Genomic DNA, 72,089 nt, shown 5'->3' with positions numbered 1-72,089 from the left:
GGCTATTCTGGAGGAGAAGGTTACTACTTTAGAGAAGAAAAAAAACCTATTAGCTTGTTGTATTGGTATAATTGTATGTGCTTTTTTTGTTACTTTTTATCTATATAGTGCCCGAGAAATGAATTCTAGAAATTAGAATAGAAAAATGGGTTGATTCAGGTCTTTGTTGTATATTGAAACATGCCATTTAGGCAATTTATGTATCCTATTATCTAAATGCAATTCAAGTTATGATATCAATATGTTGTTGAAGTTATGTTGTCAATATCTAAAGAAGCATTGAATGATTGATGAAAGTAGGCATAAAAGTTGTATACATAAATACATAACATATATTGAAAGTTATAATAACATCTTTGCCACAGTCAAATTTGCTAAAAGCTGCCCAAAAAGAACAAATCTTCTAAAGTATATAGTTTATGAAGCTTAATATCACAAACGTAAGCCTCAAACACCTAACAAGTTTGCAACGGTTAATAAAATCCTAAGAGCTTCTAAAAAAAACAAGCCCCCCCAAGATGACATATTTCTTCACTTCTTTGGATTGATGGAGGGTGGATTAGGGATGAATTTGAACAGTCTTGTTGTTGCTGTGCTTGCTGCTGCCAATGTCTCCTTGGTAGCTGCTGTACTTGGTCCTGGCTTGACTTGAGATGGTTGTGGGCCAGGTGGAGAACTTTGAGGTTGAGGCTGTGGTGGTGCAAGCTGACTTGGGAGTGGGAGTGAACTGGGGAAAACTGGAGCAGGTGGTCTGAATATCTTCTGCTTGGGCTTCATTTGTGAAGTTTTTGGTTGAACTGTTTGGTGGGTTATGGATGGAACTTAAAGTGGAGGCCTAAATGGTGTCCTTCTAGTTACAGAACCTGGCCTGACTTGGTTTGCCGCTGGAGCTGGTGTTACAGGCCTTGGTGTTGCTGCCACAGATATGGAAGGAGTTGGATTCACAACACTTGAAACCTAGTTGTCATATATAAGGAAGTATTCATGAAATTTAGGGTAAATAACAGTTTAAGGGGTCAACATTTCACACTAATATAATTAACTTGCATCTGGAGCATGTTGCTGGCTATTGTTAATGTCATCTTAGCTAGATGGAGCCTGGCTAAATGGAGCACTTTGGGTATTAGGAGCATTTTATCGAATTATGTTGACCAATTAGAACCCTACTATATTAATTCCCTAACATTGCACTAAATAAAGACATACATCACGAAGCAAAACAAATTATTTAGATTACTGTCTTAAATACAATACTTGCATCATCATTTGGTGCTGACTGTGATAGTGGAAGGACAACTATTGATTGACTTGTGCCACCTTTCTTGGACTTCTTGGTCTCAGTTTTTCAGTTGGGGTCAGATGGAGCACCCTTGCATGTCTTGTAATTATGTACCGCTGTACCACATTTACTACAAATGACCTTAAATGATCTCTCCAGCTTGTCACCTTGCTGCATCAGTGGTTCATTCTGTAACGACCCAACTCCTGGTATGCCATGGTCATACAAGAAGCTAAGTGCTACCAACTTGTCCTTCCTAATTATTAAATATTATTTAATATAAGAGCCTATTCCTTGTTAGAACGTAGCCAATTTACGAGTAACTTTTTTTTATAATTAACTTATATCATTGCGATCGATGAGGTAATACATAGACAGGAATATAAAGGAAGCATACGAAAACATAGAACACAACTGATAATATACATCATGTACACTATGACAAAACATGTAGCATTTACAAGAGATTAATTCAGTTTACATCCTCGTCGAACCTACATAGCTAGTATATACACGGCACTCCCAGGGCCGGGCCCATAGAAAAAGTCGTTAAACTGGCGCCCAGGCTAGCCTAACCACTCTATAGCTCCTAGCTCTCGGGTGTACTAACACAAGTGAGAGACTAACCAAAAGTCAATGTTAGACTAGAGTGTCATCAAAAGAATGCCCCTACCGCTGTCAGCCTATATTTACACGTAGCTGTTCGGTAGATCATCATGAGGCTCGTCCATCTCCTCATCTTACTCTATCCTTATCTCAGGATCCTCCTCCTCCTCCTTGTCCGCAGCTACAACTATACCCTCAGAACCACTAGAAGCACTACTGTCAGTATGTACAAAACCATTCACAAGCACAGGTCTGTTCGCGTATATAGGAGCTACCCCATTTTCCGATTCATCAAACAGAGACTATTTACGGAGACTAGAATCAAAACTCCTAACCGATACAGTTTAAAAATTAGGTTCTTCACGATTGCGTTTTCGAGCTTGCCCTAAATGAGGTTCTAGCTTAAAGATGAGATAATGACAATGAGGATTGAGATGCCTGATGATACAGTAAAGGTATTCCCTTTACTGATTTTCCAGAGAAATCCGTGTCTTCAAAAAAGATCTCGCATACTCGAAAAATGAGGTTGTTACATAGTCGGATCCTTTTGTCTGTTGTGCACCTTTGGCCTGCCTATTGGTCTCTTTATGTTGGGAGGATCTGGTCTTGAATACTCAATCCTTGTCCAAAACTCCTGACTTGGCACAGGTTGAATACAATGTGCATATGTCTTATGGATTGACTCCATGCATAACTACAGATGCATATATTCCTCTGGATGATCATGCCTTTTCCTGATTGCTGTTACTGCATGGATACAGGGCATGCCTGAAATAGAACAACATCATGCACCAATAAACAGTGACCCATATAATTGAGAAAAGACTTAACAATTAATTAAAACTAACCAGTTAGCTGCCATTTGTTGCATGAGCAGGTTTGCTTGATAAGATCCACATCCACCTTTGTATTTTTATGACTCACTTCAAATCTCTTACGTTCGTCGTCACCTGTCCACTCTGCAAGCCATTTGTTGTTGGGCCTTATAAGATGATCCAGCCTCTTCTGCTGAACAGGAGCAAGCTTTCCAGGATAATTTTCTAGTAACTCCTTATGCTTGACCATCCTCCTCATCAGATAGCACCTAATTTCTTCACACATGGTGAGAATAAGCTTGCTTCTATAGTTTACTATCTTAGCGTTGAACACCTCACACATGTTACTTGTGAGGTTGTCCACTTTGGTCCATGTGAGAAATAGGACTTCACCCAAGTTGTTGGCTCAAATTTCGATAGATATTCCCATGCACCCTGGTTAATTCCTTTGAGCTTCTCCATCTGCTCCTTGAATTCTGGTATGGTGGTGCATTTAGCACAGTCTCAAACCACCTCCCGAATATACAGATCCTTAAACCGGTTGATAAATTTTTTCCAAATGTGCATCATACAATTTCGATGATGAGCATTTGGCATAACTGATTTCAATGTAGGTAGCAATCCCTACATAGCAGTTGCATATTCATATATTAAACCAGCCTTCAATACATAACTATTAATTAGCAGTTACACATTCATATAAGCTAAACCAGTAGTCATCATACAATTGTATATAGCTACTAAAATATAACCTAGTATTCAACAACAGTCAACATTAAATAATTACCTAACACGAAAACAGCAACTAAAAGTAAATAAGTCTCCTCATAAGTAAAACAACCATCAATTTTTAACAAGTACGAGGCAGTTAAAGAATTATGAAGTTTACCTTTTGTTGGTCAGACATAAAATTCCAACCTTGAGTCTGCACATCCCCCAAATCCTCTTGGAGTAGAGTCGGAAACCACTTTTAAGACTCTTTAGTTTCAGACCTTGTTACTCTGCAGGAAACCACATGAAATTGGTTATTTGCGTCCTGATCCACTGCTGTGAGGAGTTGTCCACCATAATAAGTCTTTAGAAAATATCCATCAAGATGTATCAACGGCCTACGTCCACTCTTGAAACTCTGCTTGCATGTCTCTAAACATATATAAAGCTTATCAAACACAAAGGGGGATTGAGGGATAGGAGTGATACACAATTCTGCCCTAGACCTTGGGTTGCTTCTTAATATCTCAAATAAGTAATCTCTCACATTACTGTACTGCTCCCTCTCATTGCCCATGATTCTCTCTCTTGCCTCTCTAACTGCTCTGTAAACTATTTTTGGATGTGCAGTGAGTGAGAATTCTTCTCTTAGAAAGTTAATAGCCTCACTTGTCCTCATATGAGGCTGTGTACTCATTCTCTTCTCAACCTTTAAACTAATCCAATGTTGATCAGCTGCATTACTTCCCATGTCCCTTGCACATGTATGATCATTTTTGTAAGTTTTCACCTGGTAGTATTGTAGAGATTTGTTGTATGATAAATGAACCAGCCACGGACACTCATCATCCGTTCATTCCACCCTTACTCTCTCCTTGTCATTATTAATCCACCTAAGCTCCCTACCCTCAACAATGAAGGAGTCTTTCACAACTTCCTTAAATCTTTCTACGGTGGCAAACCTAGTCCCTAACTCAAACCTCCCCTCTCCAAAAGCATAATCATCATCAAACTCATGCTAGATTCATCATCTGATGATTTAGGCGTATGTAAATTCTCAGATTCATAATCATATTGATGATTGGATAATTTATACATTTTTTGGCATTATTTTTAGTAGTTTTTAGTAGGATCTAGCTACTTTTAGGGATGGTTTTATTAGTTTTTATGCAAAATTCACATTTCTGGATTTTACTATGAGTTTGTGTGTTTTTCTATGATTTCAGGTATTTTCTGACTGAAATTGAGGGACCTGAGCAAAAATCTGATTCAGGCTGAAAAAGGACTGCTGATGCTATTGGATTCTGACCTCTCTGCACTCAAAATGGATTTTCTGGAGCTACAGAACAACAAATGGTGCACTCTCAATGGCGTTGAAAAGTAGACATCCAAAACTTTCCAGCAATATATAATGATCCATACTTTATTCAAATCAAGACGACGCAAATTGGCGTTCAACGCCAGTTCCATGCTGCATTCTGGAGTAAAACGCCAGAAACACGTCACAAACCAGAGTTAAATGCCAAAAATACGTTACAACTTGGCATTTAACTCCAAGAGAAGCCTCTACACGTGTAAAGCTCAAGCTCAGCCCAAGCACACACCAAAGTGGGCCCCGGAAGTGGATTTCTGCATTTAGACTTATTTCTGTAAACCCTAGTAACTAGTCTAGTATAAATAGGACATTTTACTATTGTATTAGACATCTTTAGATTATTTTTGGATTACCTTATGATCCTTTGATCACATTTATGGAGGCTGGCCATTCGGCCATGCCTGGACCATCACTTATGTATTTTCAACGGTGGAGTTTCTACACACCATAGATTAAGGGTGTGGAGCTCTGCTGTACCTCGAGTTTTAATGCAATTACTACTATTTTCTATTCAATTCAGCTTATTCTTGTTCTAAGATATTCATTGCACTTCAACCTGATGGATGTGATGATCCGTGACACTCATCATCATCCATCCTTATGAATGAGTGACTGACAACCACTTCCGTTCTACCTTAGACCGAGCGTGTGTTTCTTGGATTCCTTAATCAGAATCTTCGTGGTATAAGCTAGAACCCTTTGGCGGCCATTCTTGAGAATCCGGAAAGTCTAAACCTTATCTGTGGTTCTGAGTAGGATTCAAGGATTGAATGACTGTGACGAGCTTCAAACTCGCGATTGTTGGGCGTGGTGACAGACGCAAAAGAATCAATGGATTCTATTCCGACATGATCGAGAACCGATAGATGATTAGCCGTGCTGTGACAAGAGCATTTGGACCATTTTTACTGAGAGGATGGGATGTAGCCATTGACAACAGTGATGCCCTACATACAGCTTACCATGGAAAGGAGTATGAAGGATTGGATGAAAGCAGTAGGAAAGCAGAGATTCAACAGGGACAAAGCATCTCCATACACTTATCTGAAATTCCCATCAATGATTTACATAATTATCTCTATCTTTATTTTATGTTTTATTTATTATTATTTTCGAAAACCATTATAACCATTTGAATCCGCCTAACTGAGATTTACAAGATGACCATAGCTTGCTTCATACCAACAATCTCCGTGGGATTGACCCTTACTCACGTAAGGTATTACTTGGACGACCCAGTGCACTTGCTGGTTAGTTGTGCGAAGTTGTGACAAAGTGTGGTTCTTGTTTGAGAGCGCTACCAAGTTTTTTAGTGGCATTGTTGATGATCACATATGTGAAGCTCCATGAGAGCTCACTGTCAAGCTATTGACATTAAAGAAGAGCTTATTGGGAGGCAACCTAATTTTTTATTTATATTTCTATTGTTCTTTTATGTTTTATTAGGTTCATAATCATGTGGAGTCACAAAACAATTGCTAAAATTAAAAACAGAATCAAAAATAGCAGAAGAAACAGCACACCCTGGAGGAAGAGCCTACTGGCATTTAAACGCCAGTAAGGAGCATCTGGCTGGTGTTCAACGCCAGAACAGAGCATGAATCTGGCGTTGAACGCTAGAAACTAGCAGCAGTCTGGCGTTCAAACGCGAGGATTGCACCCTGAGGAAAGCTGGCGTTAAACGCCAAAAGCAAGCATGGAACTGGCGTTTAACGCCAGAAACAAGCATCAATCTGGCGTTGAACGCCAGGATTGCATGTAGATGGCATTTTACACGCCCCATTGGTGCATGGATGATAAATCCTTGACACCTCAGGATTTGTGGACCCCACAAGATCATCTCAGGATCTGTGGACCCCACAGAATCCCCACCTACCTCAACTCACCTTCACACCTCTTCACCACTCACATCCATCCACTCTTCCCCATAAACCTCACCTACCTTCAAATTCAAAATCTCTTTCCCACCCAAACCCACCCTACATGACCGAACCTTAAACCCCTCTCCCTCCACTATATAAATCCCTCCATCCTTCTTCATTTTCACACAAAACAACCCTCTCTTCTCCCACTTGGCCGAATACACATCTCTCTCCCTCTCCTCCAATTCTACCTTTTCTTCTCCTATTCTTTCTTCTTTTGCTTGAGGGCGAGCAACATTCTAAGTTTGGTGTGGTAAAAACATAGCTTTTTTTATTTTTCCATAACCATTGATGGCACCTAAGGCCGGAGAAACCTCTAGAAAGAGGAAAGGGAAGACAAAAGCTTCCACCTCCGAGTCATGGGAGATGGAGAGATTCATCTCAAGGGTCTTTAGCTTAGTAATAGAGCATTTGACTGCACATCAAGAGAGCTCACTCATGGAACTCAACAAGAGCATGAGGAATTCCCTCATCAAGAAATCCTTGAGATACCTCAGGGGATACATTTTCCTCCACACAATTATTGGGAGCAACTAAGGATAGGAGCACCAAAATCACTAGGGATCAAGCAACAGAGGCAAGGAAGAGACATAGATGAGCTCAAGAACACCATTGGTCCTTCAAGGAGAAGGCACCACCATCACTAAGGTGGACTCATTCCTTAACTTCCTTGTTCTTATCTCTCTGTTTTTCGTTTATGAGATTCATGTTTGTCTATGTTTGTGTCTTTACTACATGATCATTAGTATTTAGCAACCATGTCTTAAGGCTATGAATAATTCTATGAATCCTTCACCTTTCTTAAATGAAAAATGTTTTTAATACAAAAGAACAAGAAGTACATGAGTTTCGAATTCATCCTTGAAATTAGTTTAATTATATTGATGTGGTGACAATACTTTTTATTTTCTGAATGATTGCTTGAACAATGCATATTTTTTATCTTGTTGTTTATGAATGTTAAAATTGTTGGCTCTTGAAAGAATGATGAAAAAGAGAAATGTTGTTGATGATCTGAAAAATCATAAAATTGATTCTTGAAGCAAGAAAAAGCAGTGAAGAACAAAAGCTTGGAAAAAAAAGTGGCAAAAAAAATTATATAAAAGAAAAAGGAAAAGCAAACAGAAAAAGCCAATAGCCCTTAAAACGAAAAGGCAAGGGTAAAAAGGATCCAAGGCTTTGAGCATCAATGGATAGGAGGGCCCAAGGAAATAAAATCCAGGCCTAAGCGGCTAAATCAAGCTATCCCTAACCATGTGCTTGTGGCATGCAGGTCCAAGTGAAAAGCTTGAGACTGAGTGGTTAAAGTCGTGATCCAAAGCAAAAAGAGTGTGCTTAAGAGCTCTGGACACCTCTAACTGGGGACTTTAGCAAAGCTAAGTCACAATCTGAAAAGGTTCACCCAGTCATGTGTTTGTGGCATTTATGTATCCGGTGGTAATACTGGAAAACAAAGTGCTTAGGGCCACGGCCAAGACTCATAAAAGTAGATGTGTTCAAGAATCAACATACTTAACTAGGAGAATCAATAACACTATCTGAACTCTGAGTTTCTATATATGCCAATCATTCTAAACTTCAAAGGATAAAGTGAGATGCCAAAACTGTTCAGAAGCAAAAAGCTACAAGTCCCGCTCATCTAATTAGAACTAATATTCATTGATATTTTGAGATTTATAGTATATTTTCTTCTTTTTATCCTATTATATTTTCAGTTGCTTGGGGACAAGCAACAATTTAAGTTTGGTGTTGTGATGAGCGGACAATTTATACACTTTTTGCCATTGTTTTTAGGTAGTTTTTAGTAGGATCTAGCTACTTTTAGGGATGTTTTTATTAGTTTTTATGCAAAATTCACATTTCTAGACTTTACTATGAGTTTGTGTATTTTTCTGTGGTTTTAGGTATTTTCTGGCTGAAATTGAGGGACCTGAGCAAAAATCTGATTTAGGCTGAAAAAGGACTGCTGAAGCTGTTCGATTCTGACCTCTCTGCACTCACAATGGATTTTCTGGAGCTACAGAACTCCAAATGGCACGCTCTCAACGATTTTGGAAAGTAGACATCCAGAGCTTTCCAACAATAGATAATAGTCCATACTTTATTTGAATCAAGACGATGCAAATTGGCGTTCAACGCCAGTTTCATGCTGCATTCTGGAGTAAAATGCCAGAAACACATCACAAACCAGAGTTAAACGCCAAAAATACGTTACAACTTGGCGTTTAACTCCAAGAGAAGCATCTACATGTGTAAAGCTCAAGCTCAGCTCAAGCACACACTAAAGTGGGCCCCGGAAGTGGATTTCTTCATTTAGACTTATTTCTGTAAACCCTAGTAACTAGTCTGGTATAAATAGGACATTTTACTATTGTATTAGACATCTTTGGATTATTTTTGGATTACCTTATGATCCTTTGATCACGTTTATGGAGGCTGGCTATTCGGCCATGCCTGAACCATCACTTATATATTTTCAACGGTGGAGTTTCTACACACCATAGATTAAGGGTGTGGAGCTTTGCTGTACCTCGAGTTTTAATGCAATTATTACTATTTTCTATTCAATTCAGCTTATTCTTGTTCTAAGATATTCGTTGCACTTCAACCTGATGGATGCGATGATGCGTGACACTCATCATCATCCATCCTTATGAACGCGTGACTAACAACCACTTCCGTTCTACCTTAGACCGAGCATGTGTCTCTTGGATTCTTTAATTAGAATCTTCGTGGTATAAGCTGGAACCCTTTGGTAGCCATTCTTGAGAATCCGGAAAGTCTAAACCTTGTCTGTGGTATTCCCAGTAGGATTCAGGGATTGAATGACTGTGATGAGCTTCAAACTCGCGATTGTTTGGCGTGGTGACAGACGCAAAAGAATCAATGGATTCTATTTCGAGATGATCGAGAACCAGCAGATGATTTGCCGTGCTGTGACAAGAGCATTTGGACCATTTTCACTGAGAGGATGGGATGTAGCCATTGACAACGGTGATGCCTTACATACAACTTGCCATGGAAATGAGTATGAAGGATTGGATGAAAGCAGTAGGAAAGCAGAAATTCAACAGGGACAAAGCATCTCCATACACTTATCTGAAATTTCCATCAATGATTTACATAAGTATCTCTATCTTTATTTTATGTTTTATTTATTATTATTTTCGAAAACCATTATAACCATTTGAATCCGCCTAACTGAGATTTACAAGATGACCATAGCTTGCTTCATACCAACAATCTCCGTGGGATCGACCCTTACTCATGTAAGGTATTACTTGGACGACCCAGTGCACTTGCTGGTTAGTTGTGCGAAGTTGTGACAAAGTGTGATTCATGTTTGAGAGCGCTAACAAGTTTTTTGGCGCCATTGTTGATGATAACAATTTCGTGCACCACATATACCGGGTCATTATCATTATCTTGGACTTTACTCACATAGAACCTAACATTTTGGTCTCTGTTGGGTTGTGGGTCTCTGTTGGGTTGCACATTAGGATTAGGCCAAACATTAGTTCTAGCATGCTGCTGATTTGGCCCAGTCTTGGCCTGCTACCTTCTAGTAACATTAGATGCACCTAGTCCACTACTTTGTCCATTCTTCTTCCACGTCTTCCTGTTTCTTTTAGCACCTGTCTTCTTTGTAGCTGGCTTCTTTGGAGACACAGCTTTTTTCTTTCCCTTCATTACTCTCTGCCTTTTGCTACCATTGTCATCTGCACTGGGTGGTGGAGGTTTGTAGGACTCATCCTCCGTACTCTCGTACCTATCATCAGATGACAAACTCTGAAGATCCACCAAAACCTCTTCTGTGATAGGACTGTTACTTTGGTTTCCAGCATCCTCCACAATCTCAGGTTCATCAACAGGGTGGTCAAAGTATAGGTAAAGCTCGTCCATTTCTATATTCTTCATTTTGTTCTCTCGCATTGCATTGATCTCTGCATCCTCTGTCAAAATATGCAGCCCAGACTTAATATCAGCGCTCTTTGGATCATACTAATAAACTGTCTTGTATGATTGGTACCCCAAGCCCTTAAACAATGTGATCAAGTCTCCAAAATTCACAAAATTTAGGTCCATTTTGGAAAATTTCTCTAACTTCCCATTTTTATAAACCAGAGAACCATTACTTTCTCTCACAAAATTACCTCCATGATGGAAAACAGGCACCACAAACACATCAACCATCTGGAGAATAAAAAACAGAAACAAAAAACAATAATAAAAAGTACTATTTTCACATATTAAAAAGCAATGTCCTTCAACAGATAGAAATGAAAATCACCCAAGAAGCTTTCTTTGCCCTAACAATTAATCAATGTCAAAGGAAAAATCCCAATACTTTTTTGACAACACTATTAACATGCACGATCAGTCCTTTCACAACACAGTTCATAGTTGCATAAGCATTGAACCTGACAATCCACTGACTAAGCAACATAAGAAATTCTTATCTTCGGTGACGAAGACAGCAACTCAGACAATAATGGAGGGTTCTCTCTCTTTGAAAGCCACTGAACACTGCAACCATTTCAGCCTGGGTAGTGATTTTCTTGGAGGGAGAAATAAAGTATGGTGATCGTTCGTATTCTTAGGGTTTAATGTAATTCAGTAAGGGTGGTATGGGTGTAATGGGTATTGTATACAACTTAAGGGATGGGAGTGTTTGTAAGGGGCCAAATGCAAAACAACATAGTTTTTAGGTTCACGGACTTATTTGTCCAATTTTTGAAAGTACCCTTCCAGTCATTAGTCCACGTGTCAACCCGTCACGCCAGGTCATCAGAGAGGGAGCCACGTCAGACTTTTCCGTTGGGTCTGACGGAGGCATTTGGACAGAGGGACTCATCCGTCCAAGTTTTGTGAAGGTCAGGGATTTAAAAGTATTTTCAAATGGTCAGGGACGAAAATGTCTGCGGGGTAAAAGGTCAGGGACCTATTTGTCCTTTTCTCTAAATTTTTTAGGCATTTCACATATCTCATAAATATATATACACACATTGAAAAATACAACTTTAATTTTAAAAGTATTTTTTTAATATCTTACCACATCGAACTTTATGACTAGGATATAAATTAGAGGTAGCGAGGTGCTACGACCTCTAAAAATAAAAGTACTAATGAAATATAATTAAAAGAAGTTGTAACTAGGAGCCTTGAAAGAATAAAAACGGAACATAAATCACATCACTCATGAAAGTTATGCATAGATGGATGATGCCAAGGCATCTTAGGCTAGTTTCACTAGCATTTTTCTGTCAGTTTTAGTTGTTTTATGCATTTTCTTGAGCTTAAAGTAACCAAGAATGGTTAAATGAATAACAAAGAAATGAACCATCCAAACAGTATGATTTTGATGCAAATTTCATGAGTTTTTAGTTATATTACTTGAATGCTATGAATGGAAGATTTCTCATGAAATTTTGCAAGACTTTGATGCAGTTGTTTGGATGATTTCAGGGAAGAAGAGGTTAGGCAAGGAAGCAACAAAATCAATAAAGGAAGCTTGAATATCACATGTGGAGTTTAAGCTCCAGTTTAAGCAAGTTTAAGCAAGTTTAAGCTCCAGTTTAAGCTCCAGTTTAAGCAAGTTTAAGCTTAAACTGGAGCTTAAACGCCAAAATCATGAAAGCTGAGGAATGCTGAAACTGGCGTTTAACCTCCAGTTTAACCTTAAACTGGAAGTTAAACGCCAGAATGAGAATTGCACCAAGGAGCATTTCCACGTTTAAGCTCCAGTTTAACCTTAAACTGGAGCTTAAACGTGTTCGACCAGAATTTTCCTCCAGGGAACCATTTCCACGTTTAAGCTCCAGTTTAAGGTTAAACTGGAGCTTAAACGTGTTCGACATTTCACCCTCCAGGAAGCATTCCACGTTTAAGCTCCAGTTTAACCTTAAACTGGAGCTTAAACGTGTTCGACCCAATTTCTCCTCCAGGGTTGCAATCTTCATTTCCACGTTTAAGCTTCAGTTTAACCTTAAACTGAAGCTTAAACGTGTTCGACAATTCCACCCTCCAGGATTGCCTTCTTCCATTTCCACGTTTAAGCTTCAGTTTAACCTTAAACTGAAGCTTAAACGTGCTTGAATTATATCACCTCCAGGAGTGTCCAACGTTTAAGTTGCAGTTTAAGCTTAAACTGCAACTTAAACGCCACTTTGTGAAAGGGTTTCTGGGCCAAAGATATTGCAGTTTAAGTTAGTATTTGAGCACAAAGATTGACTTAAACATACTCTGGTATGAAACCCAATTGAATATCATGGTTTATGGGATTGGGCCTGAAGAATTGATGAGTCTGGAATTTCAATTTGTTGAGTCATGTGTCATTACTTGATTATCACTAAGTTGGCTCAATGAATGTTACAGAATTGGATCAGTAAGCCTCATCAGGATTATGGATCATAAACCCAAAGCAAAAGGAAATCAGGGAAAGGCCTCAAAGCCCAAGAAACACAACAGAAGCTCAATTTAGAAAGTGTATAAATAGGATAGAATTTAAGTTGGAGGGACTGACTTTTACTTTTACTTTTGGGGAAACTTTTTCATTTTTGCTAGTTTTCATACTTTTGTAATTGAATTCAGAGCTATGACTCACTAAACCCCTTTCATTGGGTTAGGGAGCTCTATTGTAATTCAATGAATCAATAATAGTTTTTATCTTCTTCTTCAATCTTTTCTCTTGAATTTTGTTAGAAAGCTTCTCGATCTAATTCTATTGGTTAGTTGTCTTGGGAAAGAAACTATCCATAATTGGAATCCTTCGGAACCTTGGGAAAGGAATGGAGGATTCATGCTAGAGAAGTTTTCTCACAGTGAATTGGATTGGGGTTTGGATGGATATTGTGACATGTAATCCTACCAAATTGTGGTTCATGAAACTGTGTGGTATAATCAGAGATCGAGCATCATCTCTTCTTATGAACATTTAAACCAAGGGATTGGGAATCTGTTTGTTTTTAGAGAGAATTGGTGAGCCAAGGGATTGGGATCCAATCATAGAAGATTGCCAAGCAAAATTCAATGAATGCATTGGTTGAGGAAGGGATAAAAATGTGTTGATTCGGAGATCTCAATATCTCCTGAAACCCAATGAATTCCCTATTTCTGATCTACACTTTCTCTTTACATTCTGTAATTAAATTCATGCAATCACCCCCATCCCCTTTTAATTTCAGCAATTTAGCTTCTCGCTCTTTAATTCATGCAATTTAAGATTCCGCACTTCTCATCTAAATCTTGATTCCGCTCAACTAGAACACACTTCTAATCCGAATTGCTCACTCAACCAATCCTTGTGGGATTCGACCTCACTCTATTGTGAGTTTTTACTTGACGATAACCGGTGCACTTGCCGGAAGGAATTTTTGCCGATTGTGCAATTTCCTAAAATCGTAGCTATCAAGTTTATGGCTATCAATGGATAAGCCAGTTCAAAAGGAAGTTTTAAGACATATACATATTGATTGGAATTCCAAAATACAAACAACAAGTTTCGACTCAACCTGCGAAGCTAGGGCCGGCCATTGTATATATATATATATATATATATATATATATATATATATATATATATATATATATATATAATCCAAAATACAATTCTAAACTATAAAAATAAATACCTGTTTCTCCAAATCAACCTCTAGGAGGAAAAAAGTACAAAATACAAGGAGTGGAGAACAACTATGTAAATATATACAAGCATAACATAATGCTAAACCCAAAATATAGCTCTTCGCTTCCAGAAGGTCTCTAGAATGCTCACTGCGCTACCTCAAGTCCTGCATCTAAAAACAACAACATATGTATGGGGTGAGAACAAGGGGTTCTCAGCATGGTAATGGTGCCCATATAAATAATATAGAAGGTCCCAGAAAAATCAGAGGCAATCCTAGAATTCCGACACTCAGATTCAAAACTTAGAGCTATAATTTAAACCAGTAAACTATCTAGGATACTTAGGTTCTAATCCAAATATGACTTAACATATCATTCTCACTTTCCTACAACCAATCTCACTCTCCTCCGACCAATCTCACTCTCCTACAATCCTCCAAACTCTGGTAGATCTATCCTCGTTATTCCTCTACTATACGAGGAGTCTCTCAGTTACACACACATGCAATTTAGACAAAGAAAACATAAATAGAGATATATATATGGTAGTTAGAGCAAATAGAAGTTAAGCATATAAGCATTTAGGCAAGTCAAAACAAAGCATACTCAAGCAAATCACATAAATGCACATGATGCATGCCTGTCCTATGGCTAATGAGCTCATTTGTCGGTTATACAGCTAACTCGACATATTCGGTAGCTAACCCAGGCATTGTCTCTTTGTTGTGCAAAAATATCTCAACACATCGGCTGACCCTTACACTTTGTTTAGATGGAAGATGGAGAATGAGAGGAAAGAAAATAGAAGGAAAGAAAATGGAAGGAAAGAAAATGAAAGGAAAAGTTTTTTATATGTTATTTGGATTAAGAGAAAATAGATGGAAAGAAAATAGGAAGAAATTTTTCTTTTGTTTGAATGAAAGAAAAAGTAAGAAGAGAGAAAATCATAACCAAGTGAAATTACCTTAATACTCTTTCCTACATTATATATAAATTATATTATACCAATGTATTTTTAAATTATTTTTCTAATAAAAAAGTAATTCCAATTACATTTCAAAATGTTAACGTGTTATCTTTATTAACAATAATATTTTTTGAATTTATCCTTTTCTGTTGTCTTTTAATGTTATAAATAAAAATATATATCATTCTTTTTAAATATATACAAATAAATAATTTCTTAAAAGAATAATAAAAACTACTCATACTTTACATCATTAATCTCTTTAATCATATTTAAAAAAAGTTCCACTAAATTGTATTTACAAAATAAAATATTATCAAATGTGGCTAACATTTCTTTCTTACCACGTGCGACAAAAAATCATATACAATTTTTATAAGCATATAACAAAACGCCAAAAAAGTAACAATGACCAGGACTCAAAAAGAGTACTATTTTATCACCACACAACACTTTTCAAAAGGATAATTCTTCATGGTCAAAGTCATCAGCATACGCCTACTTCCAAAAAATCAATTCTACATAGCTTGAGCCATCTATACCCATCTACTTCAAAAAAATAAAGTTTTTTCGAGTTAAATATACTAATACATGATCAATTTCTACTTGTCCTAAGCAGTGTACTCATTGGTCGCAGACATTTTCAAGCATTATGATTCCTGCACGAGCATATACAATAAAGACAAATTAACACAAAGATCAGAGTTGATCATGATAATCTATTTTATCAATATCTTTCTATTCAAACAACCAATCAATCTCAAAGTATATATACATGAAGTGATTTCCAAGTATGTGTTAACATAAATAAAACAAAATGACATCTTCTTCAAATACATGAAGATATAGCCATACTATACAACAATAAAAAACACATAATCAATTATTAAAAGCAATAACCTCAAATTAACCAGAAATTAAGTGCGTATAAAAGTTAAACCTGTAATGGTGAATATTTTCTGAAAGTACCATATCTTCTAAGCGAACACCAGCAACCCTCATGAAATGAAAAAGAGCATCTAATCGCATTTCATGTGGGATCCCAAAAATTTGGTGCTTTTTCTGTTCATTTTCACATAAAAACTAATAACATTGCATCCGAAATGAACCTATTAGACCTAATTCAGTCAACATATCCCATAGATCTGATTCGCTGTAAAGGCGGGGCCTACTTTGTTGCATAATAGCCAACCCTTTTCAATAATTACAACTTGCCTTTCAATTAATAAGACTTGTTTTTCGGCCACCAAAACTAGCCTCTCAGCCATAGAAGCTTGTTTCTCAACTGATTCAACCTGCCTCTGTGCCACGTCATGTAGCTTGCTAGACAGATAACTACCCTCTTTCACAGTATTGACTATGGTAGTAATTCCCAAAGCAACTTTCTCATATTGTGCCTCTAAAAAATCATTCATAGGAGACTTACGCTTTGTTCCTCTTGACGTTGAAGTCCCACCTAATTGATTTGGATGACTATAAGGAGCACTTGGTGAATCTAAATTAGCAGAAAATGTTGGGGTATCATGTCCCATATTAATATCTATGTCAAAAAATCCAATTTTTTCAAACGAGTCATTCAAGTCAATGCGATCTCTATCAAGTTGTTCAATTCTTTCTGATGAAGTAACAGCCCCTTTACCAGTAGTTCTATCAGCTCCGAACAACTCCTTCAGAACATCATAATGCCTAATTTGCATTTTTTCCATTTTTCTGTATGTGGTTTCTCCTGCATAAAGAAATCTTAAAATTATTTTGTGACTAACTTGGTCATTCGTATAAATAATAAAAAGTATAAGATACCTTAATAAAGTCTTGCCACACTTCTTCTTCAGCTTCAAACTTTCTAGTAACAGGATTCCACGCAAATCCACTTAAGTGATGAAATAAGTCATATGCCTCAGCAAAATGATCTTTCAATGTCTTCATTCTATTTTTGAAGTGGTTCTTCGTTATGTGTGGGCCTATTGCTATGCTCAAAGTCTTCACAATATTGGCATATGCTTCAGTTGTCCACGAGCCATCGTGTCTATTACCTTTCGATGCTTCTTCTGCTAATGCATTCAGCTGAACTTCATCCATCTTATCAGACCATCTTAAGTTGTCTTTAGAAGGTTGATTAGCTTCTGTTATTTTATTTCCTTAATTTGGCATTATATAACCTGTAAACAAATCCCTTAAAAAATCCAAAAATCCAATTAAATAATTCTGACCATAAAATACGTATATATACATATTCATATATATGAAACATATAATCACTCATAAATTTTGATACACATTCCACATTTCAACTGGAATATTATCTCGTAGCAATGCTACATGTCTATATTCCTCATCACGTTGTTGATTTGATTGTGACCTATCTATGTTGCGTTCTTGTAGAAATTCTCGGTCAACCACATCAATTATAGATTGATCAACATCAACACCCATAAAAAGTTATGCAATATACAACATGCCAAAAAAATATCTCTCATAGTTTCAAATGAATAATAAGGTTCAGTGTCACCAGCTATAAGTGGGAATCTTTTCTTTAGAACTCCGAAACATCTTTCGATGACATTTCGTAATGAAGAATGGCGGTGGTTGAATAGTTTTTTCGAATTTTGGGGTTCACGTACTAAATACTCTTTTAGGTGATACCGAACACCTCTATATAGTGTAAGTATCCCAAGCTTTAGCATAAATCCCGCATCGCCTAGATAAAATTTTCCTACAACAGTTGCATATACAAATTAAAGTATAACATACCGTGTCTATGAATTTAAATTTATGTAGACAATTTTATAAATTACACTATCACAGACCTTCAGGGATTCGAAGTGGATATTTCCTACTTAGAGCATCTTTCAAAATTCTCGAGTCAGAGGTAGTTCCTTCCCAACCAGACAACACATAAGTGAATTTCATATCAAACCCGCAGGCAGCTAACACATTTTGTGTGGTAATCTTTTCTTCCGTGAAAACGAGGAGCTTCCACCCTTGGTACCTTCACATGAATATGAGTACCATATATGTCTCCAATGCCCTTTTTTAGAAAGTATGTTGACAAATAAACATAAAAATTTTATAATTATTTCGTTGACAGTTACATAAAATTCAGTAAGTAAATTAAAAGATTTAGAACTTTGAAAAATGGATACAATTGACTATTATGAAATATTTCATAAGGAACATTCTCACCAGACGGTTGTTTGAAGAAGTCTCCCTCTAATGATAGAATAGCATGTAGGAAGTTGTGAAAGTGACGACTAATTGTCTCCCCTGAGCGGTGAAAGAAGAAAGACATGGTTCTAGTTTTCACATTGTGCCCTATAATATATAGGAATTTAGCTACTTGCTCTTCAACCGTAGAGCGAGTTGAATCATTTACTCTACCAGTTCCTCTTAGTTTTTGACACAACTGCCTAAATGCTTCAAGGCCATACGTATGATATCTCGGTATTTTTCAGATTTCAATAACCGTGTCAATAGCTGAGTACACCGAATTTCACTTTCCAAGTTGTCGTCATTAATTTGTCTAGGCCTATATTGTGACTATAATTCCAAAGTATACAATGCATGCACGGTAACACATGAAACAAATTGACACAGTTAAGTTTTGTATTGATTCAGGATGATATTGGTCAATATAAGTGATTTGATTTACTTGAAAGTCTGATTCATGTATGACGTTCGTTCTATCTTCAAAATTCATATCTTTAAAATTTTCAGTATCCATCTATGAAAATATAATATTCAGAGTTGACTTATCAATAATAAAAGCACTCAAAAAGTGAAAAAAGGATATAACATATTATCATATACCTAATATATTATTACACATATATGCAAATATAAGAGGTATAACATATTAGACATGTACCTAATGTATTATACATATAAAATAAAAGGGAAAAAGAAAATCTAAATATATTATTATTTATTTTAAATAGGAATCCTAAAGTTTACTTTGGTTTTCATTTTGCAACTGCGTTCTACGAATTTAATTTCATATAATTTTTAGAAAACCAGCTACTAATTTAATGCACTTCAAAGAAACAGCAAGCAGTAACCAATTTAGAAAAATCATATAAAATCCATCTTTAGTTGAATTCTCCTAAAATTTGGTGTAGTTGAACTAAACTTACCCATATTTTATCCATTTTAAGTCCTTGAGAATTTTCATGTCTCTAGAAAAAGTTATGCCTCTCCAAATATTATTTTATTTTAAGGAAAGGGTGCTGTCATATGAACAGCCCTGCTTCCAAAAGGCACACCTTTCTCTACAAAACTCGAATTACCCTGAAATTTGAATATAAAATACTACATCCTAATATTTCAGCCCTCTTTGGTTGCATCTCAAAAGCGTTTCAGATTCTCGAGATATATGGTTTTGAAGTTGCTGTTCCAGAATTCAGACAGAATTATTTTTGCAGAAAATGTCCATTTTCTAAAAATCATATCTCCCAAACCACACATCAAAAAATTCTGAAATTTTAGAGGAACAATCTAGACATCTGAAGGTTTAATAGAAAAATAATTTCACTCATTTTGAGTGGCTAGATTGCTCCCAGTTTTGTTCACAAAGTGCTACCTGAAACTGCATAATTCTGCAAGACTACAACATGTAACTTCGGATTTTGAGAGGACAAAATTTGATTCCTAACTTTTTACTCAATCTAATCTTGTATTTTAACTTTTTTTACCTATTGTGACTTGTTGAAAATATTAAATCAGCCCCAAATACTCAGAATTAATAAATCACCATTTTTGGTCACTTTCACATTTAGGCATACTCATATGAAATAAAAAATTTCGGCATTACTCCACATAGAAATCCAACCACAAATCACTCAAATAATTCACATATATTATCATCAACTTATTGCGTCATATATAGCAAATAGTCCAACATCATCTCAAGTAATCATTAGTATGTATCATCAATTAATTCAATAATGAATTAGTTCAATCATGGAACAACCACTGCAGCACTGTATACAACCATAACCAATTTACCATATTTCACATCATTGGGAGAATTTATTTTTTCACCTAAAATCAGTTGTAGCATGAATTAAACCTAACATAGACCTCTTTCACACACGTAAAAAGCAATGAACCAACTCAAAGAAAACAAAAAAATTGCCTCCCAAAAAAAACAAAAACATGCTTGTATGACTGCTTTCTACGACAATCCATCTAAGCTAACTCAAATAAAAGAAGAATCCATAATTACAAAATCCAGAAAATGGATAGAAAATCTCTACAACTTCAACTGAAGAAACAAAGCATCAATTCGAAGGAAATTTGGGAGAAATGAAGAAAACGACGGAAAAACTCACCTTCATCTTGAGTAGGAAGAGATGTAGTTGCGATTGTACTATGATGACGATGATGATGCTGCGGTGGCGTTGTGGATGACGACGATGAGACTTGGGTGGCGCTGGTCACAAAATGGAGAGAAGACAGGAGATAGATTTTCAGATTTGGAAGAAAGTAAAATGGGAAATTTTAATTCTCTGTTTACTAAGGGTAAATACGTAATTGTGTCTTTATTTGTTCTTTTTTATCCATTTTCATCTCATAAGAAAAGAAAAAATATTATGCTGTACGACACTCCACTCTTTTTATTTTCTCTTCATTTTCTTTGGGGATCCAAACGGAGAAAAATTTAATTTTTCACCCAATTTCTTTTCCTATGTTTTCTTTCCCCCCATATTCTCTTGAACCAAACACTGCGTTAGAGGGAGAGTGCCATGTCACCATTAGAGGGAATATGTGTCCTGTCATCATTGGAGGGAATAGATATCTTATCACCCTTACAACCAGAAAGAAAGCACAGACATACTCAACATCAATCCATCTCTCAATCCATTTGAAATTCATCATCATTATCATAATTTAAAACAAGTTTGGAAAAGTTTGAGGGTCTGAAAGCCGAGTTATGGTCTGCCAAAATTTGGTCAAAAATCAAATTTTAATAAAATTTACCAAACCTCCATTTATACCAAAAACCTTGACTAAATACCCATTTTGGTCCCTGATATTCACGCGATTACTCATTTTGGTCCTTGAAATTCAAAATTACCTATACTGGTCCTTCAGATTCAAGTTTAGGCACCAATGTGGTCCCTCGATTCTTTTCGGTGATGATTAGGCTAACGGAGTGCTCAGATGACACCCTTCCTACCACATTGGATGATGGTAAATGACGTTGTTTATCCTTGGCACCCAAACAAGTCAGAAATATCATCGTTTTGTATATAAAGGGAAAAGAAACGATGGAGACCCAAAATAAAGTATTCGTCTTCTTCTCTACCTCTACTATTCTTCGTTTCTAACTTGTTTGGACGCCAAAAGTAAACGATGTCGTTTACTCGTCATCCAGCGTGGCAAGGAGGGTACAACCTCAGCACGGAAAGAATTGAGGGACTATATTAGTGCCTGGACTTGAATCTGGAGGACCAACATAGGTAATTTTAAATTTCAGGGATCAAAACAAGTAGTCGCATGAATCTCAGGGACCAAAATGGGAATTTACTCCAAAAACCTTACTCAGCCCAAAGTTTCACACTTTATACAACATCATATAAGACCAAAATATCTTTATATCCATTCAATCTCTCTTACAACATACAAATACTCCATTATAGTAATCTCATTCCAATAATCCACATTTCACGTAACATAACTCATATTTTGAAGATTATGAATTGTGATGTTGATACATACATACATACATACATACATACATATATATATGTATGTATCAACATCACAATTCCTAATCTTCATCCTCATTAATCATTATCACAAGCTCATAACAAACTTAGATTTCACCAAAACTACTAACATTATCAATTTCACAACATTTAACCTATCCTATGGTCAACTATCCTAAGTTTTTATGTTACATTATATATTATCTACGAGAAACCAAAACCATACCTTAGCTGATTCCTCCCTAATGCTCGAGCACCCAATAGTTCTCAATTCACAAGCTCTAAGCCTCCACCGTAAGGATTTTTAGCACCCAATACCCAACTCAAGCTTTCAACTCTATCAATTTGGTTCCAATGTACATATATACAATCTAATTCCACACCAACATCACTAAAATCAATATAGGGTTTACTAATTTAAAAATTTCACAAGGGTTAGAGGTTCCTCACCTTACCAACGAATGTTTGGGACAAAACCAGCAAGCCCACAAGGCTAATTCACTCATAAAACACTAAAAATAGATAATCTCTCAAAATCAAAACCTCAAATTTTGAAGTTTAGGAGAGAGTGGCTGAGTGAGGAATTGCTAGATTCTTACCAAATTGTTGGGTAGATTTTGTAGAGAATTCTGAGACAGTCGCTAACGACTCATCAATCAGAGCTCCGAATTGGAAGATGTAGAAGTTTGAAATTGAGATGGAATTTGGCAGTAGGTTTTTGCTCCCCCCAATCAAAGTTTAGTGTGCTTCAAAATGAAAGAATGTGGAAGAGAATGTTGAGTTCTTATATTTATATGGTGGGCCTTGGGCTCGGTTTGGGTCCGGTCCATCCGGTTCGGCCTGTTGGTCCGGTTTTAGGAAAAAAATTTTAAAATTTGTGTTAAAATTTTGTATTTTAACTATTTTTACTCTTCTAACTTATAAAATTTAATTTCATAATTTTTTAAATAATAATTAATTTACTGGTTAACTATTTATAAATTATTCGGGGTTTACATTTTTTCTTCTCTTTATAACACTAACATTACGCCGTCCCACTCTCCAGTTATCCCAGAAGGTCAGAACTCTCAAATTCCAATATCCCAAATTCCACTTTATATTATTGGTTTTTTAGATTGAAAGTTATATTTTAAGACTTTGTTTTATGGATTATGATTATGGTGTTATTTTATATTTTTGGACTTGTAATTTTAGACAATACTCTATTTATATGTTGTAATAATATTTTTTTATTTTTTCAATTATTTTTATTTTTCATTATAATTTTCATATAAATTATCAATATAAAGAGATGGAATATGGACCTGTGGGAATGAAGACCTGCGGAAAATGGAGATGAGGGACAATATTCTCCCACGAACGAGATTGGAGGTGGGGATGAAGAGCAAATCTGGAGGCAGAGACAGAAAGCAGGGAAGCATCCTCCTCTCCCTATCCCGTTGCCATCCCTGCACTGTTGCTAGTTTAATGGGTAGAGAAAAGTGAATAATAGTGAAGTATTTTTCACAGTAGTTTAACATAACCCTATTGACACGTGTTTAAAATATACCTGTTATCCTCTATGACCATTGACGTGGTGGAAATTGGCCGATTAAGAGTTTATAGAGAAAACAGCATTGCAAGTACAGTTCTTAACCGACTAAAATCGGCTTATCAATTTAGAAAAGAGTTGTCACAGAATTAAGAACAAAATACTGGGAGTAGAAGTTCTAGGTCGTCTCCCAACGAGTTGACAAAAGAGTGCAGCTTATTGGTCAAAGGTTTTCCAAGAAATTTTTGAGTTTGAGAAATAGAAAAATAAATGATAGTGAATTTAAGCAGCGGAAATTAACGAGAGAATTTATATAATTCAAATAAAAGCCTTGACCGGGAAAAGATTAATTGGAAATTCTATCCTTGTTGAATTTTTTCAAGTGTAATAATAAAAGGTTGTTATTCTACTTGGTTATCCCTTACTTAATAAGGGAAAGTCAAGTAACTAACCAAGCAACCCTATCGCTCGGGACCTAATCCTTTCTTAAGAAAGGATTAGAGTCAGAGACTAGAGAGTCAGCCAACAACTTCCAATTAAGATTAACACTTGAGTATTCCAACTCAAGGTTTTCCTCTTAATCAACTCCCAATCAAGTTAGAAAACTACTCCATTAACATGAATATAACTTTCACAGAATTAAAAAGGGAATAAAAGGAAGACATGATAAATAATAACTGAAAATTAATTAAAAGTAAAATTGGTTCTTTTCATTAATAAATCCCAAAATCATAAACATACTTTTCTAAACAGGGTTAATGTGCAATAAAAAGAGTAAAAGAATAGGGAAACAAACTAGAATAATGAAGCTCCAACGGAGGTAATGACTCTTCTCAATATCCAAAGCAAAAGCAATAAAACTCTAAAAACTATGAATGTAAAGAAAACATAGAGGAAGAAGAAGAATTCTCTTTCAGATTCAAAACTAAAACTAAAACTACGCGTAATGAGAATGTGTCTTGAGTCTCTGCTTGTCCCCTGGCTCTATTCTGTGTTTCTGGGCCAAAAACTGGGTCCAAACTCGGCCCAAAATTGCCCCCAACATTTTCTGCGATTTCTGTAGGTCGTGCATGTCATGCATACGCATCAGTCATGCGTACGCGTCTCTGGCCATCTTTGCGTATCACGCGTATGCGTCAGGTACGCGCACGCGTCTCTGTGCAAACTCGCTTTTCGCGCGCACGCGTCAAGTACGCGCATGCATCGTTCCTCGCCGGTCAGCTCCTTAGTTTCTTGTGTTCCTTCTATTTTTGTAAACTTCCTCTCCATCCTCTAAGCCATTTCTGCCTTATAAAGCCTGAAAACACTTAACATACAGATCACGACATCGAATGGTATAAGGGGAATACAAAAAATTATATAATTTAGATGTCTAGGAAGCAAGTTTTCAACCATAGAATAAAATTGGAAAGGAATTATAAAATCATGCAAATCATATGAATAAGTGAGTAAAGAGTTGATAAAAACCACCCAAATTAGCACAAGATAAACCATAAAATAGTGGTCTATCAAACTCCCCACACTTAAACATTAGCATGTCCTCATGCTAAGCTCAAGGAGATAAAAAGAATGAATAGGGGAAAGTAAGACCCCTGCAATGCAATACAATGCAACCTATGTATATGAATGCAACTATTATGCTAAGATGCTTCTATCTACTTGGTAAAAAGCAAACAAGTTCTCCAAGACAGACATAAATCAAATTCCACTAATTCAAATCATACAATAAGAAGCAATTAAACTTGTAACAAGATAGCTCATGAATGCAAGAAACATAGAATCAAGCATTGAACCTTCACTGGTAGTGTATATGCACTCTAGTCTCTCAAGTGTCTAGGGTTGATCACTCTACTCTTCTCTAGTCATGCTTTCTAAAACTTTATTCTTCATCTAACTAATCAACAAATATTTAATGTACCAATGCAAACATTATGAGGTCTTTTCAAGGTTGTAATGGGGCTAAGGTAAGGGTGAGGATATATGTATGGCCAAGTGAGCTATAAATTGAATCTTTGAGTAACCTAAGCTATCACCTAACATACATACACTCTATGAAATTCTAAAATCATGCCTAGCTACCTAAAATTCCCACTTTTGCATTGAGTACTTATGCATCGACTTTTCTTTAATTTTATCACATATGCATTGATCTTTCTTCAAACTTGACATTGGGGCAATTTTGTCCCCTTATTCACTTATTTACTTAATTATTTGAATATTTTTTTTGGTTTTTTTTAACATGAAAACAAACATAACATTTCAATGCATATGGTTTTTTTCCTTTTTCACACGAGTAGGCACCCCAAATTCCCAATATTTAAATAAAGTAGAAACATATCACATTCTTATCAACCCATGTTCCTACAATTTTCCCACACTTAGTTAACACACTATCTTAAGCTAACCAAAGATTCAAATTAGGTAATTAATTATTTTTTCGCTTTAGGCTAGTGATGTGGTAAAAAAACAAATGCGGATTAAAAGGCTCAAAGTGGCAAACAACGATAATTGAAAGGGTAGGCTCTTTGGGATAAGTGATGAGCGGATAATTTATACGCTTTTTGGCATTATTTTTAGGTAGTTTTTAATAGGTTCTAGTTACTTTTAGGGATATTTTCATTAGTTTTTATGCTAAATTCACATTTCTAGACTTTACTATGAGTTTGTGTGTTTTTCTGTGATTTCAGGTATTTTCTGGCTGAAATTGAGGGACCTGAGGAAAACTCTGATAGGAGGCGGACAAAGGACTGCTGATGCTGTTGGAATCTGACCTCCCTGTACTCGAAATGAATTTTTTGGAACTACAGAACTCCAAATGGCGCGCTCTCAACGGCTTTGAAAAATAGACATCCAGAGCTTTCCAGCAATATATAATAGTCCATACTTTATTCGTGATTAGATGACGTAAACTGGCGCTCAACGCCAGTTCCATGTTGTTGTCTGGAGTCAAATGCCAGAAACACGTCACGAACCGGAGTTGAACGCCCAAAACACGTTACAACTTGGCGTTCAACTCCAAGAGAAGCCTCAGCTCGTGGATAGATCAAGCTCAGCCCAAACATACACCAAGTGGGCCCCGGAAGTGAATTTATGCATCAATTACTTATCTTTGTAAACCCTAGTAGCTAGTTTAGTATAAATAGAACTTTTTACTAGTTTATTAAAGGTATTTTTTTATCATTCGGTCTTGTGACCACATGGGGGGCTGGCCATTCGGCCATGCCTGAACCTCTTTCACTTATGTATTTTCAACGGTGGAGTTTCTACACACCATAGATTAAGGGTGTGGAGCTCTGCTGTACCTCAAGTCTTAATGCAATTACTATTATTTTCTATCCAATTCGATTTATTCTTGTTCTAAGATATTCGCTGCACTTCAACTTGATGAATGTGATGATCTGTGACACTCATCATCATTCTCACCTATGAACATGCGTGACTGACAACCACTTCCATTCTACCTTAGGCCGGGCGCATATCTCTTGGATTCCTTAATCAGAATCTTCGTGGTATAAGCTAGAATTGATGGCGGCATTCATGAGAATCCGGAAAGTCTAACCTTGTCTGTGGTATTCCGAGTAGGATTCCAGGATTGAATGACTGTGACGAGCTTCAAACTCCTGAAGGCTGGGCGTTAGTGACAAACGCAAAAGAATCACGGGATTCTATTCCAGCCTGATTGAAAACCGACAGATGATTAGCCGTGCTGTGACAGAGCATTTGGACCATTTTCTCTGAGAGGATGGGATGTAGCCATTGACAACGGTGATGCCCTACATACAGCTTGCCATGAAAAGGAGTAAGAAGGATTTGATGAAAGCAGTAGGAAAGCAGAGATTCAACAGGGACAAGCATCTCCATACGCTTATCTGAAATTCCCACCAATAATTTACATAAGTATTTCTATCCTTTATTATTTAAGCAAGTATCTCTTTATATTTCCCATAACCAATTATTATCTGCCTGAATGAGATTTACAAGATGACCATAGCTTGCTTCATACCAACAATCTCCGTGGGATCGACCCTTACTCACGTAAGGTATTACTTGGACGACTCAGTGCACTTGCTGGTCAGTTGTGCTGAGTTGTGACTAAGTGTGATTCACGTTTGAGAGCGCTACCAAGTCTTTGGAGCCATTGTTGATGATCACAATTTTGTGCTCCAAGTTTTTGGCGCCGTTGCCGGGGATTGTTCGAGTATGGACAACTGACGGTTCATCTTGTTGCTCAGATTAGGTAATTTTCTTTTTATTTTCCTTTCAAAAAAGTTTTCAAAAATCTTTCAAAAATTTTTTATTTATTTTCGTTTTTTTAAAATATAATTTTCGAAAAAAAATAATAATAAAAATACAAAAAAATCGTAAAATCATAAAAATAAAAAATATTTTGTGTTTCTTGTTTGAGTCTTGAGTCAACTTTTAAGTTTGGTGTCAATTGCATGCTTTAAAAATTTTTTCTTGCATTTTTCGTAAATTCATGCATTCATGGTGTTCTTCATGATCTTCAAGTTGTTCTTGACAAGTCTTCTTGTTTGATCTTGATGTTTTCTTGTTTTGTGTTGTTTGTTATTTTTCATATGCATTTTTCATTTGTTAGAGTCCATGCAATAAAGATTTCTAAGTTTGGTGTCTTGCATGTTTTCTTTGCATTAAAATTTTTTCAAAATTATGTTCTTGATGTTCATCATGATCTTCAAAGTGTTCTTGGTGTTCATCTTGACACTCATAGTGTTCTTGCATGCATCATGAGTTTTGATTCATAATTTTCATGTTGTGAGTCATTTTTATGTTTTTCTCTCTAATCATAAAAAATTCAAAAAATAAAAAATATCTTTTTCTTATTTCTCTCCAAATTTTCGAAATTTTGGGTTGAGTTGGTCAAAAAAAAATTTTAAAAATTAGTTGTTTCTCATAAGTCAAGTCAAATTTTCAATTTTAAAAAAATCTTATCTTTTCAAAACTTTTTCAAATCAAATCTTTTTCATTTTTATCTTATTAATTTTGAAAATTTCAAAATATTTTTTCAAAAATCTTTTTCTTAATTTTATTTCAAATTTTCGAAATTACACTAACAATTAATGTGATTGATTCAAAAATTTGAAGTTTGTTACTTTCTTGTTAAGAAAGGTTCAATCTTTAAATTCTAGAATTATATCTTTTAGTTTCTTGTTAGTTAAGTAATTAATTTTAATTTTAAAAATTTAAATCCTTTTCAATCCTATCTTTTTATCATATCTTCTTATCTTATCTTTTTATCATATCTTTTTCAAAATTTTATCTTTTTCAAAAATTTGATTTCAAAATATCTTATCTAACTTCTTATCTTCTTATCTTTTCAAATTTGATTTTAATATCTTTTTCAACTAACTATTTGACTTTTTGTTTGTTTCTTATCTTTTTCAAAATCACCTAACTACTTTTTCCTCTCTAATTTTCGAAAATATCTCATCCCTTTTTCAAAATTCCTTTTAATTTAACTAATTGTTTTAAATTTTAATTTTAATTATATCTTATCTTTAATTTTCGAAAATCACTAACTACTTTTTCAAAATTATTTTTGAAATTCTCTATCTCTCCTCTTCTTCTATTTAATTATTTATTTACTAACACTTCTCCTCACCTCTCTTCATCTCAAATCACTACCTCTATCTTTACCCATTCTTCTTCACTCTTCTTCCCTTTCTTCTTCTACTAATAATAAGAATCCTCTTCACTGTGACATAGAGGATTCCTCTTCCTTTTCTTTTTCTCTTCTCTTTCATATGAGCAGGAATAAGAAAAAATGCATCTTTGTTAAAGCTGATCCAGAACCTGAAAGGACTCTAAAGAGAAAACTAAGAGAAGCTAAATTACAACAATCCAGAGACAACCTTTCTGAAATTTTCGAACAAGAGAAGGAGATGGCAGCCGAACCCAACAACAATAATGCAAGGAGAATGCTAGGTGATTTCACAAAACCAACGTCCAAATTTGATGGAAAAAGCATCTCCATTCCGGCCATTGGAGCAAACAATTTTGAGCTGAAACCTCAATTAGTTGCTCTAATGCAACAGAACTGCAAGTTTTGTGGACTTCCATATGAAGATCCTTACCAATTTTTAACTGAGTTCTTGCAGATTTGTGAGGCTGTAAAGACGAATGTAGTAGATCCTGAAGTCTACAGGCTCATACTTTTCCCTTTTGCTGTAAGAGACAGAGCTAGAACATGGTTGGACTTACAACCTAAAGATAGCTGGACTCCTGGGATAAGCTGGTCACGGCCTTCATAGATAAATTCTTTCCTCTTAAAAAACTGAGCAAGCTTAGAGTGGATGTTCAGACCTTCAAGCAAAAAGATGGTGAATCCCTCTATGAAGCTTGGGAAAGATACAAGCAAATGACCAAAAAGTGTCCTTCTGACATGTTTTCAGAATGGACCATATTAGACATATTTTATTATGGTCTGTCTGAGTTCTCTAAAATGTCACTGGACCATTGACGTTGGGATTTTTGCCAGTAAAGACATTCATAAAAACTGTCGCGTTGTAGATATAGTCTCTAAATCGACAGAAATCCCTTCGTACAAACGTTTGGTTGTCACAAGTAACAAACCCCTTTAAAATTGATAACCGAGTATTTGAACCTCGGGTCGTCTTCTCAAGGAATTGCAGGAAGGTATGTTCTTATTATTGGTTATGCAAAGGCATGTTTTGGGGTTTTCAAAAGGGTTGAGCAAGTAATGTAAAACAACAAGTCGTTAAAATAATAACAATAAAATCTCTTAGCAAGGTATAAGAATTTAGAAGTCCAAGTCTAGTTATCCTTATCAATAATAATGAAAATTGAATCGTAACTCCACTTAGTTAACCCTGCTAGAGCAACGGAAGGTCAAGTGACTAATTAGTGAGATCTTCAAATCCTAGTTAATTCCTAAGAACAGATTGAGATTATTTGAAGTTCAATTTAATTAACAAGATAACAATTATCAATTATGCTGTTGAGTTGGATAACTCCTGAGTTACTGATTTCATAACCAAAACCAAAAGGAAAAATATCTAAACTAAATTAAAAGCATTCACGTAAATAAAGCAATCAAACTACGTCTAAACATAAATTCAAGTCATAACATGGAAAGAGTCACAAGCCAATTGGGCAACATAAATCAAATATAAATAAAAGTATTAGAGTAAATTAAAGTAGAAAATATAAAGTAAAAGGAATATTAAACCTGGGATTGAGAGTCACTCCTAAAACTAAGAGCAGTCCTAAATCCTAATCCTAAGAGAGAGAGAGAGGAGAGAACCTCTCTCTCTAAAACTACATCTAAAACATGAAAAGTGAATTATGAGTGAATAATTATGAATGCATGCATTCCCCCACTTTATAACCAATAATCTGTGTGTTCTGGGCAGAAAACTAGGTCAAAAGCAGCCCAGAAGTCACTTCCAGCGCTTTCTGGTCCGTACAGGTCGCGGAAAAGTGACGCGGCCGCATGACTCACGCGGCCGCGCGGGTTGCGCTCCGGCCATGTCACGCGTCCGCGTGACCCATGCGTTCGTGTCGCCTGGCGTCGGGGCAACTATGGCAAATTATATATCAAATCGAGTCCCCGGACGTTAGCTTTCTTACGCAACTGGAACCACGTCGTTTGGACCTCTGTAGCTAAAGTTATAGCCCTTTGAGTGCGAAGAGGTCAGGCTGGACAGCTTAGCAGTTTCTCCAACTTCTTGTATTCCTTCCACTTTTGCATGCTTCCTTTTCATCCTCTGAGCCATTCCTGCCCTGTAATCTCTGAAAACACTTAGCACACATATCAAGAAATCTAATGGTGATAAGAGAGGATTAATAATAAGCAAATATAAGTCCAAAGAAGCATGTTTTCAATCAAAGCACATAATTAGTAAGGGAAATGTAAAACATGCAAATAGTATGAATAAGTGGGTAAAGAGTTGATAAAATCCACTCAATTGAGCACGAGATAAACCATAAAATAGTGGTTTATCAACCTCCCCACACTTAAACAAAAGCATGTCCTCATGCTAAGCTCAAGTGAAACTATAAAGGAATGAAGAGGAATGATATAATGTATGAGATGCAACCTATGAATGCAACTAAATGAAAAATGTTTCTACTTACTTGGTTAAAAGCAAATAAATCCCCAAGAATAAATATGAACTGGATTTCACTAATTCAAATCATAAAAATGAAGTACAAATAGACTTGTAGAAGAAAATAGCTCATGAAAGCCGGGAACAAAGAATCGAGCATCGAACCCTCACTTAGTAGTGTATATCACTCTAATCACTCAAGTATTTTAGGTTCGATTCTCTCAATTCTCTACTAACCCTGCTTTCTAAGGCTTGCTCTTCATCTAACAATCAACATAAACTTAATGCATAAATACACATATCAAGAGGTCTTTTAAGGGTTGTAATGGGGTTATGGTCAAGGTAGGATTGTATTTGGCCAAGTGGACTAAAATCTGAATCCTTAATTAACTTAAAATTTTCACCTAACTTAAGACAATCCATATAATCACAATACAACATTTAACCATCCATTAACCATGTTTTCCACATGTTCATGCATTCTAATTTCAAGTCCAACTCATATGCATTTCACCATTTACTTTGGGGCATTTTGTCCCCTTTTTATTATTTGCTCTTTTTTTTCTTTTTCTTTTTCTCTTTTTTCTTTTTTTTTTCATTTTTTTCAATGCATATAATTAATTTATTGAATGCACGAACATGTCCTAAACATATCTTTCACATTTTCATAAAGATACACAACATACTCAATTCTCAAACCAAACATTTTCAAACCCACTTTTCCCCACACTTAATTCGTGAGCACTCTCACTAGTCTAAGCTAACCAAGGATTCAAATCAAGGACATTATTGTTTTTCGCTTAGAGTTAATGATGTGCTAAAGTAAAGAATAAAGGGGTAAAATAGGCTCAACATTGGTTTGCAAGGGATAATGAAAGGTAAGGCCATATGGGTATGTAAGCTCAGTGAAACAAAGGCCTCAATCATGTAAGTGCATGCATACATCAAATAATGGAAATATAGAATTAAGCAAGACAGAGATCACAATTTTAGAGAGAACAACACACACCAAAAATAAAATTATTGGTTGGTAAAATGCAACCAATCAAATAGGCTCAAAATCTCACTGGTTTTGTGTTCGAGCTCTAAACTATGTTCCAAAATAATATTTCTTCAAACAAGTTTTTCAAAAAGTTTTATTCAAATTAGTGAAATACTATAAAAATTTCTTGAAAAAGAAGAATATTACTTTAACCAAGTAGTAAAATATGCACAAAAACAATTAAACATGCAAATGCAACAACTAATCTACAAAGAAAATTTAAACATTGGTGTTGAGATAAGAAAGTACTAACCCATGGAGATCGGTATCGACCTCCCCACACTTAAAGATTGCACCGTCCTTGGTGCATGCTGAGAAGTACAGGTGGGCGGGTGTTGTGATTCCTCAGCTGTTGCTCGTTGTAGAAGCTTTCTCCTTACCCGTTCTGGTGGCCAACCTGAAAAAGGGAGAAGAGAAAGGGATATAAAGTCAAATGTGTAGAGCAAAGAGGAGGGCGGTACAAGTGAATAGCATGCCAAGTAAGGAAAATAGTGAATGGAAGACATGGTCGCGATTCCATGTGATCAGTTCATCAATGGAAATATAGCAAGGCATGGAGAGTATTGGATGCAAGATGTTTATTAGCATGCCGGCAAGGGCATGAGTAGCATAGATCAAGCATCAAAAGCTTTAATGTATTGTTAGTCGTAAGAAACTAACAATAATGTTTGTAATGACAATTATATTTAATTAATAAAATATAAAAAAGATTTTGTGAAAAGCAAGCATTTATAGTAGAAGATTAAAAGAAATCTTTAAAAATAGTGCACAATGCCATACGGGCGTTTTCACAAACACATAGCATGCATGGTAAATAAGCTATTTGAAAGTATTAAATTGAACATGCAAGCAACCCTTTAAAAATTAATATAATTGTCAAACAATTCCTTTAATAATCCATAAGCAAGATATGGTAAATAATTACCCAAATAAATTTCTAACACCAAAGAAAATAATGCAATGAATGAAAGTATGCAAATGAATAAAAATAAAATAAAAAGAAAAATAAGAAGAATGAGAAGGGAAAGAAGGGAAGAAGAAGTAAATAAAAAGGGAGGGAGGAAAAATTAGGATTGGGGAAGAAGAGATAAGATATTTGGCAAATTGGGATATGTTGTGCGGCGCAGGCGACGCGGCCGCGTGGGGCACGCGTTCGCGTGGATGCGCTTCAAGTATGGTGACGTGATCGTGTCGGGTATGCGATCGCGTGACCCATGTTATGCTTCTGGCGCAAGTGCAGCCTCGCGCCAGCAAAACTATCTGTTCAAATTAATTTATTTGCCAAAATTGGGGTGACGCGATCGCGTGGGTCACGCGATCGCGTGAGTTGGCGTCAGAGAATGGACGACGCGGCTGCGTCGATCACGTGTTAGCGTGATAAGGATTGTGCTTCCAGCACCAATCCAGCACCTCTCTCGCACAATATTTCATTGTGCACCCTTTTTACGTCGAGAATCGGGGCACGCGGCCGCGTGGGTGACGCGGTCGCTTGGGAGGCCATTATTCCCATGTGACGCGGACGCGTCGGCGACTGATGAGATATTTTGGTGAAAAAATGAATTTCTCCCAAAACACACAAATCTAACCGGCAAGTGCACCGGGTCGCATCAAGTAATAAAAACTCACGGGAGTGAGGTCGATCCCACAGGGATTGAAGGATTGAGCAATTTTAGTTCAGTGGTTGATTTAGTCAAGCGAATCAAGGTTTGGTTGATTGATTGGTGATTTGCAGAATTTAAATTGCATTGAAAGTAAAGAGAACAGGAAATAAATTGCTGAATCTTTAAATAACAAGAAATTAAATGGCAGAAACTTAGATTGCAAGAAATATAAATTGCGGAATCTTAAAGTGCAAGAAATGTAAATGGCTTGAAATGTAAAGGGGATTGGGAATTGGATTTGCAGAATTTAAACAAGGAAAAGTAAATTGCATCAAGTAGAGAAGTAGGAGAGGGTGTGGATGAAATCAGATTTTGAGGCAGAGAAGTAAATAAACATGGAAAGCAGTAAACAGAATGTAAATTGGGAATTTAGATCTCAGGACCTAGAGACTAGAAAACCAAGTCTAGATCTCAATGCCTTCCTAGATCCAACAAGAACAATTGCAAGGGAATTGTAAATTGCAAAGAAAGTAGATGAGATGCAAGTAACAGAAAGTTAAAATCAATTGCAGTGAAAATAAACAAGATCCAAGGTGAGATTGAAACAGAATTCCTTCAATTCTTCAACCCAAGATCCAAGACAGTTGTAATTGAAATTTAAAGCAATAAAACTAAGAGGAAGAGAATGGAATTCTCCTTCCCCAAACTAAGAAACTAAAATCCACTTCTCTCCGAAAACTACTATGAAAATTCTAAAAGAAAGCTCTATGAAAACTAAGAAAAGGAAGCTCCCCGAATAACTTGAATTCTAGCCTATTTATACACTTTCTTCAAATGATCTTCAAGCCTTGAGTTGGGCCTTCGCTCTTGGTGGAATTGGGTTGAAAGAGGCCTTGGTTGATTGCTCTTGGAGTTTGGAGAGGAACCAAAGTGAACCAATTGAACCGGATTGGATTTTTGTAGAAGTTGGAGTAAAAGTTTGAGCCAAAGTTAGGGGTCTAACTTTTGCTCCAACTTTTCATATCAGATAGCCAATTTTACTGATGCCAACGTTGGTGCAAAAGTTAGGGGTCTAACTTTTGCTCCAACGTTGGCCCTTCCTAATGCACCAATGGCGCCAACGTTAGCCCAAAAGTTAGGGGGCTAACGTTGGCGCAAACTTTTGCCCCCTAGCCTTATAATTTCATGCCAACGTTAGCCTCCAAGTTAGGGGGCTAACGTTGGCGCAAACGTTGAGTAGCCCTGGGTGATTTTTCATGCCAACGTTAGCCTCCAAGTTAGGGGGCTAACGTTGGCGCAAACGTTGATTAGCCCTGGGGTGGTTTTCCAATTCTCACGTTAGCCTCCAAGTTAGGGGGCTAACTTTGAGGCTAACGTTTCACCCAAAAGTTTGTGCAAAAGTTTGAGGGCTAACTTCAAGTCCAACCTTATGCTTCCTGGTTCAATTTCACTTGTTTCATTGTCCTCTCTTTGCTTCTAGCCATTCCTTCTTACTTCAACCTTTCTCCAAGCTTTCTTCACCTATCATTAACCAACCAAACACATCAAAGCTATGCTCAAAATCATGAGATATTCATTCTATCCTAATATGCAACCATTATGGCATCAAATCTCATGAAACAGCATGAATTTATCTATGGTTGATTCAATCAAAGGAAGCATGAAAATCTACCCAAATTAGCTTGCTTAGGCCTCAAGAAAGTGCATAATTCAATTAAAAACAAAAGAAAGAGACTAGTGAAACTAGGCTAAGATGACTTGTCATCACAACACCAAACTTAAAGCTTGCTTGTCCCCAAGCAAGAAAAGATTTATGCTCAGAGGTTCTTTCAATTAAGATGGATTGAAGAACACTTGTAAAGTACAGTGAGTGAAGTGATTAAGTAACAGTGGGGTGAACTCTAAATTATATGCTCATGCAAGGGCTTCAGTGCTCACTAGTCCTTACATATTGGGAGTCGTAGGTCTTAGGATTTTCATCCGAATGGTATCATAGAGATCTCTTTATATGTAATCACCTTGAAGCAGCTTATAGTTTCTGTGCTTTGGCCTCGACTCTAAGTGTCATGTCTCAAAGCGGCTCTTTAAATAAGTTTTCAATCAATACTCCTAAACCAGTTGGTTTTAAGGTATTAGGTGTTAAACCACCCCTAAGGATTTACTTGCTCAAGCCTCTTTCCTTGACACACTTCAACCACAAGCATTTACTAGGATAGCAACTCTTTGAGTTTTTGTTTCTTTCTTTCTTTTTCTGCCTAGTAATTGATGCTCAGAGCCTTGGGCCATGTTCTTTTTGTTTTTGTATTTTCTTTACTTTTCTTTTTGTTTTGTTTGCTGCTTCTCGGATCAATTGATTTTTGAGAATCTCCACAATACTTCTTTGAACTTCATATCCTGCCTATGAGCTCCCATGCAAGTTTTCACAAGCATGCAACCTCAATACATAATCATATAACTAGAACCACCACTTCTCCTAATCTTTTGCTTACCTCAAAATTGTTTAATTCCTCAATCCTTCGTTTCAAAGAACTTTCATGTGATGCATTCTTGAAAATTGAGTGCAAACAAGTTTTGAAGATAAGAATGTTGTGAATAATCAAACATCTTGCTTATTGAATTATAAAGAAAGACTATGCTATGCAGGCAGGCAGGGGTATATAAAGAAAACTATACTATGCAGACAGGCAGGACAAATAAGGATACAATCCAACTTTCAATTACAGTAATATTTGATGTAAAACAATCACTTAACAATACAACCTGTTGGAGTTCACTTGCTTTCCTTCTTCTCATCATCATCAATGCTAACTTTCATGTTCATCTTTCACCTCTTTGGTTGATGATGCTAAAAATCTCCAAAAGTTTGTATGATATTCTGCAATGATATTGGAAGTTGCTTGTTCCCCAAGCACTTAGAAACAGTGGTTAGTCTGCATGATTTATTTGTGGGCTTTTTGAACTTACTTTGGTGTGGGAACACCAAACTTAGTACCTTGCCAAAGGTTTTCATTAACCATGTGTCAAAAGTCACAAGGCTGAAAACTAGAAAACAACAAAATAGTTAACTAATTCATCCAGTATGTTTGAAGCCCATATTATGCATAAGGTGAGAATGTGTGTTATAATGGGATTTTGGTGGAACACCAAACTTAGAATTCTTCATTCTCCCTTAGATTGTTTTGGTGTGCAACACCAAACTTAGCTTCTTGCAATCTAGATAAAGCTAGTTAACCTTTTTATTGAAATAGATATGAAAAGAGAACTACCTCAGGTTGGGTTGCCTCCCAACAAGCGCTCTTTTATTGTCACTAGCTTGACATCCTCAGTGCTCAAGGAAATTGAGGCTTTGCCTCCTTCTTACTCGTTTCTGTGAGGTTTTTGGCTAATTGTTCTATTTGCTTCCCAATTCCCCCGAGTAAGTCATCATAGTGTTTGTTCATCATTACTTGCTGTTTCATCATTCTTTCTACTACGATCTCTAGAGTGGTGATCCTTTGAGAATCTTGTGAGATTGGTTGGTTGTGAGGTGTTAGGGGTTGGAAGGATGGGTAATGTGGTGGTATGCTGTGATTGTTGTTGGTATGGTGAATTTTTTGCAGGTTTGGGTAATTGGGGTTGTTGTAATTGAAGTCCCTTTGTTCCTGATATTGAGATTCCCTCATTCTTAGATAAGAATGTGGCTTCCATGGTGGAAATTGTGCCTTCACTGTAGTAGAATGGAGAAAGTCAATTTGTCTAGCTATTGACCCCAATTGTTGCTGAGTTTGCTGATGTAGCTGTTTGCTTTGATTCATGACTGCCTTCAGTCCTTCAAGATTCATTATCTCCTTGTCTGAAGTTGCATTCTGTGGGGTCTCAAATGAGTGTTGGTTATTGGCTCTCTTGTCATTGAGCTCTGCAGTTCCTTGGCCAGCTGCTGTTGCTTTGAGAAGGTTATCTGAGACGTAATCCACTGCTCTTCTTGTTTCTGGGGTTAATCCTTCATAGAACGCTTGGAAACCCACTTTGTCATTTGCTTTCTTGTATCTTTCCCATGCTTTGAACAATGGTTCTTCCTCTCCTTGTATGAATGGATGTATCCCCTCTTTCATCTTGATGTTTTGTTGGGATGAGGAGAATTTGGCCAGAAATTTGGTAACCAAATCGTCCCAACTAGTAATACTTCCCTGGGGAAAGGTTTCGAACCATTGTGCAGCTTCATCCCTTAGTGAGAAGGGAAATAGCAAGAGCTTACAGGTGTCATGATTTGCACCATTGGGGTTGACAACACCACAAGTCCTTAGAAAAATGGATATATGCTGTTCAGGATCTTCCACTGGGTTTCCGCGGTAGGAACAATTTTTCTTGATTGATGTAATGAGTTGCGGCTTCATGTTGTGGAGTTCTTCTTTCTCAGAAACTCCTTCTTCAATGATATCCTTCCCTTTGGCTGCTCTTCTTTCCTGTGACATATAAATCAATCACAAGGAATACACAGTGGTATTTTTGGAGAATAGAGTGTAGTTAATTGAGACAAAACATCAAACAGTTAGCGTGTTAACAGAGGCAAATCTTCAAACAGTTAGTGGGTTAGTCAAAAATAAAGAAAAAGTGCTTGATCTAAACTACCACCTCACTTAATCATTGTCAATCTAATCAATCCCCAGCAACGGCGCCAAAAACTTGATGAGATATTTTGGTGGAAAAATGAATTTCTCCCAAAACACACAAATCTAACCGGCAAGTGCACCGGGTCGCATCAAGTAATAAAAACTCACGGGAGTGAGGTCGATCCCACAGGGATTGAAGGATTGAGCAATTTTAGTTCAGTGGTTGATTTAGTCAAGCGAATCAAGGTTTGGTTGATTGATTGGTGATTTGCAGAATTTAAATTGCATTGAAAGTAAAGAGAACAGGAAATAAATTGCTGAATCTTTAAATAACAAGAAATTAAATGGCAGAAACTTAGATTGCAAGAAATATAAATTGTGGAATCTTAAAGTGCAAGAAATGTAAATGGCTTGAAATGTAAAGGGGATTGGGAATTGGATTTGCAGAATTTAAACAAGAAAAAGTAAATTGCATCAAGTAGAGAAGTAGGAGAGGGTGTGGATGAAATCAGATTTTGAAGCAGAGAAGTAAATAAACATGGAAAGCAGTAAACAGAATGTAAATTGGGAATTTAGATCTCAGGACCTAGAGACTAGAAAACCAAGTCTAGATCTCAATGCCTTCCTAGATCCAACAAGAACAATTGCAAGGGAATTGTAAATTGCAAAGAAAGTAGATGAGATGCAAGTAACAGAAAGTTAAAATCAATTGCAGTGAAAATAAACAAGATCCAAGGTGAGATTGAAACAGAATTCCTTCAATTCTTCAACCCAAGATCCAAGACAGTTGTAATTGAAATTTAAAGCAATAAAACTAAGAGGAAGAGAATGGAATTCTCCTTCCCCAAACTAAGAAACTAAAATTCACTTCTCTCCGAAAACTACTATGAAAATTCTAAAAGAAAGCTCTATGAAAACTAAGAAAAGGAAGCTCCCCGAATAACTTGAATTCTAGCCTATTTATACACTTTCTTCAAATGATCTTCAAGCCTTGAGTTGGGCCTTTGCTCTTGGTGGAATTGGGTTGAAAGAGGCCTTGGTTGATTGCTCTTGGAGTTTGGAGAGGAACCAAAGTGAACCAATTAAACCGGATTGGATTTTTGTAAAAGTTGGAGTAAAAGTTTGAGCCAAAGTTAGGGGTCTAACTTTTGCTCCAACTTTTCATATCAGATAGCCAATTTTACTGATGCCAACGTTGGTGCAAAAGTTAGGGGTCTAACTTTTGCTCCAACGTTGGCCCTTCCTAATGCACCAATGGCGCCAACGTTAGCCCAAAAGTTAGGGGGCTAACGTTGGCGCAAACTTTTGCCCCCCTAGCCTTATAATTTCATGCCAACGTTAGCCTCCAAGTTAGGGGGCTAACGTTGGCGCAAACGTTGAGTAGCCCTGGGTGATTTTTCATGCCAACGTTAGCCTCCAAGTTAGGGGGCTAACGTTGGCGCAAACATTGATTAGCCCTGGGGTGGTTTTCCAATTCTCACGTTAGCCTCCAAGTTAGGGGGCTAACTTTGAGGCTAACTTTTCACCCAAAAGTTTGTGCAAAAGTTTGAGGGCTAACTTCAAGTCCAACCTTATGCTTCCTGGTTCAATTTCACTTATTTCATTGTCCTCTCTTTGCTTCTAGCCATTCCTTCTTACTTCAACCTTTCTCCAAGCTTTCTTCACCTATCATTAACCAACCAAACACATCAAAGCTATGCTCAAAATCATGAGATATTCATTCTATCCTAATATGCAACCATTATGGCATCAAATCTCATGAAACAGCATGAATTTATCTATGGTTGATTCAATCAAAGGAAGCATGAAAATCTACCCAAATTAGGTTGCTTAGGCCTCAAGAAAGTGCATAATTCAATTAAAAACAAAAGAAAGAGACTAGTGAAACTAGGCTAAGATGACTTGTCATCAGCGACGCGGTCGCGTGGGTCGATTTGTGCCACTAGCACACCTCCAGCCACGCTCTCGCATGACTCTCTGTTCGTTTTTATTTTCTCCCCTCTCCTTGCGACGCGGACGCGTCACTGATGCGGTCGCGTCGCATGGCATATTATTTTTTTTAAATGCAGTATGCAGAATGCAATACTTAATGTGAATGCTATGCAGGATTCCAGGTTTAATAAAATAAAATAAAACTAAAAAACAAATAAAACTGAATAAAATTAAAATTGCAAAAGGAACGATCATACCATGGTGGGTTGTCTCCCACCTAGCACTTTTAGTTAAAGTCCTTAAGTTGGACAATTGGTGAGCTTCCTGTTATGGTGGTTTATGCTTGTACTGATCCAGGAATCCCCGCCAATGTTTGTAGTTCCAGTAGCCTCCGGGGTCCCAAACTAGGCGCAAAAAGCCTTCAAGTAAGTTAAAGCAAGTGACAAGACCCCAAGAGTGGTGTTTGATAGAATGGATTCCGGGGTCCCAGACCTTGCCTTTGCACCCGTCTTTGTGTAGATCATCATGATTCCATCTGGGTAGCAAGCAATCTGAATTCTCACTAGAGCTACCAAACAACTTCCTAGACCAAGTCAATTGAGCTCTAAACCAACCTTTGCGTTTGAATGTTGAGCTCACAACCAAGTTGAACCTTGCAGGATAAATCTTATCACTGACCATCTTTTTCTTACTCTTAATACCACAGAGAGCTCTAAGTTGACCATCCGTCTCCAGTAGCCCGTATTCAAGTGGAATTAGAAAGCTAAGGGATATGAATTTCACCCACTTGAATGTTGTGAAGGATGATGGCAACTTAGGGGAGGTGTTTCTAATGAACGTGCAAGCTCCACTCCCTTGTGCTCTTTTTCGACATCTTCCACCTCTTGGCAATCTTCTTCAATATCAACCTCTTCCTCTTGGTGGATTTCTTCCAATTCAATCTCTTCTTCAGTGTTCACCAAGGGCAAGGGAGGTTGTGTTTCTTCTTCTGTAATCTCCATGTCAAGTCCAATGGGAGAGGATTCAAATGTAGATAAGAATTCATTAATGATTGAATCCATCTCTTGATCGTCTCCTTTAAAGTCTTCAACCATGATATACTTTGGAGGTTGTACACCCTCCTCAACATCAACTGTAACGTCCCTAACGGAGTTATCCTCAGCTCTAGATTCCCATGGAGGTTCAGCATCTCCTAGATCTTCAACCAACTCTTCTTCTTGAACAATGACAGCTTCTTCTACTTGTTCTAGTACAAATTCATTTCCTGTCTTGTCCATTGGAGTTTCTGGTATCTCTTTTATGCTCCGCTCTTCATTAGACTGTCTACATGGAGTTGTGGCTGATCCTTATATATCTGAGCGCCTAGAAACCCATTGAATTACTGCTTGCTCCAGTTATCGAATGGTGGTTTGAAGATTATCTACTGTTTCCTTTAAGCGAACCTCTGCTTCTCGGGTTGCCGGGCTTGGACATGATACAAAATAGGGTGGTGGTGATTGGGAGTGATTGGGTTGGTACTGGGGTAAGGAAGGATCATATGGTGGTGAATGATGAAAAGAAGCTTGTGAGTGTGGTAGTTCGAGGTTATGTTGAAAGGATGGCCTATATGCACGGGGTGGGGCTTGTTGGTAGTTACAAGGTTGTCCACCGTATCTTTCAGCTGGGTATGCATTGTAGAATGGACTTTGTCCGGGATATCTCGGAGGGTGTTGTTGCCTAAAGGGTTAATTAGATCCTCTTGGCTCCATCCATCCTTGATTGGTCTGACCTTAATGCATATTCCTGCTGTGGTTTCTATTTCCTTCAACAAAGTTAGAACCAAACTCAAAGCGAGAGGGGTGAGAATTCATACTAGATATCAGAAATAAGAGGGAAGAGCTGAAACAATTAAAATATATATATATATATATATATATATATATATTTGAAAAATATTTACAATAACCAATAATAAAGCACACGTTTGCAATTCCCCGGCAACGGCGCCATTTTGACGTTGGAATTTTCGCCAGTAAAGACATTCGTAAAAATTGTCGCGTTGTAGATATAGTCTCTAAACCGACAAAAATCCCTTCGTACAAACGTTTGGTTGTCACAAGTAACAAACCCCTTAAAAATTGATAACCGAGTATTTGAACCTCCGGTCGTCTTCTCAAGGAATTGCAGGAAGGTATGTTCTTATTATTGGTTATGCAAAGGCATGTTTTGGGGTTTTCAAAAGGGTTGAGCAAGTAATGTAAAAGAACAAGTCGTTAAAATAATAACAATAAAATCTCTTGGCAAGGTATAAGAATTTAGAAGTCCAAGTCTAGTTATCCTTATCAATAATAATGAAAATTGAATCGTAACTCCACTTAGTTAACCCTTGCTAGAGCAAGGGAAGGTCAAGTGACTAATTAGTGAGATCTTCAAATCCTAGTTAATTCCTAAGAACAGATTGGGATTATTGAAGTTCAATTTAATTAACAAGATAACAATTATCAATTATGCTGTTGAGTTGGATAACACCTGAGTTACTGATTTCTTAACCAAAACCAAAAGGAAAAATATCTAAACTAAATTAAAAGCATTCACGTAAATAAAGCAATCAAACTACGTCTAAACATAAATTCAAGTCATAACATGGAAAGAGTCACAAGCCAATTGGGCAACATAAATCAAATATAAATAAAAGTATTAGAGTAAATTAAAGTAGAAAATATAAAGTAAAAGAAGAGTCACTCCTAAAACTAAGTGCAGTTCTAAATCCTAATCCTAAGAGAGAGAGAGTGGAGAGAACCTCTCTCTCTAAAACTACATCTAAAACATGAAAAGTGAATTATGAGTGAATAATTATGAATGCATGCATTCCCCCACTTTATAGCCTCTAATATGTGTGTTCTGGGCTGAAAACTGGGTCAAAAGCAGCCCAGAAGTCACTTCCAGCGCTTTCTGGTCCGTACAGGTCGTGGAAAAGTGACGCGGCCGCATGACTCACGTGGCCGCGCGGGTTGCGTTCCTGCCAGGACAAGCGTCCGTGTGACCCAAGCGTTCGCATCGCCTGGCATTGAGGCAACTATGGCAAATTATATATCAAATCGAATCACCGGACGTTAACTTTCTTACGCAACTAGAACCGCGTCGTTTGGACATCTGTAGCTAAAGTTATAGCCGTTTGAGTGCGAAGAGGCCAGGCTGGACAGCTTAGCAGTTTTTCCAACTTCTTGTATTCCTTCCACTTTTGCATGCTTCCTTTTTATCCTCTGAGCCATTCCTGCCCTGTAATCTTTGAAAACAGTTAACACACATATCAAGGTATCTAATGGTGATAAGAGAGGATTAATAATAAGCAAATATAAGTCCAAAGAAGCATGTTTTCAATCAAAGCACATAATTAGTAAGGGAAATGTAAAACATGCAAATAGTATGAATAAGTGGGTAAAGAGTTGATAAAATCCACTCAATTGAGCACGAGATAAACCATAAAATAGTGGTTTATCAACCTCCCCACACTTAAACAAAAGCATGTCCTCATGCTAAGCTCAAGAGAAACTATAAAGGAATGAAGAGGAATGATAGAATGTATGAGATGCAACCTATGAATGCAACTAAATGAAAAATGTTTCTACTTACTTGGTTAAAAGCAAATAAATCCCCAAGAATAAATATGAACTGGATTTCACTAATTCAAATCATAAAAATGAAGTACAAATAGACTTGTAGAAGAAAATAGCTCATGAAAGCCTTGAACAAAGAATCGAGCATCGAACCCTCACTTAGTAGTGTATATCACTCTAATCACTCAAGTATTTTAGGCTCGATTCTCTCAATTCTCTACTAACCTTGCTTTCTAAGGCTTTCTCTTCATCTAACAATCAAGATAAACTTAATGCATAAATACACATATCAAGAGGTCTTTTAAGGGTTGTAATGGGGTTATGGTCAAGGTAGGATTGTAAAGTGGACTAAAATCTGAATCCTTAATTAACTTAAAATTTTCACCTAACTTAAGACAATCCATATAATCACAATACAACATTTAACCATCCATTAACCATGTTTTCCACATGTTCATGCATTCTAATTTCAAGTCCAACTCATATGCATTTCACCATTTACTTTGGGGCATTTTGTCCCCTTTTTATTATTTGCTCTTTTTTTTTTCTTTTTCTTTTTCTCTTTTTTTTTTCTTTTTTTTTCATTTTTTTTCAATGCATATAATTAATTTATTGAATGCATGAACATGTCCTAAACATTTCTTTCACATTTTCATAAAGATACATAACATACTCAATTCTCAAACCAAACATTTTCAAACCCACTTTTCCCCACACTTAATTCGTGAGCACTCTCACTAGTCTAAGCTAACCAAGGATTCAAATCAAGGACATTATTGTTTTCCGCTTAGAGTTAATGATGTGCTAAAGTAAAGAATAAAAGGGTAAAATAGGCTCAACATTGGTTTGTAAGGGATAATGAAAGGTAAGGCCATATGGGTATGTAAGCTCAGTGAAACAAAGGCCTCAATCATGTAAGTGCATGCATACATCAAATAATGGAAATATAGAATTATGCAAGACAGAGATCACAATTTTAGAGAGAACAACACACACCAAAAATAAAATTATTGGTTGGTAAAATGCAACCAATCAAATAGGCTCAAAATCTCACTGGTTTTGTGTTCGAGCTCTAAACTATGTTCCAAAATAATATTTCTTCAAACAAGTTTTTCAAAAAGTTTTATTCAAATTAGTGAAATACTATAAAAATTTCTTGAAAAAGAAGAATATTACTTTAACCAAGTAGTAAAATATGCACAAAAACAATTAAACATGCAAATGCAACAACTAATCTACAAAGAAAATTTAAACATTGGTGTTGAGACAAGAAAGTACTAACCCATGGAGATCGGTATCGACCTCCCCACACTTAAAGATTGCACCGTCCTCGGTGCATGCTGAGAAGTACAGGTGGGCGGGTGTTGTGATTCCTCAGCTGTTGCTCGTTGTAGAAGCTTTCTCCTTACCCGTTCTGGTGGCCAGCCTGAAAAAGGGAGAAGAGAAAGGGATATGAAGTCAAAGGTGTAGAGCAAAGAGGAGGGCGGTACGGGTGAATAGCATGCCAAGTAAGAAAAATAGTGAATGGAAGACATGGTCACGATTCCATGTGATCAGTTCATCAATGGAAATATAGCAAGGCATGGAGAGTATTGGATGCAAGATGTTTATTAGCATGCCGGCAAGGGCATGAGTAGCATAGATCAAGCATCAAAAGCTTTAATGTATTGTTAGTCATAAGAAACTAACAATAACGTTTGTAATGACAATTATATTTAATTAATAAAATATAAAAAGGATTTTGTGAAAAGCAAGCATTTATAGTAGAAGATTAAAAGAAATATTTAAAAATAGTGCACAATGCCATACGGGCATTTTCACAAACACATAGCATGCATGGTAAATAAGCTATTTGAAAGTATTAAATTAAACATGCAAGCAACCCTTTAAAAATTAATATAATTGTCAAACAATTCCTTTAATAATCCATAAGCAAGATATGGTAAATAATTACCCAAATAAATTTCTAACACCAATGAAAATAATGCATTGAATGAAAGTATGCAAATGAATAAAAATAAAATAAAAAGAAAAATAAGAAGAATGAGAAGGGAAAGAAGGGAAGAAGAAGTAAATAAGAAGGGAGGGAGGAAAAATTAGGATTGGGGAAGAAGAGATAAGATATTTGGCAAATTGGGATATGTTGTGCGGCGTAGCGACGCGGCCGCGTGGGGCACGCGTTCGCGTGGATGCGCTTCAAGTATGGTGACGCGATCGCGTGACCCATGTTATGCTTCTAGCGCAAGTGTAGCCTCGCGCCAGCACAACTCTCTGTTCAAATTAATTTATTTGCCAAAATTGGGGTGACGCGATCGCGTGGGTCACGCGATCGCGTGAGTTGGCTTCAGAAAATGGATGACGCGGCCACGTCGATCACGTGGTAGCGTGATAAGGATTGTGCTTCCAGCACCAATCCAGCACCACTCTCGCACAATATTTCATTGTGCACCCTTTTTACGTCGAGAATCGGGGCTCGCGGCCGCGTGGGTGACGCGGTCGCGTGGGAGGCCATTATTCCCATGTGACGCGGACGCGTCGGCGACGCGGTCGCGTGGGTCGATTTGTGCCACTAGCACGCCTCCAGCCACGCTCTCGCGTGAATCTCTGTTCGTTTTTATTGTCTCCCCTCTCCTTGCGACGCGGACGCGTCACTGATGCGGTTGCGTCGCATGGCATATTATTTTTTTTAAATGCAGTATACAGAATGCAATGCTTAATGTGAATGCTATGTAGGATTCCAGGTTTAATAAATAAAATAAAACTCAAAAACAAATAAAACTGAATAAATTTAAAATTGCAAAAGGAACGATCATACCATGGTGGGTTGTCTCCCACCTAGAACTTTTAGTTAAAGTCCTTAAGTTGGACAATTGGTGAGCTTCCTGTTATGGTGGTTTATGCTTGTACTGATCCAGGAATCCCCACCAATGTTTGTACTTCCAGTAGTCTCCGGGGTCCCAAACTAGGCGCAAAAAGCCTTCAAGTAAGTTAAAGCAAGTGACAAGGCCCCAAGAGTGGTGATTGATAGAATGGATTCCGGGGTCCCAGACCTTGCCTTTGCACCCGTCTTTGTGTAGATCATCATGATTCCATCTGGGTAGCAAGCAATCTGAATTCTCACTAGAGCTGCCAAACAACTTCCTAGACCCAGTCAGTTGAGCTCTAAACCAACCTTTGCGTTTGAATGTTGAGCACACAACCAAGTTGAACCTTGCAGGATAAATCTTATCACTGACCATCTTTTTCTTACGCTTAATACCACAGAGAGCTCTAAGTTAACCATCCGTCTCCAGTAGCCCGTATTCAAGTGGAATTAGAAAGCTAAGGGATATGAATTTCACCCACTTGAATGTTGTGAAGGATGATGGCAACTTAGGGGGAGGTGTTTCTAATGAACGTGCAAGCTCCACTCCCTTGTGCTCTTTTTCGACATCTTCCACCTCTTGGCAATCTTCTTCAATATCAACCTCTTCCTCTTGGTGGATTTTTTCCAATTCAATCTCTTCTTCAGTGTTCACCAAGGGCAAGGGAGGTTGTGTTTCTTCTTCTGTAATCTCCATGTCAAGTCCAATGGGAGAGGATTCAAATGTAGATAAGAATTCATTAATGATTGAATCCATCTCTTGATCGTCTCCTTCAAAGTCTTCAACCATGATATGCTTTGGAGGTTGTACACCCTCCTCAACATCAACTGTAATGTCCCTAACGGAGTTATCCTCAGCTCTAGATTCCCATGGAGGTTCAGCATCTCCTAGATCTTCAACCAACTCTTCTTCTTGAACAATGACAGCTTCTTCTACTTGTTCTAGTACAAATTCATTTCCTGTCTTGTCCATTGGAGTTTCTGGTATCTCTTTCATGCTCCGCTCTTCATTAGACTGTCCACATGGAGTTGTGGCTGATCCTTGTATATCTGAGTGCCTAGAAACCCATTGAATTACTGCTTGCTCCAGTTGTCGAATGGTGGTTTGAAGATTATCTACTGTTTCCTTTAGGCGAACCTCTGCTTCTCGGGTTGCCGGACTTGGACATGATACAAAATAGGGTGGTGGTGATTGGGAGTGATTGGGTTGGTACTGGGGTAAGGAAGGATCATATGGTGGCGAATGATGAAAAGAAGCTTGTGAGTGTGGTAGTTCGAGGTTATGTTGAAAGGGTGGCCTATATGCACGGGGTGGGGCTTGTTGGTAGTTACAAGGTTGTCCACCGTATCTTTCAGCTGTGTATGCATTGTAGAATGGACTTTGTGCAGGATATCTCGGAGGGTATTGTTGCCTAACGGGTTGATTAGATCCTCTTGGCTCCATCCATCCTTGATTGGTCTGACCTTGATGCATATTCCTGCTGTGGTTTCTATTTTCTTCAACAAAGTTAGAACCAAACTCAAAGCGAGAGGGGTGAAAATTCATACTAGATATCAGAAATAAGAGGGAAGAGCTGAAACAATATATATATATATATATATATATATATATATATATATATTTGAAAAATATTTACAATAACCAATAATAAGGCACACGTTTGCAGTTCCCCGGTAACGGCGCCATTTTGACGTTGGGATTTTTGCTAGTAAAGACATTCATAAAAACAGTCGCGTTGTAGATATAGTCTCTAAACCGACAGAAATCCCTTCGTACAAACGTTTGGTTGTCACAAGTAACAAACCCCTTTAAAATTGATAACCGAGTATTTGAACCTCGGGTCGTCTTCTCAAGGAATTGCAGGAAGGTATGTTCTTATTATTGGTTATGCAAAGGCTTGTTTTGGGGTTTTCAAAAGGGTTGAGCAAGTAATGTAAAATAACAAGTCGTTAAAATAATAACAATAAAATCTCTTGGCAAGGTATAAGAATTTAGAAGTCCAAGTCTAGTTATCCTTATCAATAATAACGAAAATTGAATCGTAACTCCATTTAGTTAACCCTTGCTAAAGCAATGGAAGGTCAAGTGACTAATTAGTGAGATCTTCAAATCCTAGTTAATTCCTAAGAACAGATTGGGATTATTGAAGTTCAATTTAATTAGCAAGATAACAATTATCAATTATGCTGTTGAGTTGGATAACTCCTGAGTTACTGATTTCTTAACCAAAACCAAATAGAAAAATATCTAAACTAAATTAAAAGCATTCACGTAAATAAAGCAATCAAACTACGTCTAAACATAAATTCAAGTCATAACATGGAAAGAGTCACAAGCCAATTGGGCAACATAAATCAAATAAAGTATTAGAGTAAATTAAAGTAGAAAATATAAAGTAAAAGGAATATTAAACCTGGGATCGAGAGTCACTCCTAAAACTAAGAGCAGTCCTAAATCCTAATCCTAAGAGAGAGACGAGAGAACCTCTCTCTCTAAAACTACATCTAGAACATGAAAAGTGAATTATGAGTGAATAATTATGAATGCATGCATTCCCCCACTTTATAGCCTCTAATCTGTGTGTTCTGGGCTGAAAACTGGGTCAAAAGCAGCCCAGAAGTCACTTCCAGCGCTTTCTGGTCCGTACAAATCGCGGAAAAGTGACGCGGCCGCATGACTCACGCGGCCGCACGGGTTGCATTCCTGCCATGTCACGCGTCCGCGTGACCCACGCGATTGCGTCCCCTGGCGTCGGGGCAACTATGGCAAATTATATGTCAAATCGAAACCCCAGACGTTAGCTTTCTTACGCAACTAGAACCGCGTCGTTTGGACCTCTGTAGTTAAAGTTATAGCCGTTTGAGTGCGAAGAGGTCAGGCTGGACAGCTTAGCAGTTTCTCCAACTTCTTTTATTCCTTCCACTTTTGCATGCTTCCTTTTCATCCTCTGAGCCATTCTTGCCCTGTAATTTCTGAAAACACTTAACACACATATCAAGGCATCTAATGGTGATAAGAGAGGATTAATAATAAGCAAATATAAGTCCAAAGAAGCATGTTTTCAATCAAAGCACATAATTAGTAAGGGAAATGTAAAACATGCAAATAGTATGAATAAGTGGGTAAAGAGTTGATAAAATCCACTCAATTGAGCACGAGATAAACCATAAAATAGTGGTTTATCAACCTCCCCACACTTAAACAAAAGCATGTCCTCATGCTAAGCTCAAGAGAAACTATAAAGGAATGAAGAGGAATGATAGAATGTATGAGATGCAACCTATGAATGCAACTAAATGAAAAATGTTTCTACTTACTTGGTTAAAAGAAAATAAATCCCCAAGAATAAATATGAACTGGATTTCACTAATTCAAATCATAAAAATGAAGTACAAATAGACTTGTAGAAGAAAATAGCTCATGAAAGTCGGGAACAAAGAATCGAGCATCGAACCCTCACTTAGTAGTGTATATCACTCTAATCACTCAAGTATTTTAGGTTCGATTCTCTCAATTCTCTACTAACCTTACTTTCTAAGGCTTGCTCTTCATCTAACAATCAACATAAACTTAATGCATAAATACACATATCAAGAGGTCTTTGAAGGGTTGTAATGGGGTTATGGTCAAGGTAGGATTGTATTTGGCCAAGTGGACTAAAATCTGAATCCTTAATTAACTTAAAATTTTCACCTAACTTAAGACAATCCATATAATCACAATACAACATTTAACCATCCATTAACCATGTTTTCCACATGTTCATGCATTCTAATTTCAAGTCCAACTCATATGCATTTCACCATTTACTTTGGGGCATTTTGTCCCCTTTTTATTATTTGCTCTTTTTTTTCTTTTTCTTTTTCTTTTTTTTCTTTTTTTTTTTCATTTTTTTCAATGCATATAATTAATTTATTGAATGCATGAACATGTCCTAAACATTTCTTTCACATTTTCATAAAGATACATAACATACTCAATTCTCAAACCAAACATTTTCAAGCCCACTTTTCCCCACATTTAATTCGTGAGCACTCTCACTAGTCTAAGCTAACCAAGGATTCAAATCAAGGACATTATTGTTTTTCGCTTAGAGTTAATGATGTGCTAAAGTAAAGAATAAAGGGGTAAAATAGGCTCAACATTGGTTTGCAAGGAATAATGAAAGGTAAGGCCATATGGGTATGTAAGCTCAGTGAAACAAAGGCCTCAATCATGTAAGTGCATGCATACATCAAATAATGGAAATATAGAATTAAGCAAGACAAAGATCACAATTTTAGAGAGAACAACACACACCAAAAATAAAATTATTGGTTGGTAAAATGCAACCAATCAAATAGGCTCAAAATCTCACTGGTTTTGTGTTCGAGCTCTAAACTATGTTCCAAAATAATATTTCTTCAAACAAGTTTTTCAAAAAGTTTTATTCAAATTAGTGAAATACTATAAAAATTTCTTGAAAAAGAAGAATATTACTTTAACCAAGTAGTAAAATATGCACAAAAACAATTAAACATGCAAATGCAACAACTAATCTACAAAGAAAATTTAAACATTGGTGTTGAGACAAGAAAGTACTAACCCATGAAGATCGGTATCGACCTCCCCACACTTAAAGATTGCACCGTCCTCGGTGCATGCTGAGAAGTACAGGTGGGCGGGTGTTGTGATTCCTCAGCTGTTGCTCGTTGTAGAAGCTTTCTCCTTACCCGTTCTGGTGGCCAGCCTGAAAAAGGGAGAAGAGAAAGGGATATGAAGTCAAAGGTGTAGAGCAAAGAGGAGGGTGGTACGAGTGAATAGCATGCCAAGTAAGAAAAATAGTGAATGGAAGACATGGTCGCGATTCCATGTGATCAGTTCATCAATGGAAATATAGCAAGGCATGGAGAGTATTGGATGCAAGATGTTTATTAGCATGCCGGCAAGGGCATGAGTAGCATAGATCAAGCATCAAAAGCTTTAATGTATTGTTAGTCATAAGAAACTAACAATAACGTTTGTAATGACAATTATATTTAATTAATAAAATATAAAAAGGGTTTTGTGAAAAGCAAGCATTTATAGTAGAAGATTAAAAGAAATCTTTAAAAATAGTGCACAATGCCATACGGGCGTTTTCACAAACACATAGCATGCATGGTAAATAAGCTATTTGAAAGTATTAAATTGAACATGCAAGCAACCCTTTAAAAATTAATATAATTGTCAAACAATTCCTTTAATAATCCATAAGCAAGATATGGTAAATAATTACCCAAATAAATTTCTAACACCAATGAAAATAATGCATTGAATGAAAGTATGCAAATGAATAAAAATAAAATAAAAAGAAAAATAAGAAGAATGAGAAGGGAAAGAAGGGAAGAAGAAGTAAATAAGAAGGGAGGGAGGAAAAATTAGGATTGGGGAAGAAGAGATAAGATATTTGGCAAATTGGGATATGTTGTGCGGCGCAGGCGACGCGGCCGCATGGGGCACGCGTTCGCGTGGATGCGCTTCAAGTACGGTGACGCGATCGCGTGACCCATGTTATGCTTTTAGCGCAAGTGTAGCCTCGCGCCAGCACAACTCTCTGTTCAAATTAATTTATTTGCCAAAATTGGGGTGACGCGATCGCGTGGGTCACGCGATCGCGTGAGTTGGCTTCAGAAAATGGATGACGCGGCCGCGTCAGTCACGTGGTACTGTGATAAGGATTGTGCTTCCAGCACCAATCCAGCACCACTCTCACACAATATTTCATTGTGCACCCTTTTTACGTCGAGAATCGGGGCTCGCGGCCGCGTGGGTGACGCGGTCGCGTGGGAGGCCCTTATTCCCATGTGACGCGGACGCGTCGGCGACACGGTCGCGTGGGTCGATTTGTGCCACTAGCACGCCTCCAGCCACGCTCTCGCGTGACTCTCTGTTCGTTTTTATTTTCTCCCCTCTCCTTGCGACGCGGACGCGTCACTGATGCGGTCGCGTCGGATGGCATATTATTTTTTTTAAATGCAGTATACAGAATGCAATGCTTAATGTGAATGCTATGCAGGTTTCCAGGTTTAATAAAATAAAATAAAACTCAAAAACAAATAAAACTGAATAAAATTAAAATTGCAAAAGGAACGATCATACCATGGTGGGTTGTCTCCCACCTAGCACTTTTAGTTAAAGTCCTTAAGTTGGACAATTGGTGAGCTTCCTGTTATGGTGGTTTATGCTTGTACTGATCCAGGAATCCCCACCAATGTTTGTACTTCCAGTAGCCTCCGGGGTCCCAAACTAGGCGCAGAAAGCCTTCAAGTAAGTTAAAGCAAGTGACAAGGCCCCAAGAGTGGTGATTGATAGAATGGATTCCGGGGTCCCAGACCTTGCCTTTGCACCCGTCTTTGTGTAGATCATCATGATTCCATCTGGGTACCAAGCAATCTGAATTCTCACTAGAGCTGCCAAACAACTTCCTAGACCCAGTCAGTTGAGCTCTAAACCAACCTTTGCGTTTGAATGTTGAGCACACAACCAAGTTGAACCTTGCAGGATAAATCTTATCACTGACCATCTTTTTCTTACTCTTAATACCACAGAGAGCTCTAAGTTGACCATCCGTCTCCAGTAGCCCGTATTCAAGTGGAATTAGAAAGCTAAGGGATATGAATTTCACCCACTTGAATGTTGTGAAGGATGATGGCAACTTAGGGGGAGGTGTTTCTAATGAACGTGCAAGCTCCACTCCCTTGTGCTCTTTTTCGACATCTTCCACCTCTTTGCAATCTTCTTCAATATCAACCTCTTCCTCTTGGTGGATTTCTTCCAATTCAATCTCTTCTTCAGTGTTCACCAAGGGCAAGGGAGGTTGTGTTTCTTCTTCTGTAATCTCCATGTCAAGTCCAATGGGAGAGGATTCAAATGTAGATAAGAATTCATTAATGATTGAATCCATCTCTTGATCGTCTCCTTCAAAGTCTTCAACCATGATATGCTTTGGCGGTTGTACACCCTCCTCAACATCAACTGTAACGTCCCTAACGGAGTTATCCTCAGCTCTTGATTTCCATGGAGGTTCAGCATCTCCTAGATCTTCAACCAACTCTTCTTCTTGAACAATGACAGCTTCTTCTACTTGTTCTAGTACAAATTCATTTCCTGTCTTGTCCATTGGAGTTTCTGGTATCTCTTTCATGCTCCGCTCTTCATTAGACTGTCCACATGGAGTTGTGGCTGATCCTTGTATATCTGAGTGCCTAGAAACCCATTGAATTACTGCTTGCTCCAGTTGTCGAATGGTGGTTTGAAGATTATCTACTGTTTCCTTTAGGCGAACCTCTGCTTCTCGGGTTGCCGGACTTGGACATGATACAAAATAGGGTGGTGGTGATTGGGAGTGATTGGGTTGGTACTGCGGTAAAGAAGGATCATATGGTGGCGAATGATGAAAAGAAGCTTGTGAGTGTGGTAGTTCGAGGTTATGTTGAAAGGGTGGCCTATATGCACGGGGTGGGGCTTGTTGGTAGTTACAAGGTTGTCCACCGTATCTTTCAGCTGTGTATGCATTGTAGAATGGACGTTGTCCGGGATATCTCGGAGGGTATTGTTGCCTAAAGGGTTGATTAGATCCTCTTGGCTCCATCCATCCTTGATTGGTCTAACCTTGATGCATATTCCTGCTGTGGTTTCTATTTTCTTCAACAAAGTTAGAACCAAACTCAAAGCGAGAGGGGTGAGAATTCATACTAGATATCAGAAATAAGAGGGAAGAGCTGAAACAATTAATATATATATATATATATATATTTATATATATATATTTGAAAAATATTTACAATAACCAATAATAAGGCACACGTTTGCAGTTCCCCGGTAACGGCGCCATTTTGACGTTGGGATTTTTGCCAGTAAAGACATTCATAAAAACAGTCGCGTTGTAGATATAGTCTCTAAACCGACAGAAATCCCTTCGTACAAACGTTTGGTTGTCACAAGTAACAAACCCCTTTAAAATTGACAACCGAGTATTTGGACCTCGGGTCGTCTTCTCAAGGAATTGCAGGAAGGTATGTTCTTATTATTGGTTATGCAAAGGCATGTTTTGGGGTTTTCAAAAGGGTTGAGCAAGTAATGTAAAATAACAAGTCGTTAAAATAATAACAATAAAATCTCTTGGCAAGGTATAAGAATTTAGAAGTCCAAGTCTAGTTATCCTTATCAATAATAATGAAAATTGAATCGTAACTCCACTTAGTTAACCCTTGCTAGAGCAAGGGAAGGTCAAGTGACTAATTAGTGAGATCTTCAAATCCTAGTTAATTCCTAAGAACAGATTGGGATTATTGAAGTTCAATTTAATTAGCAAGATAACAATTATCAATTATGCTGTTGAGTTGGATAACTCCTGAGTTACTGATTTCTTAACCAAAACCAAAAGGAAAAATATCTAAACTAAATTAAAAGCATTCACGTAAATAAAGCAATCAAACTACGTCTAAACATAAATTCAAGTCATAACATGGAAAGAGTCACAAGCCAATTGGGCAACATAAATCAAATATAAATAAAAGTATTAGAGTAAATTAAAGTAGAAAATATAAAGTAAAAGGAATATTAAACCTGGGATCTAGAGTTACTCCTAAAACTAAGAGCAGTCCTAAATCCTAATCCTAAGAGAGAGAGAGGAGAGAACCTCTCTCTCTAAAACTACATCTAAAACATGAAAAGTGAATTATGAGTGAATAATTATGAATGCATGCATTCCCCCACTTTATAGCCTCTAATCTGTGTGTTCTGGGCTGAAAACTGGGTCAAAAGCAGCCCAGAAGTCACTTCCAGTGCTTTCTGGTCCGTACAGGTCATGAAAAAGTGACGCGGTCGCATGACTAACGCGGCCGCGCGGGTTGCGTTCCTGCCAGGTCACGCGTCCGCGTGATCCACACGTTCGCGTTGCTTGGCGTTGGGGAAACTATGGCAAATTATATATCAAATCGAAGCCCCGGATGTTAGCTTTCCAACACAACTGAAACCACATCGTTTGGACCTTTGTAGCTAAAGTTATAGCCATTTGAGTGCGAAGAGGTCAGGCTGGACAGCTTAGCAGTTTCTCCAACTTCTTGTATTCCTTCCACTTTTGCATGCTTCCTTTTCATCCTCTAAGCCATTCCTGCCCTGTAATCTCTGAAAACACTTAAGACACATATCAAGGCATCTAATGGTGATAAGAGAGGATTAATAATAAGCAAATATAAGTCCAAAGAAGCATGTTTTCAATCAAAGCACATAATTAGGAAGGGAAATGTAAAACATGCAAATAGTATGAATAAGTGGGTAAAGAGTTGATAAAATCCACTCAATTGAGCACGAGATAAACCATAAAATAGTGGTTTATCAACCATTCTGCAGGTGGATCCATTCACTTAAAGAAAACGCCTGCAGAAGCTCAAGAACTTATTGACATGGTTGCAAATAACCAATTCATGTACACTTCTGAGAGGAATTCCGTGAATAATGAGACGCCTCGGAGGAAGGGAGTTCTTGAAATTGATGCTCTGAACGCCATATTGGCTCAGAACAAAGTGTTGACTCAGCAAGTTAACATGATTTCTCAAAGTCTGAATGGATGGCAAAATGCATCCAACAGTACTAAAGAGGCAGCTTCTGAAGAAGCTTATGATACTGAGAACCCTGCAATAGTAGAGGTAAATTACATGGGTAAACCTTATGGAAACGCCTATAATTCATCATGGAGAAATCATCCAAATTTCTCATGGAAGGATCAACAAAAGCCTCAACAAGGCTTTAATAATGTTGGAAGAAACAGGCTCAGCAATAACAAGCCTTTTCCATCATCTACTCAGCAACAGACAGAGAATTCTGAGCAGAGCCCCTCTAATTTAGCAAATTTAGTCTCTGATCTGGCTAAAGCCACTCTAAGTTTCATGAGTGAAACAAGGTCCTCCATCAGAAATTTGGAGGAACAAGTGGGCCAGCTGAGTAAGAAAGTCACTGAAACTCCTCTCAGTACTCTCCCAAGCAATATAGAAGAAAATCCAAGAGGAGAGTGCAAGGCCATTGATGTAATCAATATGGCCGAATGCACAAGGGAGGAGAAGGACGAAAATCCTAGTGAGGAAGACCTCCTGGGACGTCTCTCAAGCAAGAAAGAGTTCCCTATTGAGGACATGAAGGAATCTGAGGCTCATATAGAGACCATAGAGATTCTATTAAATCTCCTTCTGCCATTCATGAGCTCTGAAGATTATTCTTCCTTGAAGAGGATGAAGATATAACTGGAAAGCAAGTTGCTCAATATCTAGGAGCCATCATGAAGCTGAATGCCAAGTTATTTGGTAATGAGACTTGGGAAGGTAAACCTCCCTTGCTCATTAGTGAACTCGATACATGGGTTCAGCAAACTCTACCTCAAAAGAGACAAGATCCTGGTAAATTCTTAATACCCTGCACCATAGGTACCATGACCTTTAACAAGGCTCTGTGTGATCTGGGGTCAGGGATAAATCGTATGCCACTCTCTGTAATGGAGAAACTAGGGATCATTGAGGTACAACCTGTCTTATTCTCATTACAATTGGCAGATAAGTCAGTAAGACATGCTTATGGATTAGTAGAGGACGTGTTAGTAAAGGTTGAAGGCCTTTACATCCCTGCTGATTTCATAATCTTAGACACTAGGAAGGAAGATGATGAATGCATCATCCTTGGAAGACCTTTCCTAGCCACAGCAGAAGTTGTGATTGATGTTAACAGAGAAGAATTAGTCCTTCAATTGAATGGGGACCACTTTGTGTTTAAGGCACACGGCTATCCTTCTATAACAAGGGAGAGTAAGCATGTAGAGCTTCTCTCAACACAGAGTCAAACAGAGCCCCTGATGATTGGGTTTTTGACGGTTTAGAATTTCACTAATGAAATCTCGTTGTAAAGTATAGTTTCTAAACCAAACAATAATCCTTTCATACAAAAAGTTGTTTGTCACTAGTACAAACCCCTAAAATTTATAAACCGAAGTATTAGACCTCGGGTTGTTCTCCCTAGGAATTACAATAAAGTGTCTTGTTATTGGTTGTGTGTTATATTTGGGGTTTTTAAGATTTTGGACAAGAAATATAAATGGCAAAGAAAATAAACTAACAACTAACAAAGCTCTTGGCAAGATATGAGAATTAGAAGTCCTATCCTAGTTATCCTCTACAATTGTGATAACAAATTATCCATTACTCCCACTTAGTTAACCTCTAACCATGGAGGAAAGTCAAGTGGATGAATCAATTTGATTCCTCAAGTCCTAATCAACTCCTAAAGGAAAGACTAGCTTTAGAGGCATTCAAATCAATTAGCAACTTCTAATTATCAATCAACAAAGGAATTAGATAACTCAAGAGTCACTAATTACTCTACCTAGGCCAAGAGGACCAAAACCTACACTAAAATCCAACCAAGCATTTCATCAAACACTTGGAAGGTGTAAAAGGAAAGCATAGTAAATTGATAACAAGAATAGAATCTAACAACAATTATTGCAAGGAATTAACAACAACAATCAAGGAAATCACAATTATCATGAATTACCTCAAATTACATTATTGAAAGAAAACAAAGGAACAACAATCTATCCAAAACAAAATGAAGAATTACAATTATTAGAGCACATAACTAGAAAGAGGAAGAGGAGAAGATTAAGAGTTGATAAAAGAAAAGTGAATTAAAGCATGAATTAAACCTAAATATAAGAAGAGAGATTAATCTAAACCTAATCCTAATTCTAGAGAGAAGTGAGAGCTTTTCTCTCTAAAACTATTCTAAACTAAAGCTATGACTAATGGTAACTAACTTCCATCCTCCCTTCTCCCTTCAATCCTTGATCCTTTTATTCCTTTCTATCAGCAATTGGTGCCAAAATGGGTTCAGAAACCCTTCCAAATTGCCAGGCATGTGTTGCTTTAATGAAGTCATGTGTGGACTGCGACGCGTGCGCGTCCTTGGCCGATTCTGCAATGTGCGCGCGAGCGCCTTGTGCGCGTGCGCGTGCGCGTGCTGGGCTGATTTCACTTCTTTAACTTTTTATGCTTCTCTCCACTTGTATGCTTCCTTCCTTGCTCTCTTTGATCCATGCCTAGCCTATTTCAATCCTGGAATTACTAGCAAACACATCAAGGCATCTTGTGGAATCAAAGAGGAATTAGAATTCATCAAAATAAGGCTTAAAAAGCATGTTTTTACACTTAAGCACAAATACGGGAGAGATTACAAAACCATGCTAATTCATAGGCTAAATGCGAGAAAAGGTCATCAAAATACTCTAAATTCAATACAAGATAAACCCTAAAAATGGGGTTTATCAACCTCTTCACACTTAAACCTTAGCATGTCCTCATGCTAAAATAAGAAGGAACTAAGGGGTATGACATTTATTTGAATGCACTAAACTATATGAGTCTATCTAGATGCAACTAACTAAAGTGAATGCAAATGCTTAGTTCAAACAAATCAATTCCCAAGAGAACATGTGTAGGCACAAGAGCTAGGGCAGTAGGAATCAAAGCCAAAACCACAATTGTATTGAATTATCAAAAAGAGTTCAAGCTTGCAAGAATATAGATAATATGGGTGAACACATGTAATTGAACTTTTGAACCCTCACCGGATGTGTATCCGCTCTATTCACTCAAGTGTTTAAGGGTTAATTTACTCAATTCTCTTCTAATCATGCCTTTCAAAATTTGATTTTCTTCTAACAATCAACACTTATTCAATGCATGCATACATTCATCATGAGGTCTTTCATTTAGGTTGTAATGGGGTTAGGGTCAAGGTAGGATCATTTATGGTTGAGTGGACTAGAGTTTAGATCTTGGATTAGCATAGACTTTCCCACCTAACCTATATAATGACCTATACAAATTCAAACTATTCTAACTACCCATTCTTCACTTTTTCTTACATATTCATGCATTCTATTCCTTGATTCATAACATTTATGCATTGATTCCCTTTTATTGAACTACACCTTGGGGCATTTTGTCCCCTCTTATTATTTTTCTTCTCCTTTTTTTTCTATATCCCTTTTTTTCATTTTATTTTTCTCTCTCTTTTTTTTTTACTTTGTACAAGGACATCAATTGCATAAGGTCTTATACATTCAATCAATACATGAATATGTTCCCAATTCCTAAATATGAAAGTGTACTACCCTTTTTATCCCATCCAATGTTCCCAAGCCTCACCAACTTTGAATAATAAACACTCTTACTAGCCTAGGCTAATCAAAGATCCAAACAAGGACTTTTCATTGGTTTTCCGCCTTGGGCTTGTAATGTGCTAAAATGAGAACAAGTTAGTTAAGCATAGGCTCAAAATTGGCTAACAATGGAGAGTAAAAGGTAGGCTATTTGGGTAAGTGGGCTAATGAAATAATGGCCTCAATCATACAAATGCATGAATACAAGAAATAAATGGACATATAGAACCAAGCAAATCGAGGGTCACAATCACAGAAAGAGAATAATTGCACACAAGAATGGAAAATAAGTGGTTATAAAATGTAACCACATCAATAGGCTCAAGTCTTACAAGCTTGTGTTCTTAATTCAATACATGCTTCACAAAGTATGAATTCAAGCAAGTTTCACCAAAAATTTCCTTCAATCAATTGGGTTGGTGCCCTATGCCCTATAATTAAAATTCTTGGAAAATCTCAATATTTGACTAAGCATTGTTGTGATTGAAAAGATTCAAAAATTCCTTAGTTTACCCTTTCCTTTTTCACTTAAAACAATTTCTTATGCAAAAAAGGGTGATTGAGTTTTAACAATTCCAAACATGGTTTCTAATCACAACCACAAACTAAAAAGAAAGATATACAAAAGAAGATATGCAAAAATGTATAAAGAAAAATCCAACTAAAAGTATGGAGTCTAGCATCTAAAGTATCTAAAATATCCAAGAGCATCCAAAACATCTAAAAATCCAAAATACGCAGTAAAGGTATCCAAAACGAACCAAAATAGTAAGAGTATCTAAAATAAACTCAAAATGCATCTAATATATACAAAAGGTATGCAAAGTAAGATAACTAGGAAAGTGGCCAAAATGTTCACCGGTCCTCTAATGATGCTACCGGTGACCTCCCCACACTTAAGATCGAGCATCGTCCTCGATGCTAAACCGGAGGATCAGGGGAAGGTACAACCGTAGGTGCTGACTCTGTCTGAGGCTGTGGGACCGGCTCCTCATGGGGCTGTGGAGGCTCTGTGGCGTCAGGAGCAGCTGGAGGTGCATCCTGCTGAGTCGGCTCATCAACATCCTCCTTCTGATGATCCTGCTCAGCGGAGGCCGGAGAGTCTGGGAGCGGAGGTAACACAGCGCCCAGGGAGATGAGTGCCTGATCCATCCTATCCAGTCGGCACCTGATGTGGCGCTTTTCGTGCTCCAGAAACCGAAACAGACGCTGAACCAGTAAGTAAGTCGGCTCAGGTGCTGAAGAAGGGGCTGTCGAAGAAGATGGAGCTGCTGCTGTAGAAGAAGACGGGGTTGCTGAAGGTCCAGCTGTCCCTACCACTGCTCTAGCCCTAGATCGGCGTCTAGCTGGGGGCTTCTCGTGCACCCAACCACCCCAAGGAATAGTAACCTCCTTGTCATCGTCATCTGGGGGTGGTGGTGTCACATCATCATCCAACCAGGGGACCTCAGCTAAGGCGGCCATACTGGTAACCAAGGTGGGAAATGGAAGTAGGCCACGAATATGTGCTCGCCACATACACTGCCGGATCAATCGAGGAAAATAAACCTCCTTTCCCTCCATAACACACCCAATCAAAAGTAGCATCTCCATAGGGATCTCAGAAAAATGAGTGGTGGGTAAGACGTAGTGGGCAAATATCATCTGCCAAGTCTTGGCCTCTCTAGTCAAATGAGCAAATAGCATCCTCTTAGGCTTAGTGTTGTTCGCTTCCATGACCCAAGTGGCATCTGGTAAACCAATCACGCACCTAAGTGCCTCATAGTTAAAGGTCATGCTGTGAATAGCTAACTCAGCCTGCTGATGAGTGCAGGTGCCATCAGTAAGATGTCGGCACTGCAATGCCTCCTCTATGGTTGACTCAGTAATCATAACCTCTCTACCCCTCAACTGAACTAAATCCAGAGTAGGACGGAAGAAGTTGCAATAGAATTCCTTAACCAAAGAATTGTTGATATCTCCCAAATCTCTATCAACAAAGTCCATACCCAACTCTAGGATCCGACTAGTAATAGCTCGTCTCACATCATTGGGAAGGACAAGCTTCTTCTCAGTATTCAGTTTCGTCGTCCGATACTTGGAAAGGCGAAGCTCACAGTAAAGATTGGGAAACTTTGTTGGATCGGTAGAATGTAGCAACTGATTTTCCTTTTCCTCATCATTCAACGGATTCTTAGCATAATTCTTGTAAATGGAGGGAATAGAGGGTGTAGAATGTTTTCTTTTCTTGGAGGTAGTGGCTATAGCTTTTCCTTTATCCGACATCCTGAAAAGTATGATAGAATATAAGCAATGAAGCACTTAGCACAAAGTAAAGAAAGCATGTTTAGGGTATCAATTGGCTAATGAACAATCATGACGTGAACTGAACTTTGAGAAAATTGGTGAACAAGTAAGTATAAGTGAACAAGTAAACCAAGAATGCAATGTTCATGAAAGTCAACAACTCATACTCATTAAGCCATAAAATCATCATACTTTTGAAAGAATGGTTAAAGAGGGTTAAATGTGAGTAGAAGTTAAATGGTTAAAGAAATTAGTGAGTTAAAAAAGTGGATTAGTGGCATGATGATATTTAGGCTCAAAGAAAAGAGGAGTTGTGGCTCATTTTCGCAATGATTGGTGCAAATCCCGGAAGTCAAAAGGAAACGAAAATTAGCCCAAATTTGTAATAGAGACTAAAATAAAAATAAATTTCTTGAAAATTGGGCAGCATCCCGGCTTAAAATTGGACGTTCCTGGATAGCAAAATAGCACAAACAGCAAGAAGGCAACATCAATTAAGCATAACAGCAAGGGGATAGCATTCAGCAACACAAATTGCATAAAAAAACAATCCAAACTCAACATACAACACCCAAGCAAACAAACAGCGAATATGCACAAACGGAGCACTTATCAGGCCTAGAATCCTCTATCCAGTCCTAGCTACCTAACAGCAATTATTTCTATCTAACCTAACATACAAAGTTTCAATTCTAACTAACTAACAGAAAACTAACAGTAGCTAACAGAAACAAAAAAAATTAATAAAAAGCAAAGTTGGAGCAGGAACCTGGGAGCAGAGAAGAACTAAAAATGGAAAAGGAAATTGGGATTGGAACGGGAGCAACAGAATCAGAGAGTTGCGCTGTCGTGGATGGTGGTGGTTATGGCAGAGCGACGGCGGTGGTGCTCGGAAGAGTGAGAGACAGGGGTGGAGTGGGTAAGTGAGAGAGAGAGAAAGCAAAGAAGGGTGGTGCTGATGGTGAAAGAGAGAGGGGCTGGCCGTGTGGTGGTGGTGGCCGGCAGAGTAGAGGCTGTGGAAAGGAGAGAGGGGGAAGAAGACGGTGAGAGGGAGAAGAAGAGGGAGAGGAGAGGTGTGCGACTGCGCAGTGCTCGTCGCGCACTAGGGTTATCTTCTTTTCGAACGACGCGAGCGCGCACCTTGCGCGTCTGTGTACATTGATAAAACTAGGGACCTATGCGTGCGCGTACAACGCGCTCAGGCGTGGATGGGGAAACTACGTAGGGGTGCGTGCGCGTACTACGTGCGCGTACGCGTACATTGAGTTGGGCTGGAAGCCACAACCAAACTCTATGTTTGGTGTCCACAACATTGACTTGACCACCTTTGTGGCTCTATGAGAGCCCACTATCAAGCTATTGACATTAAAGAAGCGCTTGTTGGGAGGCAACCCAATTTTTATTTATCTAATTTTATTTTTATTTAATTGTTATTTTGTGTTTAGTAGGTTCATGATCATGTGGAGTCACGAAAATATTATTAAAATTAAAAACAGAATAAAAAATAGCAGAAGAAAAATCACACCCTGGAGGAAGGACTTACTGGCGTTTAAACGCCAGTAAGGTGCATCTGGCTGGCGTTCAATGCCAGAATAGAGCATGAATCTAGCGCTGAACGCCAGAAACAAGCAACATCCTGGCGTTTGGATGCCAGGAATGTGCCCTGAGGAAAGCTGGCGCTGAACGCCAGTAACAAGCATGGAACGGGCGTTCAACGCCAGAAACATGCTACACATGGGCGTTGAATGCCCAGAGTGTGCACCACTTCGGCGTTTAAACGCCAGAATGGTATGCTAAGGCATTTTATATGCCTAATTGGTGCAGGGATGTAAATCCTTGACACCTCAGGATCTGTGGACCCCACAGGATCCCCACCTAACAAATTCCCACCTTACCTCCTAATTAATCCTATAACACACTTTCCCAAAAACCCTTCACCAATCACCTCAATCTCTCTTCCCAATTACCCCCTTCACCACTCACATCCATCCACTCTTCCCCATAAACCCCACCTACCTTGAAAATTCAAAAATCTTTCCCACCCAAACCCACCCTAAATGGCCGAACCTACCCTCTCCCCCTTCCTATATATACCCCTCCATTCTTCTTCATTTTCACCCAACACAACCCCCTCTTCTATACCTTGGCCGAACCTACACCTCCCTTTCTCCTCCATATTTTCTTCTTCTTCTTCTTCTTCTCTTCTTTCTTCTCTTTCTCGAGGGCGAGCAATATTTTAAGTTTGGTGTGGTAAAAGCATAAGCTTTTTATTTTTCCATTACCATTGATGGCACTTAAGGCCGGAGAATCCTCTAGAAAAGGAAAAGGGAAGGCAAAAGCTTCCACCTCCGAGTCATGGGAGATGGAAAGATTCATCTCCAAAGCCCATCAAGACCACTTCTATGATGTTGTGGCCAAGAAGAAGGTGATCCCCGAGGTCCCTTTCAAGCTCAAGAAAAATGAGTATCCGGAGATCCGACATGAGATCCAAAGAAGAGGTTGGGAAGTCCTAACCAATCCCATGCAACAAGTCAGAATTTTAATGGTTCAAGAGTTCTATGCCAATACATGGATCACTAGGAACCATGATCAAAGTATGAACCCGAGTCCAAAGAATTATCTTACAATGGTTCGGGGGAAATACTTAGATTTTAGTCCGGAAAATGTGAGGTTGGCATTCAACTTGCCCATGATGCAAGGAGATGAACGCCCCTACACTAGAAGGGTCAACTTTAATCAAAGGTTGGACCAAGTCCTTATGGACATATGTGTGGAAGGAGCTCAATGGAAAAGAGACTCCAAAGGCAACTCGGTTCAACTAAGACTGGACCTCAAGCCTGTGGGTAGAGGATGGTTGGAGTTCATTTAACGCTCCATCATCCCCACTAGCAATCGATCTGAAGTTACTGTGGATCGGGCTATCATGATTCATAGCATCATGATTGGAGAGGAAGTAGAAGTTCATGAAGTCATCTCCCATGAATTCTACAAAATAGCCGATAAGTCCTCTACTTTGGCAAGGCTAGCTTTTCCTCATCTTATTTGCCATCTATGTTACTCAGTTGGAGTTATCATAGAAGGAGACATCCTCATTGAGGAGGACAAGCCCATCACTAAGAAAAGGATGGAGCAAACAAGAAAGCCCACTCATGGAACCCAAGAGACGCATGAGGAAGCTCATCACCAAGAAATCCCAGAGATGCCTCAAGGGATGCACTTTCCTCCCAACAACTATTGGGAACAACTCAACACTTCCTTAGAAGATTTGAGTTACAATGTGAATCAATTAAGAGTGGAACATCAAGAGCACTCCATCATTCTCCATGAAATAAGAGAAAATCAAAGAGCAATGAGGGAGGAGCAACAAAAGCACGGAAGGGACATAGAAGAGCTTAAGGACATCATTGGTCCTTCAAGAAGAAGATGCCACTAAGGTGGACGCATTCTTTGTTCTTATTTCTCTGTTTTTCGATTTTTTATGCTTCATGTCTATTTATGTTTTGTGTCTCTACTTCATGATCATTAGTATGTAGTAACTATGTCTTAAGGCTATAAATAATTCCATGAATCCTTCACCTCTCTTAAAAAAATGTTTCTAATTCAAAAGAACAAGAAGTACATGAATTTCGAAAATTGTCCTTGAATTTAATTTAATTATATTGATGTGGTGACAATACGCTTTGTTTTCTGAATGAATGCTTGAACAGTGCATATTTTTGATCTTGTTGTTTATGAATGTTAACATTGTTGGATCTTGAAAGAATGATGAACTAAGAGAAATGTTATTGATGATCTGAAAAATCATAAAATTGATTCTTGAAGCAAGAAAAAGCAGTGAAAAAGCAAAAGCTTGCAAAAAAAGGTGGCAAAAAAATAGAAAGAAGAAGAAAAAGCAAGATGAAAAAGCCAATAGACCTTAAAACCAAAAGGCAAGGGTAAAAAGGATCCAAGGCTTTGAGAATCAATGGATAGGAGGGCCCAAGGAAATAAAATCCAGGCCTAAGCGGCTAAATCAAGCTGTCCCTAACCATGTGCTTGTGTCATGAAGGCCCAAGTGAAAAGCTTGAGACTGAGTGGTTAAAGTCGTGATCCAAAGCAAAAAGAGTGTGCTTAAGAGCTCTGGACACCTCTAACTGGGGACTCTAGCAAAGCTGAGTCACAATTTGAAAAGGTTCACCCAGTTATGTGTCTGTGGCATTTATGTATTCGGTGGTAATACTGGAAGACAAAATGCTTAGGGCCACGGCCAAGACTCATAAACGTAGCTGTGTTCAAGAATCAACATACTTAACTAGGAAAATCAATAACACTATCCGAAATTCTAAAGTTCCTAGAGAAGCCAATCATTCTAAATTTCAAAGGAAAAAGTGAGATGCCAAAACTGTTCAGAAGCAAAAAGCTACAAGTCCCGCTCATCTAATTAGAATTAATATTCATTGATATTTTAGAATTTATAGTATATTCTCTTCTTTTTATCCTAATTGATTTTCAGTTGCTTGGGGACAAGCAACAATTTAAGTTTGGTGTTGTTATGAGCGGATAATTTATACGCTTTTTGACATTGTTTTTAGGTAGTTTTTAATAGGTTCTAGTTACTTTTAGGGATTTTTTCATTAGTTTTTATGCTAAATTCACATTTCTGGACTTTACTATGAGTTTGTGTGTTTTTCTATGATTTCAGGTATTTTCTGGCTGAAATTGAGGGACCTGAGCAAAACTCTGATAGGATGCTGACAAAGGACTGCTGATGCTGTTGGAATCTGACCTCCCTGCACTCGAAATGGATTTTCTGGAGCTACAGAACTCCAAATGTGGGTTGACCTGCCGTGGCTGCCTCCGTAAGAATCCCCATTGTCTGCGCTCAATGCAGGGCTCTACAAGATCAACAATGTGGGTAGAGAGGACGAGTAGGTGCTCATTGTTGTAGTTCTGCTCAGCCAGGATGGGGAACATCTGCTCACAGTAGCAGTTAGTGAACTGCGCAGTGTCCCTTGCTGGAAAGGCTTTCTCGGTTTCATCAACCTTGATGATCCTCTTGACCCGTTTTGTTGATGGCTTGACTGATGTTGAGGATGGTTCCGCAGCTGGTGCTCTTTTCGTTCCTCTCCTTGCCGGTGGCTTGTTAGAGGCTTTCTCTTTACCCTTCCTGGTGGCCATCCTGAAAAGGGAGAAAAGAAAGGGACATGAAATCAAATAGGTATAACCGGGAGGAGGAAGATACAAGTGAGAATCAAAGAGTTAGAGCAAAGAGGAGGAAAGTACAAGTGATAAACCATGCCAAGGTAAAGAGGAATGTCGTAAACACATGGTCGCGATTCCATGTAATTAGGACATCAATGGAAATATACCATGATAAATTAAGACAATTAGATGCAAGATGTTTATTAGCATGCCGGCAAAGGCATGAGTAGCATAGATCAAGCATTAATTGCTTAATTCGATTATGAACTGTAACAAACTAACAACCACGTTTGTATTGACAATTATATTTAATTAATAAAAGATTGCAAGAGTTTTGTGAAAGACAGGCAGTAAAATAAGTTAGGGAAAAGTATGAAATCCAACATGCATGCAGTCCAAAAATTAATATGAATTGTCAAATTACTACCTAATATATCCATAAGCAAAAATATAGAGGAAAACAATCACCCATTTAAATTTCTAACACCAATTAAAAAATGCAAAAGGAAGAGATAAATAGTAAGAAGGAAAGAAAAAAGATAGAAAGAAAGAACCTTGAGAAGAAGAGTAGAAGAGAGAGGTAATGGAGGATTAAAGTGTGAAAGAAGTAAGAGGAGAGGGAGAAGAAGAAGATAGAAAGTATAGAAGAAGAAGAAGAAGAAAGAAGAAAGAAGGAGAAGGAAGAAAGAATGAATAAATTAGGATTGGGGGGGAGAAAAGATAGGAAATCTGGGCGGTGTGCTGTTTCAACTATGCGGCGCATGCGACGCGTATGCGTCAGTCGCATAAAATTCAAGTGACGCGTAAGCGTCTAGGACTCGTCTGCGTGCTTTCAATTTGTGCGTATCGCGCGATGGCAGCCCCGCGCTCGCACAACTCTCGGGTAGGTGCGCAAGAGGGTTAGAAAGACAAACGACGCGTGCGCATCAAGTACGCGCACGCGTGGATGGGGACAAGGTAAAAATGACGCGCACGCGTCGGGGACGCGTACGCGTGATGAAGATTGTGCTTCTAGCACAAGTCCAGCCCCAAGCCAGCACATCTTTCGGGTACAACACCCATTTACGCCGATATCCAAGGGCACGCACACGCGTGTGGTACGCGTACGCGTGGGGTTGCCTGTAACAACCCTGATTTTTGAGTACGCGAGATCTTTTCTGAAAGTACGAATTCCTCCGGAAGATCAGTAAAGGGAACACCTCTGTTATATCATCAAGCATCTCAATCCTCATTATCATTATGTCATCCTTAAGCTAGAACCTCCTTTGAGGCAAGCTCGATAATGCAATCGCGAAGAACCTAGTTTTTGAACCGTATCGGTTTGTAGTTTTGATTCTGATTCTCGTAAATAGTCTTTGTTTGACGAACCGGACTCGATTCATGAGAGGATAGAGATAATAGTATAATATTATCATTATATTAGTATTAGAAAATGCTTGAATGATATTATAAGGTTACCTGGTCTGTTTTTGTTAAAAACAGAAAATTGGTTTAACCGGGTTTATGGTTTACTGGTGCAGCTTAGCACCAGCACTCTCTAATGACTTTAGCAATGCTAAGGCCTCATTATTCATGTTTTATTCTTATAATAAATATGTTACTAGTGTCATTTATGCTAGTAGCTCAGAAAATAATTTTTAGAGATGTTTTTACGAGTGTTCCGATACACCTAGTTTTAGTAGTTGTACACCAGAGATATTTTAATATTATTTTAATCCACCTCCAAGCCAACCAATCACAACTCACCCTACACCCCCAAAACCCCCAAGGCTGCCTCATTTGCTCATTGTGGCCGAAAATCACCAAGAGAAAAAGGAGAGAAAGTTCTTGGTTCATAAATCTTCAAAGCTTGATTTCTTCTGAACTAAAACTCAAATCAAAACTCCGATTTCACCAAAATGATCCTCTCTTCTTCCTCTACATAACCATGTAACTTATCAAGGCTGGAAATAAGGTGAGATGGCTGTCTCCCTCCCTCTTCAATTCGGTTTTCAAGGAAAACCATGTAAACATATGTTTTCTTGATGTTTTTCCTTAGGAATCATGCTTAACTTGACTTGAGGGCCAAGAAACGTTAATTTCCAGCAAGTCTAAGGTGAGATATCTCTTTCTAACGTGCTGAGGGAGATTTGGTCAGTTGAGAGTTTGTGGATTTAAAGTTGTTCTTGATGTGATTTAGGAGGAAAAAGTGCTTAAGGACCACCTGAAAGAGTAACCGGATTTGAAGCAGCAAATCAAGGTAGGGTGTCACGAAATTAATCTTGATTATTTGTGTTTGAGATGTGTGAATGTTGTATGATTTGGCTGTGCTAAAAAGTGGTTGCATATATGATTGATTCTTGGTGAAAATTTGGTGAAATTTTGATGAAATTTGATGAAATTCAAGCTATGAATGTGTGTTCTTGTGGCTGCTGGAAAAACGAACCCTAGGCCCTAAATTGAGGTTCAATTTGTGTTGAAATCATGTGGAAAAGATGGGGTTTTAGTGGCTGGGAATTTATTATGAATTTTGGTAAAAATCGGTTGCTGAAAAGATTGAAAAACGGGTAAAAACAGAGAAAGAATCTAAAGAATTTATGAAGAACAATGAAGAACACCTTTTTGATTCATAAAAGGGCAAGGAAGTAATTATTTTGGTGTTTGAGGGGTTATTTTGTAATTTCTGAAAGTTAGGGTGGTAAAAGTAGAAATATTAAATGTTACCGGGGTAAAAAGTTAATTTTAAAGGTTAAAAGGTAAAGGTAAGTTAATTTTCGAAAATTTAATAATAAAATAATAAATAATAATAAAATATTAAATAATAATATTTAATTAAAAATAATATTTTAATAAAAATAATAAAATAATGCGGAACAGGCAGTTTTCTGTAAAAGCTTTAGAAAGACAACTTTAAGTGCAGAATCTTATAATTACCTTCATAAAACACTTAGGGTGTGGTAAGAACATATTAGTGAGGCAAAGATAAATAAAAGATAAAAAGTTGAAGAAAAGATAAGAATCGAAGAAAAAGTCTGTAAATTTTTAATAACATAAGAACAGACAGAGACTAGCGAACGAACTAGGGCAACATAGTTAGTCCTCGAGTTGCAACTAGGGTTAGGTATTATATGAAAAGTTAAACTGTTTCAGTATAGACTTAATGAACCTATAGTTGGGACAGGCAAACTATTCATACCGAGATTTACATAATATTAAATACATACGTTAAGCAGAGAAAAGAGTAATCAGAGTAAAATAAAGTAACACAGAGAACATAGTAACCAGAACAGAGTAAACAGATACGAAGGGAAAAGATTAATATGATAAAGAGAAATGATTTGAGCCAAGCTTTTGTACAAGTGAAAGATGTAAAGTTTGTATAGTATGGTTGAACAAAGAAAGAGAGAGATATTGTATAAGAATATGTAACTGGAGATGAATAATGAGAATGATAACTTATGATGACAATTACACTGATTCTGTTGAGGAAAAGTATTCAGTTTATGAAATTGTTGGCAAGGACATGGGTTTTGTCCCGCTTGCATATTTATGATTATAAAAGAGAATCAAAAGCAGAGGACCTGTTGAAAGGTCATTTGTTGCTTGAGGCAACCCAAGAGATGTGTTTATTCATTTGTTGCGTTATGGCAACTCCTGAGATATTTGTGTGATGATCTGCTGTGTGAAGGCAGTCAGATAGATGGTGGTGCGACCACTGAGAATGCTTTCCTGCGGTACAGATCCATGTTTTAATTCTGTAAGGCAGAGGGGTTATTTCCTGCTACAGAAGTACCGTGACCACCTGTTCCATTTCTGTAGTGGCAGAGGGGTTATTTCCTGTATACAGAAGGTGTGTCGGCATACATCCCTGCAGTGGCAGATGTGTTATTTCCTGTATGCAGTGGACCCTGTGGTGGCAGAGGGGTTATTTCCTGTACACAGGGGTATAGCCAATAGGAAAGCCTTATCCAGACAGAGGTTGCTGGATAACGTCGGGAGCGGGTTAGTAACCGACAGATGAGCTCATTACCTGCACTAGGGCTAGACATGCATCATACTTGGTTGCACATTTACTCTGTTATGGTTGATTGTTTGAATGCATGTTTTCTTTGTTTGTATTCTATTCACTGTGTCTGTGTTTTATTTTCTTGTATTCTCTTGT

At 37.7% G+C, this 72,089-nt stretch overlaps 1 non-coding gene across 1 annotated transcript; it reads right to left on the bottom strand.

Moving 5' to 3' along the window:
* Positions 1–29,837: 29,837 nt before the first annotated feature.
* Positions 29,838–29,941, bottom strand: LOC112804364 (small nucleolar RNA R71). The gene has a single exon (XR_003202972.1). It is a non-coding gene; the product is annotated as a small nucleolar RNA R71 (small nucleolar RNA).
* Between the last annotated feature and the right edge of the window lie 42,148 nt (positions 29,942–72,089).

Source organism: Arachis hypogaea, chromosome 5 (assembly GCF_003086295.3).
Source record: "Arachis hypogaea cultivar Tifrunner chromosome 5, arahy.Tifrunner.gnm2.J5K5, whole genome shotgun sequence".
NCBI lineage: Eukaryota > Viridiplantae > Streptophyta > Magnoliopsida > Fabales > Fabaceae > Arachis > Arachis hypogaea.
This window is presented reverse-complemented; position numbering and strand designations above follow the sequence as displayed.